The 72,089-nt window shown below is 41.6% G+C and overlaps 2 protein-coding genes and 1 pseudogene across 3 annotated transcripts in view; 1 reads left to right on the top strand and 2 right to left on the bottom strand.

Moving 5' to 3' along the window:
• LOC136665165 (amine sulfotransferase-like) overlaps positions 1-5,310 on the top strand; it is a 9,690-nt pseudogene extending 4,380 nt beyond the window's left edge.
• Positions 5,311-24,565: 19,255 nt separating this feature from the next.
• On the bottom strand, positions 24,566-49,935 carry sstr3 (somatostatin receptor 3). Of its 2 annotated transcripts, XM_066642172.1 has the most exons (3): positions 49,745-49,935; positions 46,426-46,525; positions 24,566-26,345 (listed from the first exon to the last, which is right to left on the bottom strand). In XM_066642172.1, exon 3 carries the CDS (start codon positions 26,276-26,278, stop codon positions 24,839-24,841), a length of 1,440 nt encoding a protein of 479 aa, XP_066498269.1. In that variant the 5' UTR covers positions 26,279-26,345; positions 46,426-46,525; positions 49,745-49,935; the 3' UTR covers positions 24,566-24,838. The 2 variants fall into 2 exon arrangements, with proteins under 2 accessions (XP_066498269.1, XP_066498270.1); XM_066642173.1 differs by lacking the exon at positions 46,426-46,525.
• A 14,108-nt stretch (positions 49,936-64,043) lies between these two features.
• The window catches only part of rac2 (Rac family small GTPase 2), a 20,152-nt gene continuing 12,106 nt past the window's right edge, over positions 64,044-72,089 (bottom strand). Inside the window, exons 5-7 of the mRNA XM_066641603.1 lie at positions 66,939-67,098; positions 65,646-65,785; positions 64,044-64,879 (exon numbers count right to left, since the gene is read on the bottom strand). Coding sequence (XP_066497700.1) covers positions 65,655-65,785; positions 66,939-67,098 — 291 coding nt within the window. The 3' untranslated portion in view covers positions 64,044-64,879; positions 65,646-65,654. The remainder of the gene's footprint in view (positions 64,880-65,645; positions 65,786-66,938; positions 67,099-72,089) is intronic.

Raw genomic sequence — 72,089 nt, forward strand, 5'->3', positions numbered from 1 at the left:
GATGTAGGCATGTTTTTTAAGTATATGCAGTGCCCTATGTAACTTAATTCTTTAAATTAGAAAAAAATGTTTCAATCTTATTTTACTGTGGTTACATCATAGACAGCATGCTTACCATGTTATGTTCTGTATTATAAGCTGTATATAAACCTTTATAATGTGTCTTTGTCTTTGTGTTTTGAGAAATATATGAATAAATTATCCCATTTTGGTCAAAAATCTTCTTAAACAAAATATTTGTAACTTTTTAAATTTATTTTTAAATTAAACACTGTACAGAATATGCTCTTAACCCAAAAAGGATATGCATGAATTGAACAAAACAAGGGGTCACTCTCTGGCCTGGAGTGCCTAGTCAAATTGAGGGTGTGTCTACAAAAGTCATGTGATACTGCTGAGTTTTTTTAAAATTATTATTTATTTATTAATTTTTCATTTATTTTTTTAAAATTAAATTGAACTTCACAGGGTCAGGGGGCCCTAGGGCCCCCTTTCAAGCCTGCCTGAGTCCGGCCTCACTCCAGTTACCCTCCGCTCGCTCAGGGTGCTCTTGGCTTTGGAGAACCAAATAGGTCTCTCAACGATAGTGACTAAAATTAAGTCTGTGCTTAGTCTTTTTTCAGGGGATTGGTGCAATGCACTCTGGCCTCAAAGGAGCAGAGAACTAGATAATTTAAGGCTGTCCAGTTTGCCTCACCCGCTCAAAAGAGCAGAACGTGTCAACAGTGGGTAGTCCTACTTGACCCGCCCACACTGGGCAGAGCTTAGATCACGCATGTCAGAAACCTCTCCCAAATTATAAAAACAGACATCCGAGGTCCTATTTAAGACACTGAATTCAAATGGCTAACAGAGGTCGCTCTCTGGCCTGGAGTGCCTAGTCAAATTGTGGGTGTGTCTACAGAAGTCATGTGATACTGCCGAGAGGTTTTTTTATTTATTTATTCATTTTTATTTTATTATGTTTTTATTAATTATGAAAAACCCCTCCGGGTCTCCGGTTTCCTCCCACAGTCCAAAAACATGGAGGGTAGGTGAATTGGCTTCTCTCATAACTGTCCTGGTGTATGTGAATGAATGTCTGTATCTGTGAGTGAATGTGTGTGTGCCCAGATATGGATTGGCGCTCTGTCCTGGGTGAAATCCTAGTGCCCGATGCAGTCCTCCAGGTGGACGGTTGTTCCTGGTCGAGAGGACGTTTGGCTGCCGCTTCTCACCAGTGAGTGTGTGAATTGAGTGTTCTGAGCATTCTGAGCAGTGTGGATTGTAAAGCGTCCTTGGGTATCTAGAAAGGCGCTATATAAGTGTAACAATACTCTAAGAGGTCTAAAGGGCCCCATTAAATTACAGCAGTTAACATATGTACAGTTAGATTGCACAAATGTATGGAATATAGTAGCCATATATAACACGCCCCATAATCAAAGAAAATGAATCTTAAGCAAGTGTTATTCAAAAGTCTAATTTTCTAGTTTCTAGTCTAGTTTCTTCAAGACTCCAACTCATATCTAACACAGAGTTAGGTTAAAGGTTAAAGGTTATGTTAAAAAAAACTCCTAGTAAGAGCTGAATCCATGAACAGCTAACACTGGCTATTGATTGGCTAAATAAAAGTGACTGACATAAATTCAGTTGCGTTATTGGCTTCCCCCGCACGCTACTTACGCCCACTTGGAGCCCCGGCACAGTCAAAGGAAGCTGACGTCTCCAGGACGGAGAGTGCGCTTCTCATTGGTCGTGAAACGATGACAACCGACCAATGAGAAGCGCACTCTCCGTCCTGGAGTCATGGGTCGTGTCTGAAACAGAAGCCGCGCTGTCTTGGTTTCTTACAAGGGAGTGATTTAGTGGCATTACAGACTGGCTTTAAATACAACAATGTGTCAACACTAACGCTCACTCGCCATAATTATTACAACTTTACAACAACTTGAGCACAAATAGTGGCGTTTTGTACAAGCATTCATTTCAGACACGACTCAGAGTCTTCTTCCCTCAGAATAAAGTCTTAGTAGACAGTGTTCACGTCATTTCAGACACTGCCATGGAGTATCAGTCTCTGCCTCCAGCTGAGGAACAGCAGCAGTGTTACTGCTTCTCTCAAACCTGTCAAAAATCATGTTAAAAATACGAAAAAATAGCCGCATTCTGATCACGTCTTTCAGTGTTCAAATATGAGATGCCTCCGTATGTTACAGGATTTTTGGCAACATTACCTCGGCCCAGTGCTGGGCACCTCTAGTCCAAGCTTGGTCCTGGTGACCAGACTCATGTGTGGCCTCTAAAAATTACCAGTGATTCTTTTCTAAGGAGATACAACTGAACATTTGTACTGAAGAACCATTGAAACTCAGCAGCAGTTCTAGCAATTCTCACTTGAGAATTTAAAGGAACGCTAGGTAGTATTTTTACACTAAAGCAAGAGCAAAGAGAAAAAAAAGGCAAGCCTAGTTTTACCCTAAAATAACAAAGTCATGGTGATTTCTCTCTGACCTGTAATAAAGAGAATAGTTGCTGCTACTCATGACTCGAAACTGCACTTTGTAAATTTTAGGGGAAAATAGACCTGCCTTCCCCTTAATTTCAAGACTGTGCTGTAGAAATGAATTACATTCTGCAACTGTAGGGGGAGCAGAGGAGCAAGTATAACTAATCTTATCTGGTATTCCTAGATTGTGCTGCTACAGTTATTCAAGGAATCTACACAGAAAATAGAAAGAGCCCACCTTTGTCCTACTGTATACTGCTCTACATTAACCCTAAAGATCCAAAGTCCATGTAATCTGCTTCCCCACTGTGCGGCTGTTTGCACAAGTGCTTTCCTGAGCTGTACTTCCTGAACATACTGACACTCTAGGTCTCAGCAGCAGCTGAAATGGAGAAGCTCAATGAGTATCTTAGTAAATATAAATGTTTTTGCTGATCACATGCTCTTAGTGGAGCACATCGACTCCCTCCAGAACTTCAAGTTCTGACGTGTTCCTTGTGACTTACCCAAAGTCAGGTGAGAGCTGGTGGTGTTAGGCAGTAGTTAAAGAGAAGGGTGCCGTCTGCTGATAAACTGAACTGAGTTTGAAATATGAATGTAACATGTTGTTGTTGTTGTTGTTGTTATTATTATTATTATTATTATTATTATATGATATTTTTATTTTCAGTATTAATTGCTTAGTGTAGTGAGTTAACCTACTGTTTCCCTCAAGGCAGACAAAGGTTCAGTGCCCAGCTTGAGTAGGAATACTATACTACACCAAGAGAGTACAACTCTCACTCACTCTAGTGTGCTACTGCCTTGTGTCCAATAATTCCAGGTAAGATCTGGACTCACCATGACCCTAAGTGGTTACAGATATTGAATGAAATGATGAACAAGAAAGATTATTACCACTTTTGATAAGAATAGTAAAACTGATTAGTGCTGACGCTGCATTAAAAATACTACTTATAGCAAACAAAATCAGTAAATACATTAATTCATTCATCAACATTCACTGTGCAACAGGGAGGATACACTGACCCAGTCACTCACACACTCACCCCTGTGGACACAGTCACTCCACCTACCAACATCTGTTTGGACTGTGGAGGAAACCCACACAGACACAGGGAGAACACATCACAGTCCTCACAGACAGTGATGTGAGTGCGCTGTAAATATAACAACCACTCTGCTTTTAAACAGGAACCATATGGACACAGAATAACATTATGTTGATCTGTGATTCTGTGAAATGTGTCTTATTTTTCCGTGGCTGTGTCTTATTTCCATTTCTGTCAAGCATGGACCAAGCTGGAAACACCAAGGAGCTTCCAGGAGTTTCTGCAGGAGTTCATTGCTGGAGATGGTGAGGATGAGCTTAAGTGTTTCTGTGTAGTTACAGCGCTGCAGTTACACTGGTGGTGGTGGTGGTGTTAGTGTGCGTTGTGCTGGCTTGTGTGGATCAGACACAGCAGTTGCTGCTGGAGTTTTTAAACCCCTCAGTGTCTGGACTGAGAACAGTCCACCGACCAAAACATCCAGCCGACAGTGTCCTGTGTCACTGATGAAGGACTAGAGGACGAGCGACACACACTGTGCAGCGACAGATGAGCTACTGTCTCTGACTTTAGGTCTACAAGGTGGAGCAACGAGGTAGGAGGGGATAATAGAGTGGACAGTGTTTAAGGACTCAAGCAGCAACTGCTGTGTCTGATCCACTCGCACTAACACAACACACAATAACACACCACCACCACCACGTCAATGTCACTGCAGCACTAAGAATGATCCATCACCCAAATCATACCTGCTGTGTGTGTGTGTGTGTGTGCAGTGGCAGGTTCTTCATGGTTTGATCACATTCGAGACTAGCACACACACAGAGATGACTTCAACATCCTGTTCCTCACGTACGATGACATGGTCACGGTAAGACTGGCAGTACGCTGAATGTCCAAAAGTTTGTGGACACCCTTTATAACGACATATATTTCATAATGGTGTCCCTTCATAACCTTTCCTCAGGATCTGAAGACAGCAGTGGAGAAGATGTCACGTTTTCTCGGCCGAGATCTGGACGCAGAAGCTGTTTCTCGAGTGGTGGAGAGATCCACCTTTAAAAACATGAAGAAAGATCCCAAAGCCAACTATGAGTTCCTCCCAGAGGATGTTATCCAGGGAAAGTTCATGTGCAAAGGTCAGGATCAAGAAATCATACTTTGGGACGCTTCATTAATCAGAAAAGTACACTTCCAGCAGTGTCCTATCCCAAAAAACAGTCACAACTTTCATCAAACTGCACAGACCGCAGCACGTCTATCAAAAAAAAAGTGTCCAGATCTAATATTATTTTCAGAGAAAGACTATATTATTATCAATTACTTATTGATAAAAGAAATCTGGATCATGTTAAAACACGTACTTGTAAAATTTAGTGTAAACGTATGTTTTCATTGATGAGACAAAACCTTGTATCTCCACTTTTGTTATTTTTCATGAAGGGCAAAGATAAATGGAGAAAAATGACCTGGACCCATTAACTCCTCTTTAAATTTAAAGTGGTTTTCTCCTTCTTCTGTAATAAGGCTGTCATTTATATATTCAGGTTTTATCCAGAGAACTAAGAGAGATTTACATTTCTGCATATTTGAGCTTAACTTACATAATAATGTAATAGACCTGAGGTACGAGTGATGTATTTGGTGTGTGTGTGTGGGTACAGTGGGAGATTGGAAAAATTTCTACACTGTGGCTCAGAGTGAGATGTTCGATGAGATTTATCTGGAGAAGATGAAGGATCTTCCGCTCAATTTATCTGGGACATAGAATGATCTCTCGGATGTTTAAAATAAAAACACTTTGGTGTCTTTTATTAATTCACTTTTTCTTTTATAACGTTTAGAGAAATTGGTCTATGGTGTGAATATGTTAATTTAACAGGCAGAAACATGTGTTACGTTCCAGGTACAGTCTTAAAAATAAAGGCACTACAAAAGGTTCCTCGAGCGATGCCCCGTAGAAGAAACCACATTTGGTTCCATAAAACCCCCTTTTGTTAATGCATCTAAATGTTTAAAGAACTTTAAGATCATGTGGTGGATTTTTTAACCTTTTAAAAGATTCTTCACACTCACACATCTCTTAAACAAACATGGTTTTTTATGAACCCAAAAGTGGTTTAATTTCGGTTCATCGTGGAGCAATCAACAGAAAAATGCACTCCCAGCTACAACATTAGTCTCAAGGTCCAACTGTGACACTTAAATGGGTTTAAGGTTTGCAGTAAATTACCTTTCTCATGGAAACGGGTCATGTCTGTATTTCTGTATGATTTATTTGAGAAAAATAGGATAAAACTTAAAGAAAGCACTGAAGATATTCCTCTCGTTTGCGGCCACTTTACCTTTACACTCTACCCATTTCTTCCTCTATTTCTGACACTGTATGATGTGAAATAAGTGATGTTTGTGATAATTATTTACATTGCTTCCATTTTACCACACGTACAGCTCTTTTAGAGCAGTACTAATAATGGCCAGCAGGGGTCAGTACACAACTACAAGTTACTTCCTTTTTCCAGTGTTTCTCATCTTGGTAGATTTGAAAATGAGCCACCAGTTTTCCATCACTGTTGGAAGTAGCCAGTGAGTGAAAGTACAAGGTAGGTGTTTCCAATAAAGTGGCCAGTGGGTAGAAGTGCAAGGTAGGGATTACTAACAAAGTGGCCAGTGAATGGCCATGAAACCTTGGGATTTCTAATAAAGTTGCTAGTGAATAAAGGTGAAAGTAGTTTCTCATAGTGACTAGTGAGAAAAGATACAAGGTATGTGTTTCTAATAAAGTGGACAATGAGTAGATATACAAGGTAGGTGTTTCTAATAAAGTGGACAATGACTGGAGATACAAGGTATGTGTTTCTAATAAAGTGGACAATGAGTAGATATACAAGGTATGTGTTTCTAATAAAGTGGACAATGAGTAGATATAAAAGGTAGGTGTTTCTAATAAAGTGGACAATGACTGGAGATACAAGGTATGTGTTTCTAATAAAGTGGACAATGAGTAGATATACAAGGTATGTGTTTCTAATAAAGTGGACAATGAGTAGATATACAAGGTATGTGTTTCTAATAAAGTGGACAATGAGTAGATATACAAGGTAGGTGTTTCTAATAAAGTGGACAATGAGTAGATATACAAGGTAGGTGTTTCTAATAAAGTGGACAATGACTGGAGATACAAGGTATGTGTTTCTAATAAAGTGGACAATGTGTAGATATACAAGGTAGGTGTTTCTAATAAAGTGGACAATGACTGGAGATACAGTATGTGTTTCTAAGAAAGTGGACAATGAGTAGATATACAAGGTAGGTGTTTCTAATAAAGTGGACAATGACTGGAGATACAAGGTATGTGTTTCTAATAAAGTGGACAATGAGTAGATATACAAGGTATGTGTTTCTAATAAAGTGGACAATGAGTAGATATACAAGGTATGTGTTTCTAATAAAGTGGACAATGAGTAGATATACAAGGTATGTGTTTCTAATAAAGTGGACAATGAGTAGATATACAAGGTAGGTGTTTCTAATAAAGTGGACAATGTGTAGAGATACAAGGTAGGTGTTTCTAATAAAATGGACAGTGACTGGAGATACAAGGTAGGTGTTTCTAATAAAGTGGCCAATAGAATGAGAGGTAAATTTATCTCTTCATATGACCTCAGTAAATCGGAATGAATCCTCCTGCTGACTCTGACCTCGATGGCCAGGTGATTGGACGTTGAGAGCCACCGCGCAGAGATGTGACCTGGGAAACTTCCTCAGATATTCTCTTGTTTTCTTGCAGAAGTGGAGCGATGGAATGAATATTCATGGCCCTGAGAGGGACTGTGTCTCAGGGCTGTGTGGAATAAGCATTTTTCTCTTGTTTGTGGCAGATGCAGTGTAAATCCATACTCTGGAATATTTGGGAGGCTTTAATTTTGTTTACGGCCTCCTACACATTTTTAGCCGGTACTTAGTTTCACGGCTAGGATCTCCGCCTGTGGGGCATCGTTAAAAACCTCATGAAGCTCTGCTCGAGTTTTATTTACACTCCTTCACTGCAAGATGGAGTCTTACACTGTTGCAACTGCAGCGGAATAAATGTGAACACATACGGTCACACAGAAGGCATCACTAGATGCCTCCATGGGCTTTATCTCCAGACATGGTGATGGGATTCTAGCAATCAAAATAATATAACTCAGCCATAGAACCCACTAATGATTGTATGGTATTGGTAATACATACTTAGTAGGACATGTGGTAGCTTGAAATGGAAAATAAATAGAAGATGCATGGTGTGGTTGGGTAATATAATGAATAACACTTCTGCCATCAAAACTGCAGACTAGTGTTCATGCTCCACCAATCCATGTGCTGCGGGACAAAAGAATATGTTTCTATAAGTCTCTAATACATAACACGAGTGAAATGACACTATTACTGAAGCTTGTATATGATCAGTGTATGAATAATTCACACAGATCCACAAGCAGAGAAACAGTTTTCCATTAGATCCTATGGTGAAAATGCTAATATGGCTAACAGTTTATTGTGGTCTTTTTCTCCACATTACTCCACACAATAGAAACTTTACCCATTGATGCAAGGAGGCAGTGGGCTTCTGAGCTTCTGACTGTTGTGAGACTCTCTCCAGCTCAGGGAGAGGGACTGTGTCTAAGATAAATGTATCCATTTTTCCCATCTGTTTACATTAGTGCTGCTTTCTGAAACCAGACAATCAGTCCCCAGTATGGCGCCCACAGACAGTACTCCAAATATTACATTCACCCATATCTGTAAAACAATTAAAACTGGTTAGTAATTCACTAAGATCGTTCCCTTATTTTACAAAACTAACACAACTGTAGCGTTCACACTGCCCCCCTCATGGCCTCCCCCTACCCTCTCTGTTGGAAACTAAAGGAGTCGGGTATATGGAATGCACCAAATGACTGGTACCTTCCTCCGCTCAGTTGAGTAGAGACTGGAAAGTTGAGTGTTCAGTCTGAAGTTGGTGTTGGGTGCTATGTGTTTGTTCTGTTATTAATATATAATTTGGCTAATAAAGAGCCATGTTGTCCTCACCTCATTTGACACCTCATTCTCAGCAGCTTTAAAAACTACCCACTTCTTTTCACATCATCACGTTAAACCCATGGCAAGATTGTAAAGGCTGTAATGATGATGTAATTATAGATGAACTGCAACTGTTCGGTCCTTGTGCACCATCCCCTCATCATAGCACTGCATCTTCCAGCCGGAGACAGCGCCATCGCCTCCGTTATTTCTCCTAAAATGAATAAACAGGAAGATCCCGTCAGAGGAGCGGAAAAACAGCTTCGTGTAGGTTGGTTCGGACTGGGCTTTGTGATCGGATTCCTGGTATAATTCCATCTCGGAAACAGAAGGGAGGGGAGATCATTTGAGTACTGGTCAGGATGGCGTGGGCGGAGAACTAATGGGCTTCATAATGAAAACGTCATATCATTACATCTCAATGGATATGATCTGATGAATGTTTCTGATCAGCTGAATGAATCAGGCCATCCTTCTTGCGCTCTAATCCACTGAGCACAACACTAACAGCCTGCACTAGTTACATTATGGTATTTCTCTGGACATGTCTGAGCTGAAGCCTCCTTTAAACCTGTTAGAAGTATAAACATATTCAAATAAATCCCCTTCTAATTTTCTGTTGCAATACGTTAATGTTTTATATCATTAAATCTGCAGGCGATGTCTAATTTATTCTGCTTTTACAGAGAGATGTGAATTGCCCTCCCACCCAGTGCTTTTTGCCCTCATTGCTCACTAGCAACTCAATGCAGGGTTATTCTGCAGAGACAGAAGTGCAGAAAAACACCCCATTCTAACTTTGTATTGTTATTTCCCTTTAACAATCAAAACAGTGGTGAAGCAGGTTAGTGTCGCAGTCACACAGCTCCAGGGACCTGGAGGTTCTGGGTTCGAGTCCCGCTCTGGGTGACTGTCTGTGAGGAGTGTGGTGTGTTCTCCCTGTGTCTGCGTGGGTTTCCTCCAGGTGTCTGTCTGTGAGGAGTGTGGTGTGTTCTCCCTGTGTCTGCGTGAGTTTCCTCCAGGTGACTGTCTGTGAGGAGTTTGGTGTGTTCTCCCTGTGTCTGCTTGGGTTTCTTCCAGGTGACTGTCTGTGAGGTGTTTGGTGTGTTCTCCCTGTGTCTGCGTGGGTTTCCTCCGGGTGACTGTCTGTGAGGAGTGTGGTGTGTTCTCCCTGTGTCTGCGTGGGTTTCCTCCAGGTGTCTGTCTGTGAGGAGTGTGGTGTGTTCTCCCTGTGTCTGTGTGGGTTTCCTCCAGGTGTCTGTCTGTGAGGAGTGTGGTGTGTTCTCCCTGTGTCTGCGTGGGTTTCCTCTAGGTGACTGTCTGTGAGGAGTGTGGTGTGTTCTCTCTGTGTCTGCGTGGGTTTCCTCCGGGTGACTGTCTGTGAGGAGTGTGGTGTGTTCTCCCTGTGTCTGCGTGGGTTTCCTCCAGGTGTCTGTCTGTGAGGAGTGTGGTGTGTTCTCCCTGTGTCTGCGTGGGTTTCCTCCAGGTGTCTCTTTGTGAGGAGTGTGGTGTGTTCTCCCTGTGTCTGCGTGGGTTTCCTCTAGGTGACTGTCTGTGAGGAGTGTGGTGTGTTCTCTCTGTGTCTGCATGGGTTTCTTCCAGGTGACTGTCTGTGATGAGTGTGGTGTGTTCTCCCTGTGTCTGTGTGGGTTTCCTCCAGGTGACTGTCTGTGAGGAGTGTGGTGTGTTCTCCCTGTGTCTGCATGGGTTTCTTCCAGGTGACTGTCTGTGATGAGTGTGGTGTGTTCTCCCTGTGTCTGTGTGGGTTTCCTCCAGGTGACTGTCTGTGAGGTGTGTGGTGTGTTCTCTCTGTGTCTGCATGGGTTTCTTCCAGGTGACTGTCTGTGATGAGTGTGGTGTGTTCTCCCTGTGTCTGCATGGGTTTCCTCCAGGTGACTGTCTGTGAGGAGTGTGGTGTGTTCTCCAAAAACAAACACTGGTAGGCGGATTGGCGACTCAAAAATGTCCATAAGTGTGAGTGTGTGTCACCCTGTGAAGGATTGGCGCCCCCTCCAGGGTGTGTTACCGCCTTGCGATCAGTGATTCCGGGTAGTCTCCGGACCCACCATGAATTAGCTAAGCGGTTACAGACAATGAATGTATGAATGAATGAATGTTCAGTGATAGTAGAAGTAGATTGTAATAAATTGTCTGGGGTGTAGAAAAATTAAGGAGATTGTTTCTTACAAAGCAGCCAGAGATTGGAAGTAGGAAAAGTGGTCATATAAAAGTCTAATAAAGTGGCCAGGGAGCTGGACAACTGCCAGAACCTAAACATAACGGGATTTTTCAGGGCCTGTTGGTCAGGTTTTGTGTTGTTAGCATCCTAGTGGGTCACTACACACGTTTTGGACCTGATCAGAACTGGTGGGCCAGTGTTTTCTTCATGAAGCTGGTTTAAGAGTCTCTCAGGAGATGAGCCAGAACTCTCATTAGCGAAAACACAACCTCAGTCCACACTGTGCCACTCACTTCTCAGTTCTCTCTGTATTCAATTAAACAGAGAGCACACACCAGCTCTGCCAGCCTTCAGAGGACAAATTAATCTCGCTCTCTCCCTCTCTCTCTCTACCATTTGTAAATATGAGCGAGGAGGAGAACGCACACAAAGTCAACTGTGTCCAAATATTTGAAGGCTAATATGAAAACACATTTACAGCGCTGATGACCCGGAGTCCGTGAGAAAGACACAGCAGGCCGTGTCCAGAGACAGAATTCAAACCTTTTGAAACGTACAGCACATGGCCAAAAGTTTTCGGACACCTGCTTGTCCAGGCTTTGCACTAGATGTTGGAACATTGCTGTGAGCCTTTGATGGCAGCCATAAAGCCCAGAGGTAATGAAAGTAGCTCCATATCTTCAGAGAAGGCAGTTCCACAGCGATGGCTGATTTATATCGCAATAGTGGCACATGTCATTGAGCCATTAAACTTTATTTAGCTGCAATAGCTTCTGTGTGACACTTGATAACGTATTCTCTTTTATATATTAATATTTAAATACAACATTTGAATATTCATATATTCTATAGATTTGTAAACGGGGGAGGAGCCTCACTCGCAGTGGGTTGGTAAAACTGACCGACAACCAGCTGTGAGCTCTGTTATATTTCAGTGGGTATTGTACTGCAGCTCAGCGGTGTGTGTGTGGGGGTGTGTGTTTTACAGTGAGTGGTCCGGAAAATGTGTTGGAACAATAGTGTTTAACACCTTACTGGATTTCTCTGATCTACTGGAGCATTTAATTGAAACACCTTTCCCGCCTCTTTTACCATTCATTCATTCATTCATTTGTTCTCTGTAACCACTTCATCCTGTTCCGGGTTGCAGTGGATCCAGAGCCTACTCTGAATCACTGGGCACCAGCAGGAACCCACAATAAACAGGTCCATCACTGCTGTCTCTGGTGTTGGTTTAGAGGGACACACAATTTTTATTTATTTATTTTTCCTGAAAAACACCAAGATCATATCTCAGCTTTGTCTTGGTGGGATCTCCAGCAGCAGCTTCAACTGAGTCACAACACCGAACCTGGTCCTGTGTGAGGCCAAAAGTCTCTGGACACTTGTAAATGTTCAGTGGCTCTTTTCCTTTTTTTATTGTGAGAAATGAAAGAGAGAAAAACAAACAGATGGATCACTTTATTAATCCCAGAGCAGCGTTAAAGCACAAACACACCCGGAGCACAATAAACAGTTATTGTAAATAAACACCGGCTGATTAAATTCATAAGACCAGAGTCCTCTGGGTCTGCGTGGAAGGACTGTGTTAACAGAGCGAGATTTCAGTGGTGAGGCTGAAGTGTTTACGGTGTTTAAACGTTGACAATGTGGGTTTGATGCCACTGCGTTGATTTCTCCAGTGAAAAGCACGGCACCTTGAAAGATCTTGAAAAAGTGAAAGCTTGCAGTGTGCAGCATTTTCTCTCTCTCTCTCTCTCTCTCTCTCTCTCTCTCTCTCTCTCTCTCTCTCTCTCTCTCTCTCTCCCTCCCTCTTTCTCTCCCTCTTTCCTCACTGCTGTATTGTTGCTCCATCCACCCACTTACCTGCCTTTCTCTCCATCTAATAACATCACACAAAACTTTCCTTTTCTCTCCGTCTCTTTAGTTGCCAGACTTTCTGGTCTCTTAGCAACATGACTCATTTCCTTTGAGACGGACGCAGCAGAAGAAGTGTGTGTGTGTGTGTGTGTGTGTGGTTTTGGGTGGGGGGTATATCTCTGTTATTGAAAAGTGTGTGCCTGTGTCTGTGTCTGTGTGTGTGTGAGAGAGAGAGTCGCAGCTATATATCATGTTGTGGAGATCAAAGCTCGTTTACACACTCCCACTGTGGGGACCACAAGCAGGTCCCCTCAACGTAAAACTTTAAAATGGAAGGTAAAGGCATGTTTTACTGTTAACCTTAGGGTAAGGGGGAGGTCAAGGTTTGGTTTAAGGCAGAAGTCCTTATGGACATTGTAAGAGGAAGTCTCCAGAAAATGAATGGATGTCTATGTAATGTCCCCGCAATGCATGAAAACTACATACTCATGAAGTGAGTCTGTGGTTTTGGGGAGGGTGTTATTGAAAAGGGGTGTTACGTTCTTATTGAAAAGTGTGTGTGTGTGTGTGTTTGTGCATGATGGGGTGGGGTAATTGATGTCTAATTGAAAAGTGTGTTAGTATTTGTGTGTGTGTGTGTGTGTGCGTGTGTGCGCGTGCGCCTGATAATACTTTCTTCCTGCTGTGTTATCATCCCATTAGTACCAAAGTAATATAATAAAACACGACACACACTGCAAACAGCAGCGGCCTGTTTCTCACCTGGAGCTGAGAGCAAATTATTGGTGCCTCTGGTCACATGACAGGTTTTATAAAAATAATTTCCCAGGGAGTCCTGGGATCCTGTGGTGTTTGTGCACAATATAGCAGTTATTTCCAGAATGTAAAATCATGTAAAATATTGAGAGATAAAAATAAGTATAAGGCTTTCACACCTACAACATGTGACACAAACACACACATTTACCACAGAGCAGATGTGACTGGGGTGGTGGGTCATTCTCAGCGCTGCAGTGACACTGATGTGTTGTGGTGGTGTTAGTTTGGGTTGTGCTGGTATGAGTGGATCAGACACAGCAGTGATCCTGGAGTTGAGAGAAAGGAAAGTGAGTGTAGAAACAAAGAGGTGGCTTTAATGTAATGGCCGATTGGTGTGTATGGATAGAGAGTACAGTGGAATGAACACCTGCAGCTTATCTTTCCACCACAGTCAACACCTAGCTATCAGCTCCATCACAGCCCAATAACACCATCAGCACCCTCACACCCTGTCTGTAATCACAACATGAGCAGAGAGAGAGAGAGAGAGGCATGGCAAATTAAGGTTGGTGACATTTAATTCTCCTCTTTTAGTGAAGCGCCTCTCAGAGCTCCCGAAGAGTGGCGATTAGTCAGACGAGCTGTTTTACATCCGCACCTGTCACTCATCTCCTGGTCATCTGTGGGTCACTCAGCCCAGATCTGGATCCTGCATCACATACGAGGCTGTAATCACTTCCCAGGGAAAGTCAACCAAATCTAAGCAGCTTACTGAATTAAAAAAAATGCTGGGTATTCCACCATCTTAGTTGTTTTTTTTAAAAACATTATGCTTTGTTCTTGCACTCGTTAAACACTTAGATTTGTCCTAAGTTATAATTTATGTCCAACACTATAAATTATGTCCAAATCAGATCAACCAGCAGCGTTCTCCCCCTGTCTAAATGGCCCTGTTCTGAATACGAGTTTTCAGCGCCGGTTCCTTTAAATGATAATGAGCCGCTCGCTGTTCACACCAACCCCAAGCGCACAGCAGTGAGGAGCGAGGAGCAGAAGCTCTGGTTTTTAGCCGTTTTTCTCGGTTCTCTTTCTTCTCCATTCTCGTTTTCTCTCAGTGTTCGTATTTCTCTGCGCTCAGTGTGTCCGTTTTGCTCAGTGTAACCTCATCTTTGCCCGCTCACATATATTAGAACCCAGTGCTGTGATTGGAGAGACTGAGATGAGGCCGGGACAATTGACGTCAAAAGTCAGAGCATCAGAGCAGCTTGTTTTATCCAGTGTTTTTCAGTTTTCTTTGAGCTACCTGAGTGGTCTTGTTTCACAGTGTCCATGTTGGTGGACTGCACTTTAGAATGCATTTAGACAATTTCATTATCTGTATCCGCTTATCCAGTTAAGGGGTCATGGTGGATCCGGAGCCTACCCGGAATTGCTGGGTGCTAAGCAGGAATACACCCTGTAGGGGGCGCCAGTCCTTCACAGGGCGACACAAACACACACATTCACTCACACACACACCTACAGACACTTTTGAGTCGCCAATCCACCTACCAATGCGTGTTTTTGGACCGTGGGAGGAAACCCGTGCAGACACGGGGAGAACACACCAAACTCCTCACATTCAGTCACATTCAGACTCGAACCCACAACCTCCACCTCCAGCTTTCGCAGCACAGCTGCACCACCGTGCCACCGGAATTATAAATAGAATCAGTTAATAAGCCGCTGTGCATTGTAACCCAATCCGGGCAGTGAAACACACATTTACACACAAGGGGGCAGTGAGCACACATGCCCAGAGCGGTGGGCAGCCCTAGCCACGGCACCTGGGGAGCAGTTGAGGGTTGGGTGCCTTGCTCAAGGACACTTCAGTCATGACCTGCCGGCTCTGGAGATCGAACTGGCAACCTTCTGATTACACGCCCAGTTAAGCCCTTAACCACCATTAATGTGCACATGCACTGAACAAGGGATTTTTTAAAAATAATACATTCCCTGAAGAGAAGAACCAAAAACAGACAGTGACCCGAGGTAAGGGTTGAGAAAAGTCCCCCAAGACCGAGCGGTGTGGCTGAGACTGTGTAGTATATTCTTTTTATTGAGGGTATTACACAATGGCCTTATAATCATTTAGAGGTATTTTAGCAGCAGGGATATTGAGACTGGAGCATCCTAATATCCCTGAGACTGCAGGAAGCCAGCAGTGTGTAGGACAGAGATGAGAATGAGAATTAGAGCACTGTTTATGCAAATATATATATATATATATATATATATATATATATATATATATATATATATATATATAAATTAAGCCCAGATGGAGCTGGATGTGGCAGTGGGTTTGGAAATGAAGAGCGAGGGCCAAAGGTGATGCTGACTGTTGAGAAAAATAACACACACGGCCCTTCGCCCACCTGCTGCACAGAAGTGTAAGAACCCTCACTTACCGAGACTGATCTGATCGAGGGACTGGCAACACTCCAGCGTCTGGAGGCTGGAATAGCCGCAAGCTAATGTGTTACAGTCCGCTCAGTTCCCACTCTACTCTACGCGTTGAAGGTGAGTGGACTCCTATAATAACTACATTTAGCATGTTTTATTTTCGTTTTATTCTGAAGTGTAGAATAAAAGGACCATATTGAGTGGACACCTACATAAACTACTAGAGTGTATTTCAAGATGGTTTTTGACAGAGCTCTCACTCATACACTCACTTGGGTTTAGGAATATTACCTAAATGGGTGGTTTTTCTCACAGCTGCTTCACATGGCAGTGCTATTCTAAAGGGACACAGTATGAAAAGTGTCTATGTTCAGTGCATGTGCACATTAATATGGGGATCTGGAGCCCACCAACACACACACTGTGAAACCTGACCACCCAGATAGAAAACTTATAACGAGGTGTTCTTAATATGCTCAGCTACTGACATCAAATTCAGAGACTTTAGAATTGTCCCGCCCCCTAGTCTGAGTCTGTCCTATCACAGCGTTGGATCTGCATTTATTTGAAAGCTCAAAGGTGGGGTTAGATGTAGCAAAACAAACACAACAGAGTAAAAATTGAGAAAATAAGAACAGAGAAGAAAGAAAATCGAGCTAACAATGGCTAAAACCAGAGCTTCTGCTCCTCGCTTAAAGGAATGATATGTTTCTATTTAACGTCTTCTGTTTCAGTTTCGGCAGCACGGTGGCGCAGCAGGTAGTGTCACAGTCACACAGCTCCAGGGGCCTGGAGGTTGTGGGTTCTTTTCCCGCTCCGGGTGACTGTCTGTGAGGAGTGTGGTGTGTTCTCCCTGTGTCTGCGTGGGTTTCCTCCGGGTGACTGTCTGTGAGGAGTGTGGTGTGTTCTCCCTGTGTCTGCGTGGGTTTCCTCCGGGTGACTGTCTGTGAGGAGTGTGGAGTGTTCTCCCTGTGTCTGTGTGGGTTTCCTCCAAGTGACTGTCTGTGAGGAGTGTGGTGTGTTCTCCCTGTGTCTGCGTGGGTTTCCTCCGGGTGCTCCGGTTTCCTCCCACAGTCCAAAAACACACGTTGGTAGGTGGATTGGCGACTCAAAAGTGTCCGTAGGTGTGAGTGTGTGAGTGAATGTGTGTGTGTCTGTGTTGCCCTGTGAAGGACTGGCGCCCCCTCCAGGGTTTATTCCCACCTTGCGCCCAATGATTCCAGGTAGGCTCTGGACCCACCGCGACCCTGTATTGGATAAGGGTTACAGATAATGAATGAATGTTTCAGTTTTCAAGACAGTTTAGACCCAAGTGAATGCTTGTCCTCAGTTCCCCATCTTGTGAGAGACACATGATTTGAGCCACTGTTTACCAAAATGTAAAAATAAAGAAAGAAAGTATTAAAATATTAATCAACTGGACAGCAAATGAACCTATTATCATTATTGCGGATATTTCAGACGTGTTTCATGAATAATTCAACAGCTGCAGTGAAACTAAAGCACTTTTAGTGCTAGATTATTTTTCCCAGGGGGCTGTGGGTGTTCTAATGTGGAGGATTTGATTGGCTGAATAGGGATGTTTCCATGTTTAAGTGAAAATGACCACAGATCACCAGGAGTGAAAGCTAGAAAACCATCACAACAGGAGCTGTGGGTCCAGACGATTACAGAAAACCATTCACTCCACTGCAGTTGTGCTGGGTTCATATCACTCCCCAGTTATCACTGTAAATCTGTAAAATCATAAACATTGCCTATTCATACTGGATGCATATTATTAGTTATCTCTGACGTTAAAACCACACCCTGAAGATTCATGCTGGGGTCATTTCACTTCCAGATTTATCACCGTCAGACTGTAAAATCACAAATGCTCCAGGTCCATAATTGATCCCTGTTTACTCCATAGTAGCTATCGGACTGTTTAAAACAAATGCTGTAGATTCATACTGGATTTATACAGGTTACTGCTGGTCCTAAATCATACACACTGTGGATTCATACTGGATTCACGCAGTGTTTCTGCTGGTCTAAAAAAACATACCGACTGCAGATACATACAGAATAAAAATGATCCACATGACATACACCGGAGAAGCTCCCCAGCTCCAAAAATGCTTAATACTGTTATAGAACCCACAGTAAGGAATGGCTTATCGGAGTTTCAGGGGTTAAACTGTCCACTTCACTAATTGGCTGTCTGTGTCAGTGTCCAGGAACTTGTGCCGTGTGCTGTGTGGAGAGACACTGAGGGAATAGATGGTGGTATTATTAGAAAAGCTAAAGTGTGTGAGAGGTGAAAACAGTCAGAGCAGGTCTGGAAGGCCGTAAACAGTCCCTTAGTCCTCCGAGCCTGGCGCTGCTTCAGGGGGAATCTATAAATCTTTATAAACTCATATGTGATATTCTCCTTAAACACACGCCAAACATTCAGCTTGTGTTCACATGTCAATGCTTATGATTCTGATTCTAGAGGGTTCAGAGATGCTCCAGACCTTCGGTTACTTTCCTGTGGGCTTGAATTATTGGCAAAGCTGAGGCACTGGCAACCCAATTAGCAAACTGACGGTGACAGCGTAGCCTTTCCTTGAACAGTATTGTGGTTTATAATTTATCGCGCCTTCTAAAGTTCAGTTTGAGAAGTTGGTTCTGGGTTCTACATTTACAGCAGGGGTATTTCATTAAAATATATTAAGTTTCCTCAAGCCAAGGTCTGGCACTTCATGATTTCTAAGTTTATATCCTGTGTATTGAAGTAGCCTAGTATTTATATCACATTTGTATAACATTTTATTCGAGTCATAAATACAATTGCAGTTAGAATTCAGTGTTCAATTCAATTTGAACAATATTTGTCAGTTTTTACATGAAATTAGATTAATTAAAAAAAATATTCTGAATAAAATGTTATTCTCTTATTTCAAATAAAATGTAAAACTAAACCAATAATTTTGGGGAAAAAACAGACACAGGGAGAACACACCAAACTCCAGATCTGATTGGCTGAATAGAGTCACGTGATATGTACAAAGCATGCTGATTTGCCTGTGAGTTTCCTGGACTGGGAAACCTGTACCATAATGGCTAGAGAAGTTATTGAATATTAATGACCTGTATTTGGAAGTGGAATTATGGAAGGGTGGAAATATTCCTAATACATGCTCATTATTAATAGCCTCTCTCATAATAAACAAGCCATTTCAAGCATAAATGGCAGTTGTTGTTGTGAGAGAAGTGCCAGAGAGACGCCTAGGCAATTACATGTTTGATATATTTTTGAACAAATGTATGTATTAATTATGTCTCATTGGGCAATTTTCCGTGTCCTTGTTGTCATGACTGTAACAGTTTATGAGAGAGATTAGTGTAAAAACCTGTAAACACCAAGGTAACATTTGAGGATATCGGGACTGACTGCCATTGTCTGATTATTTAGAACAAACTTGGTGGTATTTCTTGAATTAAAGGAGGTAAATGATGGGGAAATGATCCCTTCTTCAGTGCATGTGCACAATAATGTGAAGATCTGTAGCCCACCAACCCACAAACTCTGCAACAAGACCACCCACTCTGCTGCTTGTGAGCTAAGTCAGAAAATGAGGCGCTCTGATTTTTGCAGCTTCTGACGTCAAGCGCAGTATTGCTCCGCCCCCTTCCGTCTCTCCAATCACAGCGATGGACCCATGTTTATGTGAGAGCAAAAAGACTTTTAGGTTAAACACAGCAAAACAGACGTAATGAGCGCAGAGAAACAACAGAGAGAATGAGAACAAAAAAGAAAGAGAACAGAGTGAAAGCAAATAAAAACCAGAGCTTCTGCTCCTCCCTCTTTTAAAGGAACATGTGCTGAAACTGCCTGTTCTGAACAGGGCTGTTTAGACAGGTTGAACGCAGCTGTAGTGTTTGATCCTTGTAGTGTTTTGAACACAGCAGCTCACAGATGTTTAATTAAGACTCAGAACTCTGTTCTTTTCTGGAAAACCGGTAGAATTAACCCCCTTTAAGAAAAAAAAAAAAAAATAAAAATCAAGCGACGTATGTCAAACAGTCACAAAATATTTATTTTACTAATTTCTTAAGAAATATAGAAATCTAATATTTGGTAATGGTCAGAAAGAGATGAAAAGACTGCATTAAATACACATCAGTTGCAACCCAGAATTCCCATGTTTTTTTTGTTTTGTTTTTCAAAGAGCTGACCACTGTGTCTTTATTGTCTCACTGAGCACTGTGTCTTCATCTTCTCCGCAGTGAAAAAACCCACATAGACCCGTTAAACCAGTTAAAAAGAGACAAGCTGGTGGCAAACAGACACTAAGACACAACAAACAAAGTCTGGGCCGCTGTATCAAGCCCCCATCTAGATAGATTTCACATACATTAGGCACCTGAGTCCAGGGCTGATGGAAAACAGACGCTCGCGCTGGACAAGCAGGGCTTGCCTTCGAGAACATGTGGGCACTGCATTTTCACCCTCGAGATAATGACTGTTTGCATAAGGGCCTTCACAGACATCCATGCCAAGAGGTGGGCAAAGTCATAGTTTATTTCTTTCTTTCATTTTCCCAGCAGCCCTCAGCAATGTTTGGCTCTTTGTGTATCTGTGCCCGGCGTGGGCGGGCCTCGGTGGGCGGCAAGCATCCAATGAATTCGCAGGAATTCATTACGATCCAGAAGCTGCTTCTGTCACATGGTCGTCTGATTGGTGTCCTGCTGCCCACGGTCAGAACTGGACCGCAGCTGAGACACAGACCGCTGAGCATGTGCGTCAGTCTGTAGTCATGCCCATATTTGGACTTCCACGTCAGAGCTGAATTTCTCGGTGATAAACATGAGTGCCTTTCAGAGACCGCTGCTGTGAGACCCCACAGTGAACAAGATTACAAACCCAATCTCACCTGTTTCTTCAGGACATCTATATTGTCAATATTATAAGATCCTATAAATTCCAGGGTTGTTACAGGAACACTAAATAAGGATTTGGTATTTTTGCGTGTGGGCTCCCCATGCAGCTGCAGAGCGTAATTCACTTTTACAGCACTGTCCTGAAGTCAAGGGAGAGGGGGCAAGAGAGTGGGAAGAGGGAATGTGCGGGTTTCCTACCCTCCTCCCAAAGTTACATAGTGCAAATTCTGCAGTGCTGAACGTGTGGTAGCCACGTTAGAAGCTCTAGTCTCTCTATTACAGGTCTACGAAATATCACAATCATTTTGAAGCTGTAATATTTAAGTAAAAATACAACCTACTGTTGCTTTAAAGAGCAACTCCAGTGAAAGTTTACAAAATCTACAGGTTCATCCTGCAGTAAGCAGACAAACACAGACACACACACCTGGAGTGGTGGGCGTCCGAGCACAGTGCCCAGGGAGAGCAAAGCACCTTTGCCTCCTAATTGGGAGCTTCTAAATGCCTGCGATGAGGACGTGGACAGGTGTATAGTTTCAGGGACAGGCACAAAACACCTGCCTTACTTCTTTTCTTTCTTTTGACTATTAGAGAACATTTCATTTTTACAGAACAAAAACTGGTGAAAATTAAAGCAGACGCAGGGGGAAAGGGACACAAAAAGACCACTGGTGTTTCTCTTTAAAGCAACACAAGGTAGTATTTTTACTTTAAAATTACAACCTCATTGTGTCATTGTGGGTCTTAACTTGCCTGTAAAATGGAGAATAGAGCATATGTTGTTACTCTAGGCTCAGCACTGCAGAAACTGCACTATGTAACTTTTGGAGGAGGGTAGGAAACCACTCCCATCTTTCCCCCTCAACGTTGATTTCAGGACAGTGCTGTAAAAGTGAATTAAACTTTTTTTCATGCAATTTTAGGGGAAGGACATAAAAAAATATATGAATAAATAGACAATATTCAAAATAATAATTTTAAAAAATGTGTTGCATTGTGCTATTTTAATAGCAACACTCTTGTATAAGTATATCCAATACTGACAATGTAAACAACTCCTGTCAGAGCCATGTCTTTACCTTATTTAACACACCTCGTGCATGTGTATGATGCATACTGGCATTGTCATGAAGTTACTTTAATGCGTCTGTGCATAGTAAAATGCACAGCTTGACTCCTTAACAGCCCTTTAAATTCACAATACACCATCCCAGGTTTGACACTATTTTTTTTTTTTTTTTTTTGTTTACCACAGTGTTTTATAGCAAACTCATTCAAACATCCTATTCATCTGCCTCAGACTCAGAGTTCCCGATATGGACATGACAGGACGTGCAGAATGGCAGCACAGCTTCAGCAGGCTACGAGAAACAAAAGCTATCCATCACAGTAAACACTGTGTGTGAACCAAAAAGTAACAAGCACGCAACTTCACACTAAAGCATTTTGTTTTTCCTTTTTTTCCTCCCCCCCCACCCCCACACAGCCTATTCTTCAAGAGTCACACAAAAACGAAAGCTGTGAAATCCACCAGCAAGGTGCCAGGAGACAACTGTTAGCGCTAGCTTTAACCTGTAATCGTTCACAGCCGGCTCTGGATCAGGAAATCGGTGGGTGGATATGGTTGGCGATGATATGGGGGGATCCTGCCATGGACCTGAATGCGCGGATAGTGATTTATTTGCAGCTCCCTTAAAAAAGGATGGAGACGTCAAATGGTCTGCCTACACTGATGGGCAGAAGCTTCTCAGTCTGTTTTGTGTTTGTGTATGTGTGTGTGTGTGTGTGTGTTTAAGAGTGTGGTCGAGTGGGTAGGTTATTAAAGAGTACAATGTGTTTGTAATAAGAGGCACTTACAGCCATTATATGTTAAGAAAGGCCAGCTGCTTCTGGTCACCCTGTTCAGGCTGGTGCTCTTCAGATGAGCTTCTGTTTAAATCACTGTTGACTAAAGGCCAAAGACCATTCATCCAGCATTATTAATGGTGGCGTTTCCACTTAGCTAATCTTTCAGTTTATGCAAATATAGATTAGCGCATATTAACGATGTAAGGCCTGTTCCAGCTGGATAAGTCTGGCCAACAGAGGTAGTAGTGCCATTTGTGTAAAATTGATTACTGTGGTGTTTTTTAAATTCGGTATGAATCTGCAGTGAATGTTTTACAGGTTGACATTAACAACTGTGGAGTAATGAACCACTGCTGACAAGCACTGAGGTGTGTTGGGTGGTTGTGGGTATTGAATGTGCTCTGTTGTGTAACACTGATTTGAATGTCCAGACTGTTTAATTTGTTGTGGAACTTACTCAGATCCTTCTTCCTAATCCAAGCTGCCAGTCAAATCCAGAATCCATTGTATTCCACAGTCTCCTGTGGGAAAACTAATCCAGCCCCACTAGTGCTAAAAATTAACAGGTGCAAAAATATCTCATCAACTTCTGCAAGCGGTGACCATTTTACATGTTAGCCCACTTTGTACTGTAACTTGGACTGTAGACTGTACTGAAAACTTTACTGCAGACTGTTGTGGACTGTCCTGTATACTGTAGTGTAGATTTGACTTGAGGTTGTACCTTAGGTTTTGCTATAGACTGCAGTGTAGCATGTATTTTAGAGGGTACAGTGGATTATACTGTAGAAAGTTTTGTAGACTCTATATGGTAGACTGTAAACTGTACTGTACATAACACTGTGAAGTTTACTGTAGGATTGTACTTTAGATTGTACTGTAGATTAGGGTTTAGGTTTTACTGTAGCTTGATAAAAGATTGTACTTTATGGCACTTTTCCACTACATGGTATATACTCTACTTGATTCTACTGTACTCTGCCTTTTTGCTTTTCCTAGTTTTGTACCTGCTTGTTTGTGGTTCCAAGCGAGCTAAGTAGGGACTTAATGTGAAGCATAAACCTTGCAGAGTGGTCAGAGGGATATGTTAATTATGATGAAATGCAGACACCCAGCACCAACTATTCATTTGTACAATCTCCAAAGTACAGTAGTGTTGACATTTGTTTTTATATGACTCCCAACCACAGCTTGTATTATTACAGTGTCATTTTCAGAAAAGATACAAATGTCCTTTGGGTTGGTGACCACATCTTTTGTTAGAGGTGGTGTTTTGTGTTGTCACCAGCTACATTTGGAAGGGGTGTGGGGGCTCTGTGCTTTATTTAAGTGGAAAACCAACCAGGTTCCATTAACCCAAAAGTGAGAGGAACTGAGAAGAGTCAAGTAGCGTAAGTACCATGCAGTGGAAAAGTGCCTTTAGATTGTATTGTGGACTACTGTAAGTTTGAGTTCAATTTGTACTGTAGGTTTCTACTGTACTTTCATACTGTAGACTGTACTGCAAATTGTTACCTTCAAGTATAGTTCACAAAAATTTGAAATGCACAAAAATATTCTCCCATCCACCCTGACATACATTTCCAATTAAAGGCCCCTAAGAGAGGCGACTGAAACATATTTACAAGAAAAACACAGTAACTAACATCCATAAACAACAAATTAATCTGTAACCTTATGTATATGACCACAAATCGGCGAGGGTGTTATCATGTGTCTGCGTAATCCATCTTCAATGATATAACATAGTGTTGTTTACATAGGTGTCTGCTTAACGTCATGAACCAAAGCAGTGCCCTTGAAATAAAGTGATCCAGATTCAATTACACTTGAGTGTAAGTGAAAATCAGCTGCTGTTATGGTGTCAATCATGTTGAATAAAAGTCCAATACAAATTCAGGGAACATTCATGCAAGAAGAAATGGCCTGAATCACACAAATGGGAATTGGAGAACATGGTCAGATGAGTAACAATATTATCTTTACAAAATATTGTGAACTGGTAAAGCCAATCATAACTTGCTTCTATATTTATTTACAGAATATTTACAAAAGATATGACCTTAGTGTTTGTACATTCTTGCCTTGAAAAGAGGCTTCAGTCAAGGCTCACAAGAAAATGTGAGAAGAGCTGCAGGGTTGAACAAGGCTCCAGTGTGGCAGATAGGCAGTTAGGATTGAAATACTGTGGCTCCATTTCAAGTAAAGTATGAGAAAGACACCTTCAGAATCCTGTTACAAGTAGCTGATCTCCAGTGAGGTGTTTTTCTCCACTGGCTCCTCAGGCAAGGGTTTTACACTGCCATTTTTTGCCCCATTCATCAAGGCTGTGGATGGTCCATATCCAGATCCTTTACTAAGACCATCCCCACTTGGGCCTTTCCTGTCTGGGGTGCCAGGCTGAGAAATCCCTGGAGCTAACGACCTCTCAGAGAACAAGGCACGGGTACTCTCTGCTTGTCTGCTCCCATTTCCATTCTGGGTAATCTTGCAGATTTCTGTCATCTCGGTCACTTCCTCCCTATCCTCTTCCTCGTCCTCTTCGTAATCATTGACCGTGCGTCGTAGGCTCTCTCTGGGCATCAGTATCTGCCTGCGCTCTTCTTGCTCCTGACGCTCTGAAGGTTCGTGGTTCTCCACCTTCCTTGACGACCGGCAAAGTGCCTTTCGGAATCCTCGCTTGAAGTTGTCGGAGAGGAAGCTGTACACAATAGGATTGGCGCAGCTATTGGCATATGACAGGACCACCACAAAGTAGTAGAGACCCTGAAGGTTACTGGGTGCAGAAACGATCAAATTGATGATGTTGAGAGCATAGAAAGGGAGCCAGCAGAACACGAAGACAGCTACCACGATCACGACCATTCGAGTGACCTTGCGCTCTGACTTTCGTCGCTTGGTGGAAGTGGCATGTACCTTCTTGCTGGAGCTGCGGATCTTGACCACAATGAGCAGGTAGCACATGCAGATGACCAGCAGAGGGAAGAAGAACCCCACAGTGGAGGTGTAGATTATGAAGGCAGCCCTCCAGATCTCGTGTGGATGAGGCCAGTTGATGTTACATGTGCCTCCTTTTTCAAAGACATCAGCAAAGATCACCATAGGCAAGACCACCAAGAAGGACACAGCCCACACTGATCCATTCACTGCCTTGGCCACCTGAGGCCTCCTCCACTTGGATGAGCAGATGGGATGCACCACAGCCAGGTAGCGGTCAATACTCATCACTGTCAGACAAAAGATGCTGGTGAACTGGTTGATCCCGTCCACAGTCATCACCAGGCGGCACATGAAGGAGCCAAAGGGCCACAAATTCATGGCATTCTGGACGGCCAAGAAGGGGAGGCCTAGCATGAATAGTTCATCAGCAATGGCCAGGTTGAGGATGTAAATGTTGGTGACGGATTCAGTCTTGGAGTAATGCAGGACGATGTGGATGACCAGTGTGTTTCCTCCCAAGCCAACAATGCAGACAATGATGTATATGAGTGGGATGAGCACTCCTGCCACTCCTGTGCTTGGCCGCCCTCCAGAACTTGTCCCATTGGCACATCTGGAGGAGTTAAAGACACACGTTTCATTGAGGAATGTTTCATTGAAGAGGAAACCTGGGAAGGAGGTGTTACCCAAAAGCTCTGCAATGGCAGAAGGGTCTGCCGAGGTAAACTCCATCATAGCTTTGCTTCTCTTTGCCTCTGTCGCTCCTGTTTTCTCAAGCTGAGCTCAGCTGGTAGCCATCTTCCTAGGAAAGAACAAAACAGAGCAGGTCATTTTCCTTTCAGTGCCCCACGACACTAAAAGCCACATCATTTTAGAACAATCTCTACATTGTTTTGAAAGTCACAGCGATGAGGGAGACTTGAATGATTGTATAAATGATAAGAAATAGCTACACCAGCACTCTCTCAACTCTGGGCTACTTCCCAGAAACAAATTAGTCCTAATTTTGAACTGCAGCAAAGCTGATGATGGTTTGCCATTTTTTTCAACAACTGGATTTCATTTCAAGTCAGGGAAAGTTGCCCATAGGCCTCTGAAATGCATCGCTTTTGTTTTTCAGACAGTCTTGACAGGCCAATTAGGCAGCATTCGTTCCATGTTCAAAGGCTGGGATGCAAGTGATGAGAATGGCAAAACGTGCAATTAGAAGATGTCATTACACCGTGCAAACACAGAACATGGAAAAACCAACTCGAGGCCATGAGCAGAATGAAACAACACAGCTGAGAAGATGGGAATTGGGTGGAAAGCAGGGGAGCAAGGGAGGTTAGATGGAAATAGTCATTCAAAAAACATAATTAAATGATAACAGGGTGAGAAATGAAAGCAATGAGCAAAACGCAGTGGCGGTGGGCATGAGTCACACAGGAAACAATTAGGGGAGATGGAGAGGAAGTTGAGTAGGGCTTGCCTCTGGATGGGCCACCCTAAGGAGCAAGTGTTTGGCCAGCGCTGTGTATCTATTGAACCTTCAGACAGTTTAAACACTGCGTTTTCCCACATGCCACGGCTAATAACTGACATTTCACCCACGTCGCTGGAGCTCTGAACTAGCATGCAATACGTGTGTGTGTGGGTGTGTGTTTATGCATGTTCGTAAGGCAGACATTTCACAAGGACCTTGCCTCCTTCACTCTCATTCTCCTTCAGCGAGAGTATGTGTGCTCCATTAATGCAAAGACAAATGAAGGCAGGCAAGGCTCCTATTCTCTCTGGACTGAGAATGGCCAGGAACATTCCCACCTGTGCACACAGCAGAGACAACCATCCCTCCCTTTTCTTCTCAAAGCCCATGCTCATGTAGAAACACTAATATGCTGCCAGTCAAAAGCGTGGGGACCCTTGAAGGACAATTTTCTTCATTCAGATGTTTCTTTCAGAAACCACACGAGCAAGTCCACTTGAGATTACTTAAAATCACAATCATTAACATCTGCTTTGCGACCCATCTTCCACACATCGGATGAGATTCACTGCACTGTACCACCTCTTCTCAATCTGCAAGAGCCTGAAAATATTACCACCTTAAACACAAGGAGGTTTTTGCCCAGGGATTATATTATTAATATATAATAATAATTATATTTTTTAACAAGTGGGCTACACTCATGGAGGCAGTTATAGCAGTGGAGCTGTGATTTCAGGTGACAATAAAAGGGTCAAAAATGGAAATGTATAATGTGTCAACCAGTAATGCATATAAAAATTAAATATTACATAACATAACATTATTATCTTGAACCACTGTTTATTTATTGACTGCTGGGCCTCAGTAGGACAGATTTATGTGGGAGAGTTGCATCATGTGTTGGATAGTGACTCTGCATCACTAACAAGCCTGATTTATTTGAGTATTTGTGTGTGTGTGTGTATAGCTAGATATACAACTTCTAACAAGCTACAGCCTTTATACATTCACTTAAAACTGCAAATATTGTGCAGATGTGCTTTCTTCAAACACTTGAATTTGAAACACTTAATTTTGCCTTAAAACCCACTCCTCTATTCTAATAACATGATTTGTAAATGATGTGTCTCTTTTCAAAAGCTATAAAAAAGCTTTAATTCCCTCGTCTACTTGCAGTCATCTGGGCAGTCCTGAAAACGAAAAGAAGATAACAGATGAACAATTTGGAAAATATGCTTAACTCTTCCCTAAAAAAACCTTCAAAAATAACAAATGTCATTCATGTTTTAATTTTCATGCTGACCACTGCTTGTACCAACTCCTGACCATTTCCCTGCTCCTCCAGAGTGGAATCTCTGAGGTGACCATATACAGTGGGGAATGACCAGTGATGCTGTCAGTCAAGCTACAGTCTCATTAACCTCCTAATAAACCTGGATGAGGTTTGGAATACTGACCACTGAGATGGCCACCTGTGTGGACAGTGGGCAGTAAGACAGAACCCGTTTTGCTTGGCGCGTGCATCTCTACTGAAAATACAAGCAGTGTTTCCATAGTGTATAAACTACGAAATACTAATGATGTCTCATATTATCACACCACCTTTCTTTGACCCAAATTCATGCTAGAAATTCAGCTACTGCAGTGCCTGGTGAGTTGTGATTGGCTGTGGGTTCATGTGTGTGTTGTAGCCCCCTCCAGTATCAGTAGAGCATGTCAGAGAATAAAGATTAACAATACATCATGCAGCCCTGGCTCCTTCTAGCAAACAGCGTTGGAGAAGAGAGGTCAGCTTCATTTGAATAAAGGCCAAGTCCAATCAACCTCCTCTCAGACTCTGCCACATGGGAGCTGTCTGTGTCCAGAAAATGTAACTGAAGCAGAGTGACCGTCTCTTATGATCACAGTGTTGCCAGCTGACACCGTACACACAGGTATACAGATTTACAACAAGAAACAGACAAAAATCATATGTGTGCATTTTTACATATATCTTTCTTGTCACATAGAGTTCACACAGTATTTGCTTTCAGTGCAATTTAATGTAATATGTCGTAAAGGTTAGAGAAGGAAGCTTGGGACTAGTCATGTGGGGAGTAGGTGTGTTGGTGATAGTGCATCCACTGCTTTTCAGGATTGGTAGAAGTTCAGTTAAGAAAATATTATGGTTGTAATTACTTGAGAATTTAAAGTTGCTGTGTATTGCCTGATGGCATCTCATTCTGCTTGTGCATCTACATTGTGTTTTATGGTATCAGACAACCCCACTGCTGCCCTAAAGAACACAGTTTCTGATAAACAGGATAATGTTCTTACTGTAGAAATCTGCTACCACTACTACTTTAATCTCAAAATTGTACTAATATAATTACGAAATAACCACAATGTTATTCTTGAAATAGTATGATTTTAATCTTAAAATAATTACCATCTCTCAAAAGACATTAACACCAAATGCCTTATTACATGTTCACAGTGACATTTTGTATCTTAGTGCCATTGAAGCGTTCATGAGGGTGTTTATCAGCGTGCAATGTGTGCATCCTTGTGCAGTGTTAGCTTGAAGTGTATGATTGTATGTTTACAAATTACTCTTATAACATCAAAAACGGGTTTGTAATTTAAATGATTCTGTATTTTTAATTTCATCTTGTTGTAAGTCAAATAAAAAATGAATGAAAATACTCTGCCTCAAATGTGACAGTCCCTAAACACCATCTCATCTCTCTGCTTGTGAGCAAAGGATGCTAGTTTGATCCCATGCAAATGCTGGAAAAATGGGTGTCGGGAAATAAAAGAACAGCATTGAATATTGATACAGCAACTCACGAATGCGTATTTCAACAGTGATAACATGCAGTGTAAAATATTGTTCCATTTTAAGCCTAGAGTAAAGTAATCCTGCTGCAGTTAACTCACGATTTACTAGAGTCTTAACCCAGAAAAACTGCAGAGGAAAGTCTCCATGCTGTGTGCACCTGCTCAGTGCAGGGTTTGTGATGTCATTACTCAAACAGACCTACTGATGTCTTGAGGGCCTGGGCTTTTGATGGATTTTTCTTGTGTTTTACTCCTTGATTGTATTTAAATCAATTTCAATTCTTGGCGCTAATTGCAAAAGCCAGCTACCTGTTTGTCTATTCCCTTCCACTTGTGGCTATGCACCACCTGCGACTGCCCTCCATCCTCCCCTCCATCTCCGAGCCCCTGGCCTTTGATATCAAGTCCTCTTTGATGCTGCTGTGACTGGATGATATTCCGGTCCTTCAGTGTCCTCTTTTTTCAAGTGGCAGGTTAGAGCTGGTGTCCTGCTTCTCTCGACCTGTTCTCTGGTTAAAGCACAGAAGCTCAGCTGTGATTTTACTCTGAGGCAATGAGGATTTTCTCATTTGCAATTACTGGTGTTAATTTCAGAATAACCACAATTTGGCCACATGACCCTCCATAATACTGCATTATGACAGTAATTAAAAGTAATGATTGGGGAAAGCTGTTCACAGCAACATGATGAAGAATCATTTTTATAACACTGATGGGAAGAATGTGTCAAAATATACATTGTATCAATTTAAAATATACTCAGGGAATGGTGAATATTATACACCATTGTACACAATTGAAAGAATATAGAGAGAATTGAAAGAAGACAAAATTTCACATATAAATTAAATTTATATTCTTAAATAAAACATGATTAATCAGGCGTAGTTTTGCCAGACTACCATTTTCTGCAAAGTATTTGTCATAAAAATAATCATCCTTCTCATTAGAAGAGCTTGAGAATGATTCAGAATCATAGATAACATCCTGCATTTCATACAATATATAGCATAAAGTGTGACCTCTATTAGGTTTCATGCAACATTTCATCTGCCCTGCCTAATAAAGGACACAAGGCTTTTCCCCTAAGGCTGAAAACAGAGAATGCCTCAGAAAAGTTTGATTCAACTGTTTTCTGAATCTATTCGACTTGATACAAAGAATTGGTTCAAATATGGTTCTTTCAAGAATCGCAGGGCAGTCAACTTTCAATGTGTGTTTTACTCTGAAAATTCCTGTACTCTTTTTACATCATATTGCCATGTAATTTCCCACTTCAAAAAATGCCATTCAAATTTAAATATGATTTTGCTGCAGGGCTGGGTTCCAATGGAGAAGACCTTTGTTTATCTTAGTTCTTACATCAACATTATAGTTTATATGTTCTAGGCTCAAGAACAGAGAGTTCATCACCTTAATAATTAACCATTTAAATGCCAACTGTGATTTCTATCTTTCCTGAATGTATTTACTCTGACTGACACTGAGTACATTTCCTGGAAGTGATGCTTTTATTACAGCCACTTCTCCGCTCACGTGCGAGTGGATTACTGGAAGTTCTGAAGGTGAAAGCAATCTTATCTGTAATGTTACAGTGTCTACAACCCTCCTGCCTTTAAGCACATATAATCTTCTTAAGAAAACAAGCCAGGTTCAGCAACATGTTGAAAAAATAAGGCACTGAAACCCAGCTACTTGTGGTGGCTCTGATATCACACAGAGGTTCCCAGATTTATGGCTTTGCTGGGTTTTGAATTAATCAGAGAACACCACAGGACACACTCTGATCAAGAAATCACACACTCCTCAGATGTGATCTCATGGTACTCATATGTGTGAAATCATGTTAAAGCTTGAGATGGAACATGGTCATGTTTCATTAGTGTTGTCAATGTTAACACAGGCTATTAACAAATTACACAAATTAATAATTTCACCATGTTTAGTTTTATTATATTTTCATTATTTTTTTTTGTATATAATAGTTTTAAGAATTATTATGATATTAAAGGAATGTACTGTTCAGCTATTTCAGTTTAATTTATGCACTGCCTTTCATGTTGAAGAGCCTGAATACAGATGGAGATTATTAAGTCATCATAGTTTCTCTCTAAGACAGACAAAAGTTACAAAAATATGCTGTTCATCTTTATCATTTGGCTAAATGAATGCATAAAATGAAATAAAACAAAATAAACAAATATGCAAATCTGAAAATTCAAAACCCAATGCCAAGCCAACGAACGAATATATGAATAGGTTAATATTAGAGTCCAGCCCTACTGCAACACAACCAAAATTAAAGGCAGCATGGAGCTCCTTTTACACAGTGATAGGAAACATGTGAGCACACAGCAAGCTCCACTGTTGCAATGCGGTGAAACAATGGCTCTAGGTGTTGATTTTATTACACTAAAAAGAGTAAACAAAGCATGGATTTCCATAAACGTCAGGTTTGAAATATCACAGAAAACCAGTGAATGATAAGAGAAGACGTGTTAGTCAATGTCAGTAAATTCAGCCAGTTGTAAATAGGTCTTGATAAATTGAAACATTGAGTAATGAATAGTATCAACATTTGAAAAGTCTGGTCCAGTTGCATAAGTGTGTGATTCACTTTAGCTGCTAAAGACAGGAGTTCTTGGAAATGTACGTTCTTCTACACACCATTTTCTTTTGACACCTTTGATAATTTTTGCCTATTTGTTTCAAACTGGTGAAACTTTTTAAGGGAACTCCTGCTGTAGGTTTGTGCTAAATTACTTATTCAAAGGCTACATATATTGTGCACACACACATACACTTGCCCAAGCCTCAAAAAGCATTCTTTGAAAGCGCATTCTGTTAGAAACCAATGTGTCCTTACTTCTCCACAGTCTGGAAGTCATTGTAAAGCACCTTGCTGGAACATTGTGCCAAGATTTTAGCACTTAAGCACTTTGAGGCTGAGGTACGAAAGCTTTCAGGCTCAAATTGATGCTGTTTTTCTTTCTCAGAATTTGTCACTTTAGGCCGGGTGTGGTACAGCATGAGACTCGACATACATACTGTGATAAACAACTCAACGTTAATCTCAGCTGAAGCTTGACTGCTTGTCAGTACACCCTAGGGTACATTCGGTTTACATGGCCTAATTATTTAATCACAGTGTGGCCCTGGTATCTGTGAGGAATTAGTTTAAGGACTACCAGATGGTCAAAGTCTTAAAATAAATTTGTGTAGTATTGGCATGTAATATCTGCACACTTCTCTGTGAACTTTAAATTAAAGCTAGATAACTGATCATCCCTAACACAGTGGAGATATCTTTTGTAATTTACAGAAACATCTGAAGCAAAGTGCTGGATTGAGGATGGGAGGCTACAGCAGGGGACGCTACACATCATTTAATACATTAACATAGGCTATCATCCTGTATTTTTTTAATTGCTTCTTTTTTCATGTTAAATTTGGCACCAAGAGTAGATCACAACAAAACATCAATCTTCCTTCTTAAGAAAAAATAATAATAGTTACCCAAACATGGTGTGGATGGAAAGTTGGAATCTAGATTTTCCACAGTTTCTCTACAATGAACTTCAAGTCAGAAGTGGCAATTGACCTATCTAATACACTAGTCCATTCTTCAAAGTTTAGCTCAGTAGAATCTGTTATTATTGTAAATAGGGGCAAATTCCCAGGTAATGCCCTTGAATCCAGTGTGGTCAGAAAGTAAAAGTGCTGCGTTCCAGACTCAAAACAGCCTTTACCATGCTAGCTATGCTAATGTACTAGAAGTGGGTTGCTGGGGAAATCTGCTAAATATAAATCAGTGCTTATGATTGTTTTATGGCTAATGATTTCCCCTTGTTTTTTTATCCCTGTACCACATGCTCTATTTTGTATTTTAATGTGTGCAACTACACGGTGAGGATAGAGGCTGACATTTAGATATTTATCGTCGGCTAATGTGTAGCAATCAGATCATCATGGGTTTAGGCCTGGTGGTGGAATAAATCCCTGCTTTTTGTTGAGAGGGGTTTGGCCTGACCTCTAAGCCTCTGTTCTGACCGGGGCATGGGCTACATTTTAATAAGCCTGTTATCTGATCCACCAGCTGAGACTAAAGATGAATATAACTCTGAAAGGCATATGGATACTGAGAAACCATTTGTGTGTTTGTGTATGTGTGAGTGTGCCGTATCGTATTGACCATGACAGAAAATGCAGTGGTTGGTTAGTGTGGTGGATAACGCTGCCCTCCACACTACAGACCGGGTTTCAGTTGTTGCTCAGTCTGGAACAAGGCCCTATTCTAAATACATAGCAAGACTCCTACTGCTGAGCTTGAAGTACTGACAAAAGAGGCTCTATTCTCCCTATTACAGGTCATTACAGATCATCACAATAATTTTGAAGCTGTATATTTGGAACCAAAATAGATGTAGAACACTTTACCAGCCTGGACTCCACATTTTTAGGTCATTCCCATGATTCATACATTCATTCATTGTCTGTAACCGCATATCCAGTTCAGGGTAACTGCGGGACACAAGGCAAGAACATACCCTGTAGGGTGCGTCAATCCATCATGGATGATTTGTCCACAGTGTTACAAAATATTGTTTCCAATCTTAAAACTAACCCTAAGATCCATAGGGTTGGAAGTAGCATGCTTTCTTTTGCCATGATCCAGTCCAGTGGTCTCCAGCAACAGTTTACAGCAGAGTTTCTGTGATTCTACTTCAGGTGCATAAACGCGTTTGTGCCCATTTAGCAAAATGGCTCAAAGAGTTTGGCCAGATTGGCCAGATAAACATGTCAGTCACGTCGAAATGCAGACATCCAGCACAAACTAGCATCTTTAATATCTCCAAGCTAAAGTAGAGATCACATTTGTTTTCATCCCATTGTTTTCAAGCCAGCTCATAAAATTATGGCAAGGTTCAAAACAAAGGATCCATTGAGTTGGCCAGTGCAACAAGAACCCACATCATGTGAACACATGATGAGTAAAAATATTTAATGTTATCACCGCTCTTGTTGCTGTTCCAAAGGCATCTGCTCCCGTCGGAGACAATGCTTTAGGACAATACCTGTGGTTCAGTCCACTGTACTGGAAAACCAACCATTTACCAGAGATCAAGACACAAGTAGAGCAGAGTATAGTTGAGTAGAGTAGGTACCATGCAGTGGAAAAGCATCATATGAACCATAATGTATCTTAATGTAGAAATCTTAAGAACATCTACTTTGTTCCTTTTAATCATTTAAGCACTCATTTTTTGAGACCTTAATGTCATTTTTCTAGGATTTCAGTAGGGATCCTGAAAAAATGCCGAAACATTACTCGGAAGGACAGTGGCATCCTGATTACAGCAGCGTGTTGAGTTCTCAGTTTCAGTGTCCCAATCACAGGAGTGTCATTCTCATGATTGCAGTGTGGGAAAAGTGGGATAAACTGGTCTTTCATGCCGGATGAACTACTTTTGCGAAGGAGCAAAAAAAAAAAAAAAAATGGAAGTTTTCTGTCGTGGTTGTTTTTGCTGTTGAGTTCCTGGAGAATAATTCCTACTGTTATGTTTGCAAACTGGTGAATGTTGAGATGCACAACATGTCAGTAAACAGTATCCAGTTAGTAAACCTGAATGTTCTCAGCCATGTGCATTGCCTTGTTTGTTTTTAGTGAAGACATCATGTAAGCCACACACAGGCATCCACATGTCGTTAGCGCCAGGCTTACATGACATCTAACTTGACTATAAACAAGGGAATGCACTCTGCAGATAGACATTCAGGTTGAGGAAAGAGTGAAGGCATGGGTACTATTTGTATCTGGACATGTCTCCTTTCCACAATCCCTAACTTTAGCTTCCATTGTGATGGCCTGTTCTTTGAAAGTTCCTGCACCATCTGCTATGATCTTGAGCTTTACAGTCGACATCATGCAGTCCTGGGATTAAAATTAACTGCACAAAACAAATGCCCACAAAAGTTTGTATATTTCTTCGCAAGGTTTGTATGTAGAAATCTTGCTGTATAAAATAGTCATGGAAGTCCCTCCCTCTCCAACATTACTCAGCATTAAATTAGCCAGTGCAGACCTCTGTTAGCTGACACCAGAAATGAGTGGTTAGTCTTCTTCTCCTTGAGCCTGTTGAACTGATATAGTTTAGTTTTGGCAGCATGTCAAAAAGTGGTGGCTTCACAAAAGGTTTGTTATTAACCAATGCCGGGTTCAAAACTTTTGAGTTTCTGGAATAAAATGGCCTCGCGGGCAAGCCCCACCCCAAAGGGTCTCTGGGAAGGGTTATGGGTTTATCTCTGATACCTACACTTAGCTCTGACCTTACCCAAGCCTTAACTTTTCATCACTTTGCTTTGAGGATCTCAGATGAAACCAGGGGATTTATTACATCAGGAGGGTTTTTGGTGAAGACAGCTTACATCTTCACAACGGCAGGGCTGAAAAATTCAAATGGAGATAATCAGCACAGATGCACTTTGAGGATGTCTCAGTGTTAGTGAGCAAAAGACGTACTTTAGCCTTTAGAAGTTTGTTATCTCTGCTGATTAAACGTCTTATGCTTTTATGTGAGGTATTTCTCACTTGCGGCAGAAAGTCATAAGTGCAGATTCGAACCGATGAATTCAGGATGTAAACAGAGTACCATTATGTAACTATGTAAGAAATTATATATAAAACTACAGGAAAAATAATAAATCTAGCCATTTACTTGTTTCTCTTACCTGTTTTACAGTGTGGCCAATTAGCTTCTTTTGGCAGGGTCAAAGATCAAAGTCAAAGTCATTCAGATGCAGTCCCTTTCTCTTTATCTCTCCTTTTGGGCCCTACCTGAGAACTAAAGCGAGAATTGACACATTTCTCTTGGCTGCATCATCCTGCTAAGCATCCATTTAACATGCCTTACACGTCCCTGCATGAGAAATAAACCTTGCTCGCCACTTTAAGCTGCCGTCTGCACTTCAATGATGTAGTAAACGTTGGTACAGAGCAGAGGAAATGATACGCTGTAAGTGCATGGGCTGCTGCCTGAAGGAACATCACTCATTAACAGACACCTGCAGAAGTACTTAGAGATATTTCTAATAAAGCTAATAACAAAAGTAATAGCAGCAGTTCCTAACAGGCAGGGTTCAGCTAACTCAGCTCAACAGAATTCTCAAATTCACACATGAGAATGATGGCTGGTTTCAACTCATATTTGTTTCAATGATAATGAGTCGCTCGCTGTACACCCCAACCCTGAGTGCACAGCAGTGAACGCCGAGGAGGAAGCTTTTCACTTGGTTCTTTATACTCCATTCTTGTTTTCTCAGTTTAAACACTGCTCTAATTTCTCCACACCCATTGTGTCTGTTTTGCTCAGTTTAACCTCGTCGTTGTGCTGTCATTTAAACGTGGGTCCAGCGCTGTGATTTGAGAGACTCGGATAATTTGTAGCAGAATCAGAACAACTCGCTTTCTGACAGAAAACAGAGTTGTGGTATTTTTTCATAGTGTGTAGGTAAGTGGTCTGGATCACCACAGTAACATGCACATGCACTGTACAAATGATGATTTTTTTTCATAATATTTCTTCTGTAAATCATAAGTGATTATTATTATTTTTTAAATATTTTACCATCACTAGGGGTTACTGTTACCATGGCAACTCTGTTAACCATCTCTAGGCAGCAAGCTAGTTACTATGTGCTTTTTTGAGAGAAGAGAACTCTACCAAACAGGTAGATATTTAATGCTTTTGTCCTTATTTGGGCACATACTGTCCAAAAGTCTGTAGACAGTCCTTATAATAAGGGCATTCAGGTTCTTGAAGGTTCACAGAACCATTGTGGAATTAAAGTGTGAAATGAGAACAGCTGCACGAGTTTGATGTCACCAAGCACAATGTCAATTGTTGGCTGGATGAGCGTAATTCCTCCAGATTTGAACTCTGGAACAGTGGAACCCTGTTTTCTGCCATAATTTATCGAATATGTTTATTTAGGTGCTGAACGAATAGGTGTGTGTAGATGTTTGATCAAATAGTGTACAGGTCAGCACACTCCTTACACGGTGAAACAGAAATGGTTCATTCATTCATCCATCTATTTATTCATCCATTCACCTTCTATAAGCACTTGATCCTCATCAGGGTTGTGGTGGGTCCAGTGCCTACCCAGAAGTAAACAAATTCACACACTTACTCATCCACCGCATTGCAATAATTGAGAATGCACCACAACAGTTTGTACACAACAAATAAAGGCATCTCACAGTGGACCGCTAGTGTGTTAACTCTCTCTCTCTCTCTCTTTCTCTCCTCATGTTCTAAATCATTCCATCTCAGGCCAGAATCGATGGAGCCTCAAACATTTGAAGGTTGGGACGTTGGTGAGTGCTCTTGGCATTTTGCACTGTTTGCCTTCTGCAGCTCCATCTCAACACCATTTATCCTCCACTGTTTTTGATGACTGCCTCTTGACTTTGGAGGTGGTCGTATTTGGTGAGCGTTCATTACTTTAATTTATATACAGTACGTCCTGATGTATCTGAACCCTGTGAGTGAACTCAGCTACATGGTCACAGAGCTTCAGCGGGTATAAACTCCACTGAAGTAGGTTTACACAAGCCTAAGCACAGTGTGCTCAATGCCAAGCAGAGGCCAGAGGGGTATAGCATTACACAGTATTAAGCTATGGAACAGTGGAATGGAACATCATTCAGTTATTTAAATTGTGGTTACACTACACGATTTTTATCCTGATTTTAACCTCAATTTCCAGTCGTGCCTGTTCTGTGTTAGTTAACTCTAGTTTGCAGACTCTGCTACAGTCGCAGCTGTCATTGGAGGGAAAGTTTAGTGTTCCCAATTAGCCAGCATTACCTGTAAAAGTAGGATCCCTACCTGTAAAAGAATACAGCTTGTATTCCAACTTTTTTCAGATGTTCCATTCCACCTTAAATGACGCACCACTGTGGAGAGGGCTACCGCTAACGCTAATGTTTCTAAACCATTTAAGGTTGAACATAGCTTCAAGTATGTGCTATTCTACTTATTTTCAGCTTCTTCTAGACCACGCTGACCATGTTTTTCCATCCACGATTGAAAGACATATTTTAAAGTTTTTTCTTTGTGGACCTTCACATATACAGCAAAGCTCTGATATCTGCTCCTAGCTCAGACCTTACCCAGGCCTTAACTTTTCATCACTTTGCTTTGAGGATCTCAGAGGCTTTTCAGGAGAATTGAAGCTGTTACTGCCACAAAAGGGTCACACTACTTATTAATACCCCTTTATTCCCAAAGAAGTGCAGGACCTTAAGGAAAATATGGGCTTTGTAGTTTGTCCCTGATTTTCTGTGGTGTTCTGTGCCATACTGCGGAGGAACTCGCTGGGTTTCTGTAGATATCTCCTCATATTGCTTGCAGAATTAGAACACATAAATGCAAGTGAAGGACTTTTTTTATTAAACCTGGAGAATACCAATTCGAAAGGCTCACAGCCTCAGCTGAATACATCAGGCCACTCCGGCTAATTTCATTTTGAGGATATCCTTGAGTGTGTATTGAATCTGTTCCTGGCTCATGGTTATAAACTCTGCCACTCTTGTTTGTGAGTTGCTCTTGTGATGTGTTTATTTGCATTCATATTAGAACATGGTACATGTGATAAATGTGTGGGCAGGCAGGGAGTCCATTTGTGGACAGGGTCCTTGTGTGTAGGTGTTAAATTCTAGAACTTTAACTAAAAAAGCAAACAAACTAAACTATATATATATATTGTGACAACAGACTTGCTGTAATTATAACACACAAAACAAGCATCAGAAACTACACCACATGCCCAAAACATCCAGGGTCTCATTGTCCTGTCCTTGTCACTGTATGCGAGGAGTGTGGTGTGTTATCCCTGTTTCTGTGTGGGTTTCCTCTAGGTGCTACAGTTCCATCCCACATTCCAAACACAAGGAGGATTGACTGTGTGAAAGTGTCCACAAGTGTGAGTGTATGACATTGTACACAGGTGTGAGTGACTGGGTGAATAAACCATCAGATAAATGATCAGAGGGACAGTCCAGCACTTGTCTGAGTGGAAATTTTTTGTTAATATTTTTGATAATGTTGGGGCATCTTAAGACCCAATTTACTTGAGCACATGCCCCCAGTGAATTGTTGCTGGGCTCCACTAAAATCACTGCAGTATTTGTGTGTTTGATGCAGTATTTATCCTGGATTGCTGTAGGACTACAGAATACACCAAGCAAATTCACATCATGCCCAACATTTCCTATAATGCCCCAGGCTCTTTTCAATACCTTGAGCAGCTAACGCTGTCAAAGGCAATTTTATGGACATTTGTGGACATTAATGGACATTTGTAAATATTTAAGTGAAAGTCAGGTTTGCAACAGACAAGTCAATGCCAGCTCATAGCAAAATGGTATAGGCACTTTCTTTTTTTTTGTGGTACTTTCCCATCCTCCTCCACAAGTTACATAGTGCAGTTTCTGCAGTGCTAGAGTAGCAGTGACAAAGGCTCTGTTCTCCCTATTACAGGTCAGTGAAGCGTCTCCTGTCTGTTTGTGTGCTCAGAACCTTTTTACAAAGCCCCAGTGTCAGTAAGTGGGTAAAAAACAATGGGTCTCTCTGGTATGTTAGGCTTTCTCTGAGATGTCCAAACAATAAAAAATATGAAGAGAGATGAGGATTTTTTTTTTTCCTGCTCGGCTGGTGGGTAATACAGGCTAATCTTTTGCTGTTACAGATCACTTAAGGTGGAACTAACTATAAACACTGCAGCACGCCACCTGCACGAAAGTAAACACAGAACAAAAATCAACAACTTGAGTTACAAATGAGTTTTGGTTGTAATTCAAGCAGTGAATACAATCTTTCAAACGTCAGCCACGTACAAACAAGTTATTTTATTTTTTTTTTAGGAAGGGAACTTAAAAACAAACAGTTCCCCAGAATCATCCAAGTTGCCTTTAAATGAGTAACATTCATTAATAACTGCTTATCCAGTTCAGGGTTGAGGTGGGTCTGGAGCCTACACGGAATTATTGGGCGCAACATATAATATTATTGGTCCTTCACAGGGCGAAACACACTCTCACATTCACTCACACGGACACTTTTGAATCGCCAATCCACCCACCAACATGTGTTACCCGGAGGGGAACCCACAATCTCCTGGAGCTGTGTGACTGTGAAACATGGATTCAGTTTTAGTAAATGGTGCAAAACTGAGGAGATTTATAATGTTTCTGTTATTATTTAAGATAATAATATAAGAAAATGGAATTAATAATCATTTATTTAACATTAATTTGTCCTTCATTTCTCATCCATGTCCGAGAAATTTATTTAGTGCTTAACAGGCTTTGTTTCAGCTGCGCTGTTATACCCCTATGATCTGAAAGCAGAGCTTTACAGCCGTGCCCCTCTAAATCCCATGTGTGCCACAGTACAACGCCCTGTTTAATTCCCTGATTTGAACAGTTCTCCCCGAATCTCTCGCGACAAAGCCTCGACTTCCTCAAGTTCTCCAGGGCAGGACCAACTCCTTTGGGGCCTGTTCTGAACCAGTGATCTGTAAAAACTCAGAAATAGATTCAGCTTTATCACCGTCTGGGCTGTGGGCAGTGGAGCAGCCCCCACAATCCCGAGCGTCTGTTCACACTGTGATTCTCCAGGTCTCTGGGTCTCCCACAGGGCTTGATAGTTTCCAAGCGAAAGTCCAACACCTCCCCACCACCCCCTCCCTCAGAAAAACTACCCCACTCCTCAGAAATTAACAAGAACATTCAAAACCCACCACTTCGCAAAACGCTGCACGTCTCCGGGGGTTCTCTTCAGATCAGCTAAATGTCCTCTCTCAGATTTTTCTCTCAAGTCTATGAACTTACTGAGAATATCACCAGAGCACTATTGCCGAAAGCTAGCGGATAGTCGCTAATGATTGAATTCAGCTCATTCAGATACACTGATTAAAATATAGTGCTTGCTCTACTTAAAACGTTTAAAGTTTCCTGCTTAAGCACAGAAACAGTTAGAGCAAACTCTGATGCGAAAAAAGTTACTGTTAAATAAATCTAGCTATTAGTCCTCGCTATTTAGCATGGAGCATGCCAACACTAAGCAAAAACACGCTCAGCTGGAGCCCTGGACTGACCCCATGAACACAGGCTTTTAGCAGACTCCCCCGAACTCTCCCTCCTCTCCCCTCCATGCTGTAGGACCACTCTGTTTTTACCCCTGCACCACCTGAGCTTCTTGCTTTAGTGCACGCGTTGATTACTGTACATATGTAAAAAGCACTGTGCAAAAGTCAGAAACCACAAAGCATTTTACTTTTCTCTCAGGTCAGAACCATCCCTATACCACAGAAAGCACACAGAAGCCCAAACAAATAAATATTAATTTGTTGCTGTAAAAATAGTTCTGATCAAAGCAAAAGCCAATTCAGATCTGTCCATCTTCCTCCTTTTGGTGCCGCCCCTGGTCCCTTAAAGCCTAAGTTAACACCACACTTTTAATTATGCTTTATTTGCATCTGATTATTTATTTATTTTTTAATATAGACATCAAAATATAGGGCTTTCGTGTTTTATACAAAGCAATTCACATAAGAATGTCTCAGATCAATCCGAAATGACTATGGTGAACAACACTAGGCACCTCTAAACCAATCAGCTTCTAAAAACACCACCAAAACAAACCGGCTACCACAGAACAAGAGACGTTATAACCCCACCGGAGGCATCCCCCGCCTCTCAACCATCTACAGACAGTGGAGAAATCCCAGGAAACCAACAAGAGTGGGCACTAATTGCTCCTATCCTTCTGCAGAATGACCTCTGGCAGGTTAGGGGTGGAAACAGAACTCAGAAACTGGACTTTAATAACAATGTGGGTGTCAAAATATTTCTCAAGTAAAAATGCAGCCAAAAATACACTATGTCAACATCCAGGTCAGTGTATGTATGTTCAGGCCAGGCACAGTATAACGAATCAGCTTATGGAGGTGGAGATTTCTGTCTATTACCATTATTTCTAGCACTGTATAAAATAAGTGTATGCTGCTTTTATTGTTGGATGCACTGCAGTCGCTTGCTGCAGTTCAGGCAAAGCATGTTACTGAGGAAACGTTTGTTATTGATCTGCCTTATTGTGGTGACGGTGAAAATTAAGCGCTCTTGAAATATATGCACTGGTGTTTGCTTAGATGAAGTGGCAGCTGGGCAATGACTTTTCAGCTCAGCTTTGTTTGGTCATATTTATCTGTCGTTGTGACAAAAGCAGGGTCTGAAACAGCAGCGCAAACCTACTAAGATACACACCTGTAGTGTTAGGCAGCCGGTCTTTGCACCTGGGGAGCAGAAAAATGCCAGGGATCTCAGATCAGATTGAGCAACACGTTTTTGTGTCCTCATTGGGAGTACCTGAATTTGGCATTTTGTATTGTTTGGGGCCGAACACAAAATACATGCCTTGTTACATTTGCTAAATTTGCTCAGACCTTTGGTGGAAATTAATCCAGATAATTGAAAATGCATGGAGCGTGGGTGTTAGTGGGGCTACAGGATTCCTTGTGTTGCTGTTTAGCATAGGTACAGAATAGTTATACCCTCAAATGTACATTCTGTTTGTTTTGATAATATAACGGCAGCCGAAATTGGACTTATGTAATGAATGCAAATGATCGGCAATGGAATATGGTACAAACCTGTTCCCTAAGTAGATTCCCTAAGGAGGTTCCCTAGTTTGCTAGGGTACAAATCCTGTTTCTAAGTGCCATTTTCTAAGAGACTGTGGTGTCAGAAGCTCTCTGCTTGTTTCACATCAGCAGAAATAACTCATACTGTACATTCCTGTACATTTCGCACTGTAATTCTACTACTTTACAGAGGCTGTGGTTAATGCTGCAGAGAACAAAAGCTGAAAGGAAAGAGATCTGTTTTTGTCCTTTCGCTGCAATCCTGAACTTCGCCCACGGCCAGAAAATATAGCAATGGATAGAAAAGAGAGAGAGAGAGAGAGAGAGAAAGAGAGAAATGATGGAAAGCCAGTGAGCCTGAGAAAGAGTAAACACATTTTCATAACCCAAGGCGCTAGGCATGCAATCATAAAGCCATCTATGAGCAATAAAGCTTCTACTACTTACAGCTTCTAGGGGGGAAAAAAAAGACGGGTAAATCATTGATTGTGGTTGGTAGGATGATTTTAACCCAATAAATGCTGGACAGTTATTCAGTAGTTATTATGTAACCACTACATATGATTCAGCATTTAATGTTTACATGCAGATCAATAAAATAAAACCTTATAATGTTTATAATGTTTATTTGTCAGTAATTAAAAATTCATCAGTAGGTATTATTAATTATCTACTATATGTATTCATTAACTGCTACGAATTATTCAGTTAAACTTATGTGAGAGTAGGTGGTATATTAAAGCGATGAAAATGAGTAGGGAGGATGAATGTACGTAGTGGGACGAATATATACACAGCAGGATTCGCAGTTGTCAAAACACAGGCAGACAAAAAAGCAGGTCAATCCACAGTCAGAAACATAGTAGCAGTCATCAGCAGAAATGTTAAGCTCAGATCTCCAGTTACAGTACATAGAGAGTTCCCAGGGTTCATTGGCTGAGTTGATGACTCACCGAGTAGCTGCAGGTGAGAGTCATTTTCAAAAGGCAGAAGAACGTAGGAACCGGTGCAGGAACAAATCATTTTAGAGGATGTAGTTCATTTCAGAGTGTAACCATGTCTGTTTCTCAATAGCAAGAACACAAAGTATGGACTCCAGTGTTATGAAAGGAAGTTCTTGGCGAGTCCCCTTGCGACAGCACATTTACAATGCTGCACTGAATGATGGGACTTTCAGGTCATTATCAGACGCAGATCATGAACTGTTGATGTCTGTGTTCTTGAATATCGGAGTGTAACTTGGGCATTGGAGGATGATGCCAATTCATTTTTTGATTGCACTGTTCATATTGGGTGACGTGATGGTGGGATCAACTGAAACTGTTCTTTTGGTCATTGTTTTTTAATTTGACTTCTTTACGTTAAATTTCATCTTCACTAAGATCAAAACATGTCCAAATGACAGACAGACACATTTTTCTTTTGGTTTGAGTTGCTCGGTCAGTCTCACAGTTTATGTTCTCCTCACATGAGGAGGAGCCAAACTGGAGCCAAATTGCAGGCTTTCTTTTAAATGCTAGTACTATTTTATTTTATCTAATCATATACATTTCTCCAGGCTTATAGATAACAATGTGTTGTGCAGTGTACAACATTATCATGTTCAGGATGTAAGTTCCATTGCTTCTTAGATACATTAGCCTTAGACTTTAGAAATGTTTGGTCACTGTTTGACCAAATTACTGCTTTACTATGCCTATTGGTTAATAATGAGACATGCAGTTGACTGCTTGTGCGGCACTCATGGTGCAGATGGTAGAGTTTGTATATGTGTGTGTTTGTGTGTGTGAGGGGGTGGAAGTTTGTATGCTGAGTGATGGTGAAGACAATGCTTTCGGACCGAGTGTCATGCTGAGGCTCAAGGAGGCGTGGGAACACACCACCTCGGAGGCGCTAACTTGTTTATGAGAGAAAAATAACCAGACACACATACTGTACAGTGCAAACATGCACACACACACACTCCTATATGTTATATGTTTTCCTGTGTTATGCCTTGCTGTCAAAATTCTCCCACGGGGCCGCCGCAGAGCAGGTGTGATGTGGTGGTGGATCATTCTCAGCGCTGCAGTGACACTGACGTGGTGGTGGTGTGTTAGTGTGTGTTGTGCTGGTGTAGAGTGGATCAGACACAGCAGTGCTGCTGGAGTTTTTAAACCCCTCAGTGTCTGGACTGAGAACAGTCCACCGACCAAAAACATCCAGCCAACAGCGTCCTGTGTCACTGATGAAGGACTAGAGGACGAGCGACACACACTGTGCAGCGACAGATGAGCTACTGTCTCTGACTCTACATCTACAAGGTGGACCAACGAGGGAGGAGTGTCTCACAGAGTGGACAGAGAGTGGACACAGGGTTTAAAAACTCCAGCAGCACTGCTGTGTCTGATCCACTCTACACCAGCGCAACACACACTAACACACCACCACCACGTCAGTGTCACTGCAGCGCTGAGAATGATCCACCACCACATCACTCCTGCTCTGTGGGGGTCCCGAATACAGTTTAGAACTGTGTATATATTTCAAATAATTAATAATAATAAACAAATAATTTTGTTATATAGCCCACTGGTATGACTCAATCGATTTTCACCCCCACACTCCATCTGTTTTTCTCTCTCTCTCTCAGTACATTTCAGCATGGCAGACAACACTGCATCTACATTATGTGTCCAAAAGTTTGTAGACACCCTAATAATGAGCTGTTTCTACTAATTTAAGGTGAAACAGCCTTATGTGAGCCTAAGGTCACCTTTCTCAATGCCAAGCATGGGTTGTGGAACAGTAGAACTGTATTCTCTCAAGGTATGGAGCTCATTTCAATACCTTTGAGACAAGTTGGAGTGGTATTTGTGATCCAAAACGTATCATCCACCACCGTTACCTGACTTGTGTCATATTTAACGTGGTCAGATGGCATCAGATCTTCACAACAGTGATCAAGCATCTAGTGTGGATCCTTCCCAGACGAGTAGAAGCTGTCACTGCAGCAAAAGGAGGGACACACTTGCTGTTAATAGCATGTTGTTGGTGTATATTTGCATATAGGACAGTCTGAAATAAACTAATGATGAAGATTGTTTACACAAACATTCAGTAGAGATGTCTATGGACAACTTCACACCAATCCAATGCTCAAACCCTCAATACAGTGTTGTCTACTATTATAAAGACAGACATCTCTGGGGTGTTTTTGTGCAGAAACTAATGAATACAATACGCTGAGATTTGAGGTTAGAAGCACTTAAGAGATATGTGATAATTATGCAACAGCAGACTCGTCTCAGGAGACCTGTGCTGAAAGTGGCAGTACGTCTGCAAAGAAAAAAAAAACGCTGAACTATTTTTATTCCCTGATTTTTTTTTAAGGTAGACTGGGCTCTAGGGCTGAAGGTTTTCCAGTGTCTCTCGAGCTTTCACAGAGATCTTGTTTCCAGCGAAGTGTCTCAGCCTCTCGGCTACTTCCATCTTACATATGCTTCGCCCCTTTCAATCATCTCTTTGGATGTCTAAGTATAACTGACTCAGTCCACGTATTACTGTTCCACTCCTGGGTCTGTGTAATTCCTCCACAATGGCAATAAAATATGTTCTTATTTATCAAACGGATTGTTATTGTGAGATAAGAAGGAAGGCTCTGCCAAGGTTAAATACTGGAAAGATTAAAATAACTGCTCTAAATTAAAAATAACAAAACCATTAAACAGAGCACAGGACAAATACCTCAATGCCAGAGTGACCGTCTATTTTCTGGAATGATATTTGAGAGTTTAAAAGCTTAGGAAAATGAAAATAAAGAGTTTCCACCAGCTGAGCTGTAAGGGCTCTGGACATTTACACAATACGTAAATAAAATTTGTCTTTTACGTTCCAAATAATGGTGAGTGATGTCATAGAAGAACTACAAAGTGGAACTAAATATCTTTACACAGATTTATATCCAATTCAAAAGCATTTTAACCTTCTCTGGAAATGTTATATTTTTGGAGGTTTTATCTCAATAGGGGACAAAATTCTGACACTTGCTTTCCTGAGGGGGACAGCCTCTTGGAGCAGGAACGTAATAATGTGAGGAGATAAGAGCCAGGTCTTAGGTCTTGAACGCTGTTATGTTAAACGACGTGAAATGGACTCTTCAACACCACGGCGAGTGGAGTGACACCTTCCAGGCACAGAACTGGCCAACGTCTCCAGTCTATAACTGCGTTAACCTCTAACCATATCAGGCCTGACGGTATTAGAGGCTAACTGTATTAGCAGCGACTGCTCCAGCTGAGAGGAGGTCATCGACTCACTGGACTCCTTCCACACTCACACAATCACATTTTATACACTGTTACAAGAGACCAAGCTCCTAGAGAATGAGTGCGTCCGGAATCTTTCTTTTTACGTTAAAGGAATGCTTTGAGGGGGAGAAACTCTTATTTCCATTATGATTCTTTTTAAATGTTCTCCCATTTTGTTAATTAACCAGTGCCAATTCCACCAATTAGCCAGGTCTCCCCAAACACACGATGCTTCCAAGTAGAAAAAGGAAAGGCTAACACCAGCACAGTCTTCCGCGAAGGCGTGTATTTCCAGTCACTGATTCTTTTCAAACTGCTGTCAAAACAACAGCATTAGAGTTCCAAATGCTTGGAGGACAACACTAACTGCTCCAATGTTTTCGGTTAGCCTACAGATACCTATACTATTTAGCATCATGCTGAGGGACAGGGACAGAGAAAGGGACATTCAACCACTTTAGAGAGAGAAATTAAGCAACTTGAGAACAGAACTTTGTCTATTTTATTCTCAGCAATATGCTTCACACTGGCGCACATCATGAAACTACAGCAGCAAACCTGGAACGCCAAATACGTCTTGGCTGATGGACTACATTTGATCTGAGGGGGATTTTATGCAAATTCAGAACTGAATGACCCAAGCCTACACATCATGCCACGAGGAGAAAACAGCTAAATCTAATGGACGTACTTGAAAATGGATTGGTGTGAAGCTCTGTAGCTGGAACTCTCAGTGGGAATGTTAAGTCATCAGTCAACCCACTTGGCAGAGAAGAATTCCAGCTTCAGCAAAATCACGTGGAGGCAGCGCCAACGCATGTACCGGGGATGACAAGCGGGTGAAGAGAGCTGTAGCAAAACACACCCTTTAGCACAGATCTAGCCATAGAATATGTGCTTTCAAAGATGTCAGCTCCATGTCTACTCAGTGTGAGACGTAGGATATATTTTGAATGCAGCTTTTGCTTGTTGTGTTTTGGACCAAAAATCGGTTTCGTAACAGCTTGGTACCGGTTTACATATCTAACGCTAATCATGTGATTTATGAGCTTTGGCAAATTTGTGTAAGAATGTATCCCATAACACTTTACTAGAGTTCAAGCCTGTGTGGCACCTTTATAAGCCTTTTATGACAGCAAACACAAACCTACGTAAACAGTTAGAGGCTTGATTCGACAAGGGACACTTTGTAGGGAGAAACACACAACTGACACTTTGTTGGAATAAGCCTTTATAGAAAATTACTGGTAGATATTATTCCAATATCATTAAACATCCAACATGTAATTTTTGTAATGTTCTGTACATTTAAACATAAACATCTCCAAATTAGCAACTTTACAAAAGGAAAATAAACCTTAACTTACAACGGAAGTCAACAGAAATATATTTAATTCTAAGTCTTTTTTAAGCATTTTATTGGTCCATTCCCCGTGATGTTTTCACACAATGTGAAGGAAAGCTGCTGTGTTTTTGATTGATGTAGTAAACTAAAGATCCACAAAAAGGGAGATACTTGTTTTTCATTGGACAGAGATGTTATGTGGTTAAATGTACATTTTTGATGAGGGTGTAAACTTAACTATGTTTATAATATGCATGAATATTATATATAATATGGTGCACTAACACAGTGCTCGTACAGGGATTAAAACACCTCACTACACTTGCCCCTTAATTTCCCTGAAGCAATTAAAAGTCCAACAACACCTGGAGCAGCTCTTCCTTTTCCTTAATGGGCTTTTAAATGTGTGTTATTTTTAATGGTGCTACTTTCGCACATTTATACCGCAGAAGATTTGAGTCTGAGACCGTTCTCGGGTTTCTACACCCTTCAGAAAAGAGAGGATTTAAAGTCAGCACATTTTAACATGACAGTTATTTGCTCATTAATATCATTTTTAAAAATGAACTTACGGTGAAAAAACCGGGTAAACTGTAGAGCCGAAGATCCCCTGAACTCATCCAGAGAGGAACGGAGACGAGTCTGAAGGAGTAAAGTCTCTCTTTTCGACGGTTATGTTGGTGTTTTTAAGCTAGGTGCAGGGAAGAGGACCGTTAGAGCAGTGCGGCGCGTGAGGAACAAGCTTGAAAGGCTGGAAAAGTCTCTCCGGCGTTCTCGAGCAGGGCGCGCGCGAGTCCTCCTTGCTCCGCAACTCGTTTATCATTAGACGCTCGGTCGCGCGCCCGTATCCAGGTAACGGTTCTTCTGTGACTTCTCGCCCCGGGGAGAGAAAGTGGGAGGTGTTGATGCAAATCAGCGCGCGCGCGTGTGTGTGTGTGTGTGTGTGTGTGTGTGTGTGTGTGTGAGAGAGAGAGAGAGAGAGAGAGAGAGAGAGAGAGAGAGAGAGTCAGTGTGCGAGCGAAGGCATGTGTGTGTGTGTGTGTGTGTGTGTGTGTGTGTGTGTGTGTGTGTAACAGATATATTTCAAACCAATAAATACAACGAATTTTATTATTATTATTATTATTATTATTGTTGTTGTTGTTGTTGTTGTTGTTGTTGTGGGCACATAATGTTGATTTAGTGTTAGAGTCAGGTTTAGGGTTTACATAGAGTTAAATGAATGGAAGCCTATGTAATGTCCTCACTATAAACAGGTGTAAGATTGTGTGTGTGTGTGTGTGTGTGTGTGTGTGTGAATACTTGTCATGCTACCCATAAAACACAGTGCTAACATTAGATTTTGTACATGTGGGTACTTATTTTCCATGCCTATTGTCACCAGAAATTAAATTTCAAAATTAATTTGGAAAACAAATAAACACATTGTTTAAAAATGTAAATCAATAAAAGATGAAATGGATTACTTTTTGTTTCTTTGGGCTCAGTTTAGTTACCACCTAGCATTACTTTGTATGTCCGTTATTAACTGCGCTAATATTATTTATATTCATATATTACATATTATTCTAATCATGCACCTAAGCGTTTCTGAGGGGAGAGGGGTACTGGAAAGTGGGAGGGGCCCACTGGTGCATGATGATGTCATCAAAGCACAGACTATGTTTCAATCGTGGAATTATTCATAGAGGAATTATGGGAAGTGAAGTCTTTTTGGCCTTTAGAGGCAATGCTCTGATGTAGAGTGCTTCACGAGCAAATGCAACAAATTTACAACTAACCAATAAATGAAACAAGGCTGATGTGGGGTTGACTTAGGCCCAGCCCTGGAGGACCTAGGACCATTAACCTACATCAGAGTTAACCTGATACTTTAAAGTTATCGCGACAGATAGGAGCTTTTGTTCCTGCAGTGCCTGTATGTATTGTTCACACGACATTAAAAGTAGTAAAGGAATATGGTTAGCTGGAATAATATGCAAATATTTGCATGCTATTTTTCAGTGTTATCTTTCGGATAAGACCAATCAGATTTGTCCTTCAACATAAAAGCGTTCAAACCTGACGTCAGCTTCGAAAAGGTTTGTTTTAGCGCTTTGACTCAGAGGTCACGTCAATTCACTTTGGCCTTGGTCCACAAAACCAGACTCTAATTGGGACTTGCTCATTCGCTCACTCACACACACACACACACACACACACATCAGTATTTCATCTGAAAAACACTCTCTGTTAGATGATTCAGGTATTACATCACTGACACAGATGTTGCAATTTTTCTTTAATTTGCTTCTCATTTTTCTTAATAAAAATAATTGTCACTAGATACTGTTCCAGAGATGAATATGAAAAACAGTCATCGCTAGATGTGACCGCACCTCCTTACCCACAACACCCCCCCACTTCCCAACCCACCCTCATAATATCACACACATAACCCGATATTGCTTTCTGGAATGGACTCCTGCATTGGTCAACATTATACACCAATCAACCATAGCATTTTACATACACTCACTGGCCATTGTATCAGCCCCACTGACCAGCCAGTAGCACTTTGTAGTTCTACACTTAAAGACAGGAGTCCACCTTTTGTTCTGCATACTTAGTTTGCCCCCTTTTGCCCTTTTATTCAGGGTCCCCACATGGTTGTTCTCAGCACTGCGGTGACACTGCAGTAAGTGGTGCTGTTGATGTGTTAGTGTGTGTTGCGTTGGTGCGAGTGGATCAGACACAGCAGTTGCTGTTGGAGCTTTAAATGCTGTGTCCACAGTGTGCACAGTTTGTGTTGGTCATCCTCAAGACACTGTCCATGGGACTATTCTCAGTCCTGCACTGACACTGATGGGTTTAAAATTTCCAATTGTTCTCTCTATGTTATGAGGCTTACAGGATTTTAAAAGATGCTTGCAGTTGCAGTTGAAATGTTACACTGAAAATGGCATTGAATACAATACTCAATAAACAAGTAAAGTGTGTGTAAACAAGCGTCTATTGTTTCCTCTGCCAAAGCTGTAACAATCTTTGCCTGTGAAATTAAAAGAAAAGCTCACTGCCGATGTTTTTAATACCTTTGAATTGCTCTATTTTTTCTGCAGTAGTATACTTCCATAACTCCAGAGATTGCTCATACACATGTTAATCCTGGGGTTCCCGAAAGTCATTTTTCAAGGCCTCGCTTCAGAGATTAGATCACTTGCTGCTCAAATCTGTCTGAAAGTGCCTTGAGGAACATGGTGAGTTTTCCCTGTAATCTCCTTCTGTTCCAGGGAACATAATGATCATATAATGATGAGGGCAAGGGGGCAAATAGAGAGGGAGGGAGGAAGGGAGGGAGAGATTAAAATCACAATTTCTGGAAGAATAAAATTGATGGGGTCGAGGCAGAGCTGCTTAAGAGCTTTTCAGCTTCAAACATAAAGGTGTTTTTTTTTTTTTTTTTGTGAGGTACGTATCTGAGTAAAATCTTTATGATTTGAACAGCAACCCTTGAATGATTAATGAATAACAGCAGTTTTCTAACAAGTCATTTTTATTCCCTGGATTTGGTTAAAGGGACACTACGTAACATTTTTAACTTTAAGTTACAGCTTCAAAATTCACCAGTGAGCAGTAATAGGGGGGAAAAGCCTCTGTTTTTACTTCTCTAGGCTCAGCACTGCAGATACTGCATTATGTAACTTCTGGAGGAGGGTAGGAATCCACAGGCCATCCCATCCATCTCCCTATTTATTTCAGTACAGTGCTGTAAAAATTAATTACACTAAGGGGAGCCCCAGGAAAAAACAAACAAAACTCCTACTTAGTGTTCCTTTAAATATTATCTGCAAATATTAGTCATAGCCACTTCCCTATGCTGGATACACAGTACACCAACATGGAAGGGTGAAGAAGGGTGTGTGCTTTCTCTGAGACTAGTGACATGAATTCACCATTTTTTGTCAAACTCTGTCTAATGCAATACAACTGGACAGCTCAACATACTGGAGGAGGATGTAAACTGCCCATATCTGTCACATCAGGAGACTGATGGGTGTGTTAGTTAGCTTTGTGAAGAGGAATTTTCTCTTGGAGGCATCACTGGGGATTGAATCAGCGCACTCCAGATGAAAAGCATAGTTCACGATTGTAACGAGTGTCTGAAGCCAATAAAGCTTCAGTGAAACTGAAAAAAAAAGGAAAAAAAAATTGAACACAACTGGACTTTAAAACCACTGCTGTATCTTTAACGGTACATTTACATTGTTTGTACCTTTACGAACAATATTGCACCTCTACTCTACCTTTTACTGTGAAAGTGGTGTAGTAGGATTCGTTTTATAGTCTGTCAAGTGCACTTTTTAGGGAGTAGGGCGCTATTTGGAACACATTGTAGTTTACATCCAGTGTCAGAAAAAAAAAACTGCTGATGTGACACAATTAAATGGTAGGCATTATTAGGGTTTATTGTTACAGGGACCTACCTTTTGCTTACGGTGTAGATTCGACTGAGATGCACCACTCAGGAGCCCAAACACCAACAATCTTTAGTGAATCCTTTATGTAATAGAACATTTTTGCAAGGAGGACTTACCCCTTTATTGCTACCTATTGGAAAACACAGATTCTCATAATCCCAATGAGAAACAGTGGTTTAAATCTTCAACAAGATATTTCATGTTTTAACAACAGCAGCAGTAGAAAGAACAACTGACACATGGATGAATCTGGTTTTATAGAGTTTTAGATCTAAACACAGTGCTGCATTCTGTTTTGATTTATGGATTGATGCCATTAGCATCAATCCTGAGCCTTATATCACTGTCCTTAGAGGATTTATGGAGTTTCCAGAGGTTCAGTAGCTCTCTGTTCACACTCCCACTGCATCAGGAAGAGATCACAGCGCTTATTTTTACAAATCTTGAAGCAGTCGGTATCATGTGAGATTACCTTACCTCTATCTACTGCATCTCAGATAAAAGTGTCCAAGTAGTTTTGGGCAAGCTGGACAAGATGGACGCCCAGCCATCAGATCACCCTCTTTCCCCCCGCAGTCCTGAACAGAGACGGCAGCAAAGGCCATGAGGCAGGAAGCAGAAAATCAATAGCTCATTACTCGCACTTGACTCAAAGATTGCAGACCTGTTTGTTTGTGGCCTTTGCCTCGTGGCATCTCGGAGCCATCCCAGATTTCAATGCACAACTAATACCATGCACTTCTTTACCGAGAATCCACCAGATCTACCACCATCTAAAACGCTAGGGCTGACAAGTGCTACGGGGGAGAGACACATGTTATACGTTACACAAAAATGTTTTAAAACTTCTTTGTACACCTAGGCCACTAGGTATTGCTTTGTTTCCCAAAGGTGTGGTGAGTGTGCTTCTCCTCCTTGGTGTAGATGTTGAGGTGAAACTTACTTGGAAACATGAATGCCATGTTCACAACCTCTGTGTTGAGCTGCTAGTGAGCAATGCAGAGTGAAACGTTTAGTTGAATTGCATTAAATTACATGAAATGTTTCATTTAAGAATCACAACTTGCCAAATGTAACTTTATGGGAAGAAGCCTTTGTGGATATTTAGTTGTAGATTTAAATTTATGTCTGCAATGAAGTATTTATGTCTTTATGAACAAAAACCTGACTGAAATATTTAAAACATAATTTATAAATTGCCGTTATGTATTTGTCAACTTTCCAAGAATGGACAGACTTGTAATTTTAGAAGAAACTAACAGCTCCTAGAATGGCATGTCTTCTTCTGTCTGACTTTTCTGATGACTTATCTGTCTTTTCCCGGTAGCCCCCGCCACACTCCCACTGAGCTCTAAAGGTTGCCAGAGAGTGGTCCAGGCCAGTTCCACTTTGCCCACCATTAAACCAGAGGATTGGAAATGTCAAAGACATAGAACATTGGCAGCTTTCCCCTCCATGTCCAAGCACCCACATTTGTATCATCAGGTCCCATGTCCCTAGGCAGTGGGCTGGGTGATGAACATTAACTCTGGCATGGTAGTATCGACTGTTACCATAAACACTCATTGAAATGAGCAGAACATTTTCTTGTAAAAGTTATTTACATATTGCTATGTGGTATATTGTGGACATATCTGTACCATGAAGCTCAAGTGAGTGTTAATTTATTTAAACATTTGGATTTGTGGTAAAATGCTAATGCTAATGACTAACAACATATTTGTTAAGCATTATTAAGCTTTTAAGCATTAACCATTAGAGGGATTTAGATGCATAGGGACAACCATTGGCTCAGGAGCTATGGACTGCTTTTCTTGTTTTGGTTCGGTATCACAACACTGGCATTAATGAGGGCACAAAAGTCTGTCCTTCCTTGCCATGTTCCTATGGTTCTAGCATGCTTAATCTCAAGTTTAAACCCAGCCAGAGATTATTAGCATGTACTTTGGGTTGAGGCTGACTGGCAGATGGAATAAAGCTGGATATGTTCTGTATGCAGGTGGGTTGCCAGCTCTGTCAGAAAAGGGTTGTGTTATCCGTCATCATTAAGTTTGAACTGACCGCCTATGTGGTTATGATGTGATATTTGAGGTGGTTCTGAATGACAGTTTCCACATTATAACGAGTGAATTGAACAATTCTGATCTTAAAAAGGAAGCTTTGGAACACCGGGCATGTACCACTCACTGGACACATAATGCAAAATGCTGACTAGATGAGCATAAATCCACCCTAATATTGGACTGTGGAGCAGTGATGCGGTGTCTTCTGGAGTCATTCAGTATTTCTAGGATGAGGTGGCATGGTATTTGTTGCCTAGAACTAAACATCCAACATCAATACCTGTTCTCAGTATTGTTTCTGTGGATGATTGCAATCAATTCCTCACAAAAATCTATTGTGCACCTTTCCAGGAGACAAGCTCCAGTGACTGCAACAAAAAGGGGACTACTAAACATTGTAAACCTTATTTAACCTAATTCCTTCAAAATCATACTTCTTATCCTCCATTTTGAGCCTCTACAGAGAAGAGAACGCGCCTCAGACCATGCCACGGGCAATGGAGAGCCATTCAGATTCCACGGAGGATAGCAGCGATGCTAAGCTAATACACAAACTGGAAATGGATCCAGATGGATTACAATTACCAACACACCAACCTAACCTCACAAAACTGGCACACAAAGGACATCCATCTTTGAGAAAGTCTTAGATGATTCCCTCTGTCTTTAAACGGAGCACTCACATAAAAGCCAAGACTGAAAAAAAAAGAAACACGAGAATGGAACAAAAGAGCAAGACTTCAAGGAGCTTTAATTTCATCCCCCTCTATCTCTCCCTTTTCCAAGGAAGCCGACTATAACGGAATAGCTGATTAGAACTTTCGTCTGGGCCAAGTTGAGCAACAGCAGAAGGGCTGAGATTGAGAAGCTGACATTTTGTTCACTTGCTTATAAGTTATATTTTTGTGTTCTTATTACAGTGTTATTAAAATGTAAGTAAATTGTAATTACAGTGAATTTAATGCTGAATAAAAACACTTGTAGGCAATATTTCAAGTCTTGGCACTGGGCATGGCGAATTTCTTGGGTCAGTGTGTCATTCAAGTGCCCTTTATTATAATTTTACATGTTGTGTGGGGTGTCTGAATACTTTTGGACAGTTGTGTGTTCTCAGAGCACTTTTATTATACATATCTCTGTATATATATATATATATATATATATATATATATATATATATATGTGTGTGTGTGTGTGTGTGTGTGTGTGTGTGTGTGGAACCCTACTCTTCCTTGTTGTTGTTGCAGGTTCTGTAGGCCATAGCTTGCTAGCTCCTGCAGTAAAAGATTCTCTTCTAACCCTATGTTGTTATCATGTTAGCTTCCAAATTCCTGTCACTAAACATACCATTTAAACATTGACTTTTAATAAACATTACTAATACACACACACACTACATTAAAAGCATATATGTAGCATACAGTAGGTTAGTACATCAAAGCTAGCCACGCAAAAAAAAACGTTTAATTAGCAGCTCAGGTGAAACTCATCCTATCCGCTGATGTAGGCCTGGTCCATGGTGTGTGTGTGTGTGTGTTTACACTTGTCTGATGGAGTGTAATAACTCAATGAAGTGGGGGATGATGAGTAACTCATTGCTGGAGGGAGCAGAGTGGACTCAGAGGCATGAGCTATGCTCACTAACAGTAATTTAGCCCCAGCCTGCTCCATATTACTGCAATCTCCAACAGAGCAATGGAGTTACACAGCAACCGCATCAAACATACTGCTGGACTTACACTAGCTTAGCCCAGGCTTAGGAGGAAGCCAGATTTTTTAAAAAATGTGACTTGTCAATGCTGCTGTATTTATGTCGGTGTAATAAACTCATAAAGACATTTGAAGTGTACTTAGAGCACAATATTTTAGCCTTTAATTGTAAATCCAATGAAAGAAATCTATGCTAACTTATTTTTTCCATTAGTGCCTTCATGATGATGAAATATAACAGACAAATTCATGCAATGTTCGGAAGAACCTTTCGTAATGTGGGTTGTACTGCACTCCATTCCCCTGAGTGGATACATCTGACGATGACACGTTCACTTTGAAGGACTATCATGTGGTGCTTTCCTACCGCATGTTACCTACTCTATTCCACTCTGGTCAGCGCTGGCCACAATAGTCAAGTCGAGTCAAGTGAAGGAGAGTAGAGACTAAGCAGTGGTAAGGCACCATTATAGACCTCAATCAGTTCTATGGTGATGGCATGAAACAATGAGCTCCCTGTTCCTCTCTGGAGAGTTGACAGACCCAGTTTCCATAGCAACATGAACAAGGTGCGTCCAACAATAAATGTAGCATGAGCTTCTTTTACGCAGTGATAAGAAACAGCATCACACAAGATGATCCATTAAACTCTGAGCCAAATGGACATGCAATTGACCTGCTGCTCTGGAGTCAGAGGTTAGCCGTTTTAAAAGGGAGTAAATGCTGCAACAATATCATTTCAGAAGCTCATTGCTGCTATAAAAGAGTGCTACGTATATAAATGCTTCTATTTAAAGAAAAGCCTTGGATTACTGTGTGCCTGCGCAGACCCTCGAGAAGCTCACTCCACAGGAAGTAAACTGAATATTCAAAAACAGACATTTTAAAAGCATTCAGACACTGTGGCCCACATTCGTATTCATATTCATATTCATATTCCGACCTTCTCCTGACAGAAACGGCTGCATCTAATTTGGTGTCTGTGATAGTGTAATGAAGATAAATAAATAATTACATTGGAGGTCTTTTGTTTTACTCCGGCAAGCAGTGTTCATTTACCTCACGTCAGTCAACGTGTCGAAAGAATAACGGTTCTCATTCATCACATAATGATGTGCTTTTAGCAGAGAGACAGCCCCTCTCTCGACGCCCCAGCCGCCTCGACACTCCACAAATGAACGCTTCATGTGTTTATCAGTTCTTTTCAGAGCTCTGCACGGGCTCATGCCTTTGGAAATCTCAAAAGGCCTGTGTCCAGTTACATTCAGAAGATGTTTCCTCACAATTTGCTGCTCTCCACTCCAAGCCTGTATTATATGTTTACAAAGCCTCATTGTCTGTAAAAGAGTAAATAAACAAACTCTCACATTCTCTCTCTCTCTCTCTCTCTCTCTCTCTCTCTCTCTCTCTCTCTCTCTCTCACTTTCTCTCTCTCTCTCTCTCTCTCTCTCACTTTCTCTCTCTCTCTCTCACTTTCTCTCTCTCTCTCTCTCACTTTCTCTCTCTCTCTCTCTCTCTCTCTCTCTCTCTCACTTTCTCTCTCTCTCTCTCTCTCACTTTCTCTCTCTCTCTCTCTCTCTCTCTCTCTCTCACTTTCTCTCACTCGCTTTCTCTCTCTATCTCTCGCTTTCTCTCTGTCTCTCTCTCTCACTTTCTCTCTCTCTCTCTCTCACACTTTCTCTCACTCGCTTTCTCTCTCTCTCTCGCTTTCTCTCTCTATCTCTCGCTTTCTCTCTCTCTCTCTCTCACTTTCTCTCTCTCTCTCTCTCTCTCTCACTTTCTCTCACTCGCTTTCTCTCTCTCTCGCTTTCTCTCTCTATCTCTCGTTTTCTCTCTCTCTCTCTCTCTCTCACTTTCTCTCTCTCTCTCTCTCTCTCTAACTCTCTCTCTCACTTTCTCTCACTCGCTTTCTCTCTCTCTCTCTCTCACTTTCTCTCACTCGCTTTCTCTCTCTCTCTCTCTCACTTTCTCTCTCTCTCTCTCTCTCACTCGCTTCTCCTCTCTCTCTCTCTCACTTGCTTTCTCTCTCTCTCTCTGTCACTCGCTTCCCCTCTCTCTCTCTCTCTCACTCGCTTTCTCTCTCTCTCACTTTCTTTCTCTCTCTCTCTCTCTCTCACTTTCTCTCTCTCTCTCTCTCTCTCTCTCTCTCGCTCTCTCTCTCTCTCTCTCTCTCTCTCTCTCTCTCTCCGCTCTCTCTCTCTCTCTCTCTCTCTCTCTCTCTCTCTCGCTCTCTCTCTGCTCATGGCAGTGGCATCTGAAGTTTTTTAAGACTCCAAATGTTCAAAAGCATGAACCTAAATGAGGATGTTGCTGTATTCCTGCTCTGTACTTATTTTTCTGAGAAGACAAAGTGCATTACTGAAAAAACTACACAACTAAACAACTTCAGTTACCAATGACTTTCTGTGGTAATTCAAAGTTAAACTTCAGACAAGTACAAACAACTGTCAAACACACCATTCCCAGAGCTTAGAACGCACATGTTTCCCCATAATGTAACAAGAAGTTCCCTTTAAGGAGGAACGAGCACTGCACCATTTAAGATGGAACAGGCTACAGGTTTGTAATTCTGCCTACAGTGTGTTCTTTTTTTTGTAAGAGATGACTAGTTTGTAATTAAATATGAAACTAAATGACTACATCAGCATAGTTCCACACATTTCCATATGTTTACAAGAGATTCAGCATCAGTAGTCCATTAGCCTACTCCTCAGTCTTGAGGAGCTCCAGTGTGGTGCCCAGTCTCACCTCCCTGTCCGGATTTCCCCTCCCCTGGCTTCGAGGGTCCTTGGAGAGTGAAAGGTGAGATTTGACACGTTACCAATGTTCTATAACTGTGCAATGTTTTTCCCCAGACCCAAACAAACTCATATTCTAAACCTTGCTTGACACAAACGTGTGGGTTTTTCAAACTGTGGTAACTGCAGCATTTTACATAGAAGCTGTATAACTAACCCTCAGGAATTTTAACATGGTTAACAGTGAAACTGGTCCAGATTCGCTGTGCTATCCCACACCGCTGGATAAAGCTTCAGGGCGATTGTGCTTTTGCAGTGACTCACACTGTGGCTTGGAGACTGTCTCCCCACTTCGGTTCATGTGTTAATGCCATTAATTTTAAGCAGGTTTCCGCAAGCCAGAGAAAGAGAAGCAGGGAAAATACTACAGTGGACAGAACCTGTCATTGTACCTACTTTACGTCTGCTTTGCCTTTTCAGCCGCAGGCCAAGCCCCCTGCAGCGATATTGAAAACTGGAACATGTCTGTTCACTTTCCACTGCCCTTTGTGTCTTCATGAGCGGCGCAGTCGGAGAGCAACCGATCGGTGTGCGTTCACCACTGTGAGAATACGAGAGCTGAGCAACATCAGCTGGATGCGAGGAACTGACGTGCCCCTGAGGGTATGCAAACATGTGGAAAAAAAAAAAAAACTCAGCGGAGATACTCTCTGGGTGCTGCCGTCTTTCTTGGAAATTAAGTATGACATGAACGACCAGGAAGTGGCCTGGAAAGAGGTGGTGGATGAAGAACAAAAGGGCAGGGAGTCTGTATGGACTGCTGTGTGTATAAAGGTGTGTGTGTGTGTGTGTGTATTGTGTTGGTCATTCTCTATTCCATCATCAGTGGACACAGCACACTGTTGGTTGCATTATTACCGTGTTTCCCCGAAAGTAAGACAGTGTCTTACATTCTTTTTACCCCCGAAAGTCCCACTATGTCTTACTTTCGGGGTATGTCTTATATTGGTAAAAAATGTCGATTTTTGTTTTAACCATAAAATTAACATTTATTAACAACCTGAACAGTATTGCATTCACCATAAAACAGTTTTATAAAAGCAAGTGCCAAGAATGTCTTGTTACAACCGTATCATGACTGTATTTCCATGTATAACATGTAAAACAATGAAAAACGGTAAGAACGAACAGTTTGAATATGTTATACTGGAAGATAAAACAGATTTATTCCATGACAACCATGGCCATGCCAATCAGAGTGGCCACCAGCGGCTGCACGTGAGGGCACTGAGGCTGCGTGTTGGACCACGGACAACATTACTGCTGCTCCCTCGGCCTCCACATCCCTCCGCTCATTCCGCTCCAGATCCGTCCGCATCCCGCAGTTAATGCAGCAAAAGGTACCGGTACTATGGCTTATATTTTTCCAACGTACAGTTTACTATGTCTTACTTTCGGGGTACGTCTTACATTAGCCGACCCCCCTAAAACCCACACTGCGTCTTACTATCGGGGGTGTCTTACTATCGGGGAAACACGGTATTATTATTATTATTATTATTTTTTTTTTTTTTTGTTAGTGGACATTGTTCAGTGGACATCACAGTGGTGCAGCAGATTAGTGTCGCACTCACACAGTTCCAGGGACCTGGAGGTTGTGGGTTTGATTCCTGCTCCGGGTGACTGTCTGTGAGGAGTGTGGTGTGTTCTCCCTGTGTCTGTGTGGGTTTCCTCCGGGTGACTGTCTGTGAGGAGTGTGGTGTGTTCTCCCTGTGTCTGTGTGGGTTTCCTCCGGGTGACTGACTGTGAGGAGTGTGGTGTGTTCTCTCTGTGTCTGCGTGGGTTTCCTCCGGGTGACTGACTGTGAGGAGTGTGGTGTGTTCTCTCTGTGTCTGCGTGGGTTTCCTCCGGGTGACTGTCTGTGAGGAGTGTGGTGTGTTCTCCCTGTGTCTGCGTGGGTTTTCTCCGAGTGACTGTCTGTGAGGAGTGTGGTGTGTTCTCCCTGTGTCTGCATGGGTTTCCTCCGGGTGACTGTCTGTGAGGAGTGTGGTGTGTTCTCCCTGTGTCTGTGTGGGTTTCCTCCGGGTGACTGTCTGTGAGGAGTGTGGTGTGTTCTCCCTGTGTCTGCGTGGGTTTCCTCCAGGTGACTGTCTGTGAGGAGTGTGGTGTGTTCTCCCTGTGTCTGTGTGGGTTTCCTCCAGGTGACTGTCTGTGAGGAGTGTGGTGTGTTCTCCCTGTGTCTGTGTGGGTTTCCTCCGGGTGACTGTCTGTGAGGAGTGTGGTGTGTTCTCCCTGTGTCTGCGTGGGTTTCCTCCAGGTGACTGTCTGTGAGGAGTGTGGTGTGTTCTCCCTGTGTCTGTGTGGGTTTCCTCCGGGTGACTGTCTGTGAGGAGTGTGGTGTGTTCTCCCTGTGTCTGCGTGGGTTTCCTCCGGGTGACTGTCTGTGAGGAGTGTGGTGTGTTCTCTCTGTGTCTGCGTGGGTTTCCTCCGGGTGACTGTCTGTGAGGAGTGTGGTGTGTTCTCTCTGTGTCTGCGTGGGTTTCCTCCGGGTGACTGTCTGTGAGGAGTGTGGTGTGTTCTCCCTGTGTCTGTGTGGGTTTCCTCTGGGTGACTGTCTGTGAGGAGTGTGGTGTGTTCTCTCTGTGTCTGCGTGGGTTTCCTCCAGGTGACTGTCTGTGAGGAGTGTGGTGTGTTCTCCCTGTGTCTGTGTGGGTTTCCTCCGGGTGACTGTCTGTGAGGAGTGTGGTGTGTTCTCCCTGTGTCTGCGTGGGTTTCCTCCGGGTGACTGTCTATGAGGAATGTGGTGTGTTCTCCCTGTGTCTGTGTGGGTTTCCTCCGGGTGACTGTCTGAATGAACATTGCTCAGACCAGCAGTAACCCCTGATGGCTTTAGAAACTCCAGCAACACTGCTGTGTCTGATCCAATCTTGCCAACACAACCCTAACACACCACAACATCGATGATTAAATTACCCACCAGCAAAATCTTACCTGCCCATGACCAGTGAACATGCAACAGGGTAATGGATGTGTCCCAGATCACGCTTGGCATTGTGCATAGTCACTTTATGCCCTTGTGTAGCTGCTGTATCGAAGCAATGCATTTCTACAGACCCACATTTCCTGTCTGTATCACTGCGTTAGCTGTTACCATCTGGTGTGCTTTGAGCTACAGTCTGGAGGAACTGGGATTTCAGCAGAAAGTGCTACTCTGAGTGATAAATCATGGCGACATTGAGAAAATGATAATACCCCGTGGTGGTGTGAAAGTGAAGGCCATCATAACCATGCTCTCCATTCGACTGAGGGAGGGTGCCGCAGGAAAACTGATGGTAAATGGCAGCTCTTTGATGTTAGTTTAGGATGGCTCTATTGAAGTCTATGTTGGGTGGGTTGTCACGTCACTCTGTTGGCTCTTAGGTGTTATGGGCATAGAGTGCGTGTGTGTGTGTGTGTCCATCTTTTATGTGCTGTTAATATTCAGTGAAATATCTGCCATTCCACATGAAACAAACCTTCGCCTCAATCGCCCTGAGCTACAGATCTGTTCTTTTCCTTCTGATCATCTGTTCGTCTTGGAGGTGATGAAAGGTGGGATGATAGCTTAGCCACGTGGTGCAGCCCTGGCTCAGTGGGACTGTTACATGATGGAAAGAGTGACACTGAGAGAGGTGATGATGATGCGGCGGTCCTCTAAGGCTCGCAGAAAGTCAAATGAACACCCTTGTTTTTTTTAATCCCTGGTCAAAATGTAAATATTATTCATGGAATGTTGGCCAGTAGAGGGTGCCACTTTCCCTGGAAATACATTTTTACACAATGAATGACCATGTGTCAGAAGGTCTTGATCATGTAGTGCCCCACCATCAAGAAAGAACCACAGCGTGTGATGAACGTGTTGTTTGTAAAGGTGTTTATTTCCACACTGAGAACATGAGTTACATTAATATGACTCCACCATCTCACAGTGTCCACCTACATCGGCAGAGTCCTATCAAATTTATCATCAAAATCCTGTAAAATTCCAAAACTGGAAGACAGAAGACCCTTAAAGGCGATGTTCATGATTTTAATTAAAAAAAAAACACTGTTTATAAAATTATGAGGGTTTTTGCCCTCACCATTTGCTGCTCTCCAGTTTGTTTTCTTGAACCCTTTCTAATGTGCCCCAGTTATGGAGCCCCAGTGTCTGTAAAAAAGGCATCTGAAGTTTTTTTAAACAACAGAGACCACTTAAGGTGGAATGTCTCCAAACTTGAGAGACAATTCAAACAGTGAATATCTACATACAGACAATTTAAACTTCAGCTGTGTACAAACAACAGTCATTTTTTCACCTCAAACAGACTTCTAAACGTAAACAAACCAGAGAGAACAGTGTTTCCCCACAATCGTAGATCTCCCCTTTAACAGGCCTCATGCAGGACTGAGCATGTCTGAACTCACACTTTAAGAATTAAAAAAAAAATTCTCCTTTAACTCCACACAGAACTGAGCTACACCTACTGCTCAATAAACAACAATACACTTTAAATATTTTCTTTATATTGTATATCACATATGTACTCTTTCAATCACATTACCATCTTTCCATTTTCTGAATGATATGCCATAAAAATATACCAAAGTCTATAAAGAATAAACAAAAACAATGTCATAGTTTCTTTGTATTAGAATTAAATCAGGAGCAAAAATGTGACTGTAATGGTTCTAGCTGGATCTTGTCCATGACTGGGAATCTGAGAGAGAGAGAGAGAGAGAGAGAGAGAGAGAGAGAGAGAGAACATAATTCCAAGTGTTACTGTTGCTAACAGTAGATCTCCAAATAATCAGCACATAATTTACAATTAAGAACTCCAGATATTTTTAACATTTGTAGGTTGTGATTGGTTGTGATTAGAATATATTTTATATTCACTACACCCATGGGTGGCACTGTTTCACTAAATACACTCAGATTCCCTATTATGAACACGAAGAAGAGCTAGCGCGCTAACAGACATAGCATGCTATACTTTTAGCGATAGCTTTTTAACAAAAACCCAACACACAGCAGTTTCTAAGTAGTTAGGTTTACAGTTAAGTTTAAGGTTAAATAACACTGGTGACACTTGAAGATACATAGTTCATGACACTTAAGACAGTAAGAAGTTTTAATGAATGTAATAAGCTTTACTAAGTGGTTAAGTTTTAGCACTACACAAGCACAAAACACAGCCATTTCAACTCTTTTGGAGCTCTGAGTTAAATTTTGAGCCAAGTTTAAGGTTAGGTTTAGGTTTGGGTTTAGCTTTATGTTTATGGTTAAGTTTAGGGTTAGGCTTAGGGGAAGTCTTAGGCCTGATTTACTTTTTTTAAAACTGGGTTGCCAGAATTTCAAGAAAACCTCCACAAACGTACATAGTACAAGTCTAGTGACATCATTAATGCCCAGAGCAAGCCCCAAGGGACAGTTCCTGGGTGCCAGGAGTGACCTGTCACTTCAGGGTTCAATGAGTTTCTCACCCTCTGTCCTCAGAGCAGGATGCAGCCCTTCTTCTTGACTTTGGTGGGCTGTGGGCAGAGTACGGCACGGATGGCTTCATCAAAAACTGTCTTCAGGCCTCGCTGAGTGAGGGCTGAACACTCCAGATACTTCACAGCATCTGCAGATACACACACACACATTTGAAGATGGCTCCTCTAGGATACACTATAAGGAGTGTGTGACTCTCTTTGAGGTAGCGACAGCTTCTACTCCTCTAGGAAGGCTTTAGCCCCAATGTTGGAACATTCCTGTGAGGATTTGATGGCAGCCACTTAAACATTAATGAGATCAGGTGCTGCTGTCGCATGATAAGTATGAGATCACAAACTACAATCTGCCTTAAAAGATGGACCGCAATCACTCCTAAAACATACTTTCCTCTCCAGGCTCAGTGCCAAGTGTTGGATAGAGGGGTATAAACCCTCTCAGCACTGGAACTGTGTTCTCTGGAGTGATTGAGCTCTGTTCAATATCTTTGGGATGAGCTGGAGTGCTGTTTGTGATCATCAGAACTAGACCTTATTAGCATTTAAGCCATTAGATCCTCACAACAATGTTCCAACATCATTTAAACCCTTCCCACACTGTAAAACAAAACTCGTAAAAAACGGCAAAATATCTGGGAGCTACAGTTTCCAGCAAATTACAGTAAAAAACGGTAAATATGACGTAAAAAACAAAAATACAGATTTTTTTTTTACCGTGCAAACGAGGGGAAAGTGTTTCTGCAGCAAACTCCTGAATAGAGAAGAGCAGCTTTCATGCTGTAGACTGATTATACAATGGGATGCCTTTTTTTTCTCATGGAATATAGATAGGACAGTGCTGTGTGTGTGTGTGAGAAAGAGAAGTTAGGAATAATCTGTGATATGTGAGTGTATGATTGGCTATGAGTTCTCACAATCACCGCCATATAAATCACACTGACAGCAAAAAAAAAATAAAAATCCATCCATGTAATCCATAACAGCCACTCATTCTTTTAATGCAGGAGGAAAAACGCAAGACTGATTGCACAAATCCATCACCCTCCCATGAAATAACAATGGATTATCATAATGGGAGGAAATGGATGGGGAACTTGATGATGGCGTCTGAATGTATTTGGAAATATAGGAAATATTCTCTGCAGGTATTATTTGGCTGGTGGGTCATTCTCAAAGTAACTGTGACCTTGTCGTGGTGGTGGTTGTGATGTTTTATAGTGTGTTGCACTGGCACGAGTGGTTCAGACACAGCAGTGCTGCTTAAGTCCATGCTTCTTGCCTCACCTATCTCTTTAGCCAGGGCAAGGCCTTGTGGGTAGGTGATTGGAGCCAGTTTCTTCTCCTTCAGCTTCTCGATGGTCTCCTTCTCATCCCTCAGATCCAGCTTTGTACCGACCAGGATGATGGGAGTGGAGGGACAGTGGTGTCTTACCTCTGGGTACCACTAGGAGGTGCAAGAGAGCATAAGACGATTGATTAAAACATGGATATACACTAAGTATCCACTAGGTGCATGAGAGATGGAAACAATGGGTTAAGCCCTTGATATACACTGAGTAACCACTAGGAGGTGCGAGAGAGTGAGGAACAATACATTAAGCATTATATACACTGAATCTCCTTCTCCATTTACCTGTTTCCAACACTCCTACATAGTGCAGTTTCTGCAGTGCTGAACCTGGGATAGCAACAATAGAGGCACTATGCTCCCTATTACTTATTATACAATATAATTTTGATACTGTAAATCTAAGGCAAAAATACTACCTACTATTGCTTTAAAATAGATTTAAAAGCCATCACATTCTTTCAAGCCTAGGCCCTTTTGTGGTCTCTTGTGTCCCAGGTTAAAGAAGCACTCCTCGATAGTCAGGAGGTACTCTGATACATGAAAAGATTACAGGAATAAGTGGATTTCAATGTAGCACTGAGTGTTTCTCACAGTGAAGTAAAAGCAGAGGTCAAAGCTCATCCACAGACAGCAAACAAAAAAATAATCTGAGCTCTAAAAGTGGTTTAAGCTGAGACGAATCTATAATCATCTAAAAATAAAGTGTCGGTGTGGGTCAAGGAGTCAAACCTTTCTCATTTTCTGAGTTTTCTAAGAATCACTACATTGTCCATCATTGGATCCTAAATAGGGTTCTTCTTTGAGACAAGAGAGAAAAGCTCTGAGCTAGACGTTTATTCAGAACCGCATTCTGACCTCTATCCATTAGCCATTAGCTGGGAGCAAATGTACAATGCCACACTGTAAATAAAATGATCTTTTTAAAGGTGCAATCTTTGTGTTTTACTAACTATATTGAAATATTTCCTGTTAAACATGACTCATGTGAGAATAAAAGGTCTGCTGTCTGATTAATAATAATATGGATTATACCTTGACAACAAACAATGGGTGAGAAATATTAGATATTAATGGATTTAAGGGAATTTCTCTTAAGCAGATATAATTTTTCGGCTGTATGCACAGAAGATAAAGAGCTTTTTGTGGATGAAGGATGCTCAAGGCCTGTACTGGAATGTGTCCTTGTTCTATAACGTCTTATTCCTCGCTGTTTTCTACGACAAACAGCTCCTGAAAAACCTTGGACAGGTTGCATGGCATAAAGGACTTTGGAATCTCCGAGGTCTGATGGAAGAGGCAAACGTGGGCAGGAGATCTTAGTTATAAAAGCACCTTTCCTCCTTTAAGGCCCATTAACAACGGACTTCAAAGGAATTCATTAAAACGTGATGCGACATCTTCATTGCGCTGATATCTGTGTTCACTTTTTCAGCGCCGTAATGTGCTGTTTACACAACTAATGGGACGAGATTCCAACTCTATCAAAAAGGGTCTATCTGCAGAGCTACACTATCTCTTGGCATCTGGGGGTAAAGGATCCCAGAGTGTTGCATAATGTAAGACCATTATCCACTGTTAGCCATATTAGCATTTTCATCATAGGATCTAATAGAAAACAGTTATTTCTTTAGATTCCAGTGTGTTTCTTTGCTCTTGTGACTGAATCTGTGTGATATATTCATACATTCATATACAAGTTTCAGTAATCGTGTTTTTTCACCTGTTATGTTTTACGTGTAAGAGACTACCACCACAATTATTATCTCAGACTTTTCCCCCTATGTCCAGGGTAAATAATCTGGAATGGAATAGATTATTGGAGGATAATGTTTTATTGCAACTTTCTGCCTCAATTATTGTTACCCTCCTCCAAAATTTACATAGTGCAGTTTCTGAATGGCTGAGCCCAGTGCAGCAACAACAGAGGCTCTATTCTCCCTATTACAGGTCAGTGAAGCATTACAATGATTTTGAAGCTGTCATTTTAAGGTAGAAATATTACCTAGTGTTGCTTTGATGCACTGTTTTATGTTTGCACTAGTTGCACTTTAATGTTGTGTATTGTTTTATGTAGCACCTTGGTCCTGGAGGAACGCTATTTCGTTTCACTGTGTACTGTAAACACTGTATACTGCTGAAATGACAATAAACTTCTCGAACTTGAACTTTGATGTGGTGATTTGTTTTGCTTTCTAGCATCATGCACTTGCTCCAAACGTAATGAGGTCAGAAGACATTTAGAAGCAACAGAGCAATTTGATTCATCCTCTCATATGAGCTGCATATGCAAACTAAAGCATATAAACATTGTTTGCCACTTGAAGATGATAAAAACAACAGATTGCACCTTTAAAAGTTAAAGACAACTCCTGAAAAGGAAGGTCGAGAGCAAAAAAAGGCTTCAGATCTTCTCAAGGCCACACGTGTTTCAGAGCCATGAGGAGCGATGGAGAGAGAGAGAGAGAGAGAGAGAGAGAGAGAGAGAGAGAGAAAGATGGAGAGTGGGAGGTGAATTGTTGCTGATGTAGATGATAGCGAAAAGCGCTCCAGCTTTAATCCTCTCCAATGAATCTCTTTTAAAACCCCAGCGTCTGAATAAACAAGTCCTGTACAAGGCTTTTGATTCCTTATTAAATCCAAATCTTTTACTAATGATTCCTCTCCCTTCCTTTCCATCCCCTCTTCTTCTGTTTTTGTTATCTATGCTATATTCCCCCAGCAGTCACCATGGCAACCCTGGCCATATGCAAATTGTCGACATGATAGATTGCTCCAGGTTGAGGAGACAAATTAAAAATCTATTTAAGGAGATGAAGGAAGCTCTGCAGGGCAGAGGGGGCAGAGATCCCTCGTCTGTGTGCAATTAAAGCTGCTGTGGTAGAACTTCTTGGGGATTTGGAGACCTCTCTGGTGGACATGTGTAACTACATGCTAGATAGTGGTATAGGGAGTGTGTCCCTCTTTGCTGCAGTAAGTCTCTTCTTGGTAGGATTTCATTCATTTATTCTTTATCTGTAAGCACTTATCCAGTTCAGGGTCGCGGTGGGTCCAGAGCCTACCTGGAATCATTGCAACCTGATATCATGGCTGAAACATGCCTATGCTACTAAAAAACCACACAATGGCATGCTGAACAGGTAGGTAGTGTCACACAGCTCCAGGGACCTTGAGGTAGTGGGTTCGATTCCCGCTCCGGGTGACTGTCTGTGAGGAGTTGCGCCCAATGATTCCAGGTAGGCTCTGGACCCACCGCGACCCTGAATTGGATAAGGGTTACAGATAATGAATGAATGTATATATATTCACTTGGCATGCCGGATTGTAGTTTAGTTTCGCGCGTGAGTAAGAGCAGCTGCAATCTGCAGAGTGAATATATATATATATATATATATATATATATATATATATATATATATATATTCATTCATTCATTATCTGTAACCCTTATCCAATTCAGGGTCGCGGTGGGTCCAGAGCCTACCTGGAATCATTGGGCGCAACTCCTCACAGACAGTCACCCGGAGCGGGAATTGAACCCATAGATCATATATATATTTATATATATCTATTTATAGGATTTATTTTGCTTGACACCAAGACCTCCCTCTAGATTTATATATATATATATATATATATATATATCACACACTCACACACTCACACCTACGGACACTTTTGAGTCGCCAATCCACCTACCAACGTGTGTTTTTGGATTGTGGGAGGAAACCGGAGCACCCCGAGGAAACCCACGCAGATACAGAGAGAACACACCACACTCCTCACAGACAGTCACCCGTTGCGGGAATCGAACCCACAACCTCCAGGTCCAGGCTGTGGAACAGTGTCATCAGGAGCTGTGTGACTGTGACACTACCTGCTGCGCCACCTTGTTAGGATTTGATGGCACTATATTCACACAAATACACTGAATGGAATTGATTGGTCCTCTATTGCTCCTGATGACACTGTTCCACAGCTACATTTTGGTGGGCTTAATACCCAGTCGAGGCATTGAGCATTGAGACTGAAGGTTCAAAGACATAATACAAGGGGTGTTTGCATATTTTTTTTTGTGACATCACAAATACAGCATCAAATAACCAGCAACTGGACACTAGTGGCACATAGCTCTGCTGCTCCAAAGTCCAGTACTGTGAGGGTGGGCAGTGCTTCCGACTTCAGCTTTATATACAGCTGCTCCAGAGAGACACATTTCATTTTATGCTTTACACAATGGAACGTCTATGTCCACAGCCCTATAGCTGAATTCACTCTTTATAAGGGGTATCTACAAGTATTTGGACACATAGCATGGACATGTCGACTGTCTCTCTCTAGTATTCTCCTCTCACTGAGCTGTGTCAGGTCTTTGAAGCTCTTTTCAAAATGCACCGCAAGTCCCCGGACGGAGCGCTCATTCTGAGACGTCTATATGTGGATGTGTCAGAACGTTGATATTTTATTCCCTCTTTTGTTCCCACTGTGCTTTTCGCTGTCCAAAGACATGTCCAGCTCTCACAGAGAGAGGAGTGACCTCAGACTCTCTGTCTGTTTGATTTTGGCATAAGACTCAACTTGGGTTTTTACAAACTTTGCTGAAATAAACTTCAGACAGCAGCTGACCAAACATTGATCGTACGCAGCAGCACAGTGGACTTCCTAACGTGACACATTGAGGAAAAGTAAGCCCATGTCTAAACTGGTGAAGGAAAATGTGATGTAATCAGGGAAAGGAAAATAAAAATATAAATGTAAATGAATAAATATGAAATGTGAAATGTTTTTAATTTGAGTCATTTTGGAAAAAAAATTCTATTTGTCCATTTACACACAAGGCAACATCAATACCAGACTCACTACGGCTTAAGTAGTTGCCATCAAAGCCTCACAGCAATGTTTCTACCTTGAGAGTAAAGCCTTTTTTGAACAACAGCAGGAAAAAATCTATTAATACCCTTCCTTTCAGAAGAAATATCAGATGAACAAATGTATAAATACTTCTTGGTTTTTGGGTATTTAGGGTGTGTCCCATTTCCGTGGGAGTGCTGTAAATAGACATAATTTATAATTATCTAAACTATCTA

The sequence above is a fragment of the Hoplias malabaricus genome, chromosome 13 (assembly GCF_029633855.1).
Source record: "Hoplias malabaricus isolate fHopMal1 chromosome 13, fHopMal1.hap1, whole genome shotgun sequence".
Taxonomy (NCBI): Eukaryota; Metazoa; Chordata; class Actinopteri; order Characiformes; family Erythrinidae; genus Hoplias; species Hoplias malabaricus.

Bases quoted from the DNA above. Each gene is read 5' to 3' on its own strand.
- sstr3 (XM_066642173.1), bottom strand. From the start codon at position 26,278: ATGATGGAGTTTACCTCGGCAGACCCTTCTGCCATTGCAGAGCTTTTG.